Source organism: Mustela erminea, chromosome 1 (assembly GCF_009829155.1).
Source record: "Mustela erminea isolate mMusErm1 chromosome 1, mMusErm1.Pri, whole genome shotgun sequence".
Lineage (NCBI taxonomy): Eukaryota > Metazoa > Chordata > Mammalia > Carnivora > Mustelidae > Mustela > Mustela erminea.
In genome coordinates this window covers 4,669,308-4,722,887 of record NC_045614.1, presented here as the reverse complement: position 1 = coordinate 4,722,887, position 53,580 = coordinate 4,669,308, and the positions used below count along the sequence as shown (strand labels likewise).

The 53,580-nt window shown below is 51.6% G+C and overlaps 2 protein-coding genes and 1 long non-coding RNA gene across 4 annotated transcripts; 2 read left to right on the top strand and 1 right to left on the bottom strand.

Moving 5' to 3' along the window:
- Positions 1-1,541: 1,541 nt before the first annotated feature.
- On the top strand, positions 1,542-34,290 carry C3 (complement C3). The gene is made up of 41 exons (XM_032308284.1): positions 1,542-1,696; positions 2,096-2,288; positions 2,619-2,781; positions 2,879-2,949; positions 4,525-4,619; positions 4,706-4,788; positions 4,882-4,972; positions 5,114-5,216; positions 5,310-5,436; positions 5,677-5,792; positions 5,888-6,058; positions 6,450-6,659; positions 6,782-6,988; positions 7,344-7,502; positions 7,808-7,937; positions 8,206-8,277; positions 8,438-8,641; positions 11,778-11,886; positions 12,164-12,249; positions 17,332-17,474; positions 17,569-17,781; positions 20,884-20,950; positions 21,058-21,144; positions 21,768-21,971; positions 22,638-22,713; positions 22,989-23,148; positions 24,010-24,108; positions 27,006-27,162; positions 28,655-28,818; positions 29,724-29,882; positions 30,029-30,088; positions 30,212-30,302; positions 30,424-30,475; positions 31,924-32,011; positions 32,114-32,200; positions 32,781-32,886; positions 33,110-33,199; positions 33,363-33,443; positions 33,697-33,780; positions 33,876-34,011; positions 34,102-34,290. The coding sequence occupies exons 1-41, from the start codon at positions 1,626-1,628 to the stop codon at positions 34,241-34,243; spliced, it is 5,007 nt and encodes a 1,668-aa protein (XP_032164175.1). The 5' UTR covers positions 1,542-1,625; the 3' UTR covers positions 34,244-34,290.
- Positions 34,291-34,476: 186 nt separating this feature from the next.
- Positions 34,477-38,696, bottom strand: LOC116570787. Its single transcript, XR_004277567.1, has 3 exons — positions 38,616-38,696; positions 38,436-38,542; positions 34,477-34,920 (listed from the first exon to the last, which is right to left on the bottom strand). It is a non-coding gene; the product is annotated as an uncharacterized LOC116570787 (long non-coding RNA).
- A 76-nt stretch (positions 38,697-38,772) lies between these two features.
- Positions 38,773-42,702, top strand: TNFSF14 (TNF superfamily member 14). Of its 2 annotated transcripts, XM_032308300.1 has the most exons (4): positions 38,773-39,117; positions 40,583-40,619; positions 40,898-40,939; positions 41,579-42,702. In XM_032308300.1, exons 1-4 carry the CDS (start codon positions 38,899-38,901, stop codon positions 42,004-42,006), a joined length of 726 nt encoding a protein of 241 aa, XP_032164191.1. In that variant the 5' UTR covers positions 38,773-38,898; the 3' UTR covers positions 42,007-42,702. The 2 variants fall into 2 exon arrangements, with proteins under 2 accessions (XP_032164191.1, XP_032164194.1); XM_032308303.1 differs by lacking the exon at positions 40,898-40,939.
- Positions 42,703-53,580: the final 10,878 nt, after the last annotated feature.

Here is a 53,580-nt window from a genome sequence, read left to right as displayed (position 1 = left end):
CCTTTGATCCAGGGTTACGTCCTTCCATGGCAAGAGCGACCCCGCGTAGTGAGCGCCATCGATAACCTCACTTTACCTGGGGAAACTGAGGCTCGGGGTGGCTATTCGTCAGGCGGCCAAAGTTTACCACTACTAGAAGGGGTGGCGGGCTCAACATTACTCACTGGAGAAAACACGGCTCGGCTCTTAACCATGCAACTGGGTCCGCGAGAAAGGCGGGTTCCTTTCGCACGCGTGCGGCGATTGCCTCAAAGAACAGGAGGCTCTCTTGGCACCGATATTAAACAATCTCTAAGGGACATTGTTTGTGAAAAAGCAAGGTGTGACCCAGGCAGGGAGACCCGGAAGTACAGGACGCAGAGAACACTGATCACTTGTTTTCAAAACTCCCGAACGCTTACCAATGCGTAAGGTGCCTCTGGAAGGAACCAGAAGTTCAACCGTACTGTGATATTTGAGACCTGGAAGTTGGCCAACAGGAAAAGGAGGAACGTGACCTTTGCCCTGTACACCTCCTTGCATCTCTTAGCCGTTGAACCATTTGAGGATATCAGGTATTCATACCAAAAAACTAAATACAATTCATAATAATAGTAATAATGACAGATTAAGAGAATGTTGATGTAAGACAGAAAAAAAGCTAGCAATGGAGACTTTGCTCAATGATGACTTTTTTTTAAAAAAGAAGATTTTATTTATTTATTTGAAAGACAAAGATCACAAATGGGCAGGGAGGCAGGCGGGGGGTGGGGGGAGCAGGCTCCCCGCCCAGCAGAGAACCCCATGCGGGGCTCGATCCCAGGACCCTGAGATCATGACCTGAGCCGAAGGCAGAGGTTTAACCCACTGAGCCACCCAAGTGCCCCAATGATGACTTTTTAAATCATCATAGTCATTCAGGCCATGTCTGTCACCTGACGAGGGTAGGTGATGAGAGTTCCAGGCTCCCCTTGCCCTAAAAAGCATGCTCCCCTGCATAGCAAACTTCTGCACATACTGCAAAGCCCAGCTGACATATCCTCTCCTCTCAGAAACCTTCCCTGACCTTCCAAGCACCAGGGTTCTTCTCCACTGGGAAGAAGAGTGGGGCACAGAGTGTCTGGGCTGGACTCTGTCCCCCACCCCCCCCAGCCTTATCCAAGCATGGAGGAAGGGCTTTCGCTACCAGCGTAGAGATGGACTGGTAGGAAGGGTTTGGTTAATAAATGCATGGCCAGAAGTGGACTGGGGATCGGGCCCCGATATCTGGGGTGGGGGACTCTCTGGTCCTCGGTATTCCTCTACTACTACGTACGTACAATGAGAGAAGTTTCACCAGCTGTCCTTGACCCTGAGGGAGGCCATGGCAAAGGGAAGGTGTGTTTGCGCTGTAGGAGGACATGCCCTTGGGTTAGTTACCCCAGGACACACCGGCCCCAGGGACTGAAAAGCTTAGGAAACGGTATTGAGAAATCTGGGGCAGCCCCAGGGAGGGGGAGGCCACCGGAGCTGTGGGCTGGGCTACGGTGGGGGTGGGGGAAGGCAGGACCCGGATAAAAGGCCCCCTCTCGCCGCCTCTGCTCATTTCCTCCCAAGCCTCTCCCTCCATCCGTCAGTCCCTCTGTCCCTCCTCGTCCCTGGGCACCATGGGGCCTGCCTTGGGCCCCAGTCTGCTGCTGCTGCTGACCAGCTTCCCCTTGGTGCTGGGGGATCCCCTGTGAGTAGTCACAACCCCTCCCCAAACATGGTCACTTCTGAAGTTGGGAGTGGGTGTTTGTGGGGTCAGGTCTCGGGAGAATTCGGGGTGCACTTGGGTGCCTGGGGAAAGAGGGGTCAGTGGGTTGGGCTGTTGATGAATTCGGGTTTCCTATGAGCTCGAGTTCAAGAGCTGGGTGTTTGTGGGATTCAGAGTTGTAATGAGGGGGTGTGCGTTTCTCAAACCAGGAGTCTGCGGGTTTGGGTGCATGTGCTGTGGTGTTCAGTGATTCTGTCGCAGTCGTGATTCAGAGGCCTCGAGATCTGACTGCGTAGACCTTGGGAGTTTCACGATGTGTGGGTGAGGATTGGGATGCCAGGTCTGTAGAATAGCATCTGCTGCCTGCGCCCGCTCCGGCAGGTTCTCCATGATCACCCCCAACATCCTGCGGCTGGGGAGCGACGAGACTGTGCTGCTGGAGGCCCACGACTGGAAAGAGAAAATTGCAGTCACGGTCACAGTCCACGACTTCCCAGCCAAGAAGCAAGTGCTGTTCAACGAGAAAACCGAGCTGAACAGCGCCAATGACTACCTGAGCGCGGTCACCATCACGGTGGGTGCACAGGCTGATGTCCACCCCCTTCCCTTTTTGAGCCCTTCCCACTTTGGAGCCCACTCCGGAGACTCCTCCTTCAATTAGCCCCTCCTATCCTGAGCCCCCTGTCTGGGTCCCCCTTCTCTGACCCCTATGGCCTCTCTAGCCCATGCTCCCTCTCCGAGTGGCCCTCCTCTCGCAGCCTGGGCACACCAGGGAGAGCAGGAGGGCTGCGCAGGGGCTATTGGTGGGTGGGGCAGCTGTGGGCCCCACCAAAGGCCTGGTGGCTGGATGTGGGCCAGGGGCCCAGAATCAGAGCCCTAATGTCCCTCTCTGGTCCACCCCTAGATCCCCAACAACAAGGATTTAATATCAGAGAAGGGAAAAAGTTTTGTGACTGTCCAGGCGGCCTTTGGGGCCACCGTGGTGGAAAAGGTGGTGCTGGTCAGCCCTCAGAGCGGGTATCTCTTCATCCAGACAGACAAGACCATCTACACCCCCGGCTCCACGGGTAATGGGAGGGGCAGCGGCTGGAGAGGGCGGGGCCCGGGCTGTGGGCAGGGGCAGGGCCTCACCCAGCGCCCCCTCTCTCTTCCACCCCCTCCCAGTCCACTATCGGATCTTCACCGTGGACAACAACCTGCTGCCGGTGGGTCGGAGTGTTATCATCGACATCCAGGTACGAGCCAGCCAGGGCCCCACAGACGCCCCGAGAAAAAACTCAAGGAGAGACCAAGAGAGAGACTCCAGAAAAGGCACACCTGACGAGACCTAAAGACAGAGAAATGTGTTAGAGGCACAAACACAGAAAGAACACTGGAGACGGGGCAGAGATCCAGGGATACCACGTGGATTCTGGCTCCAGATAAACCCCGGGTCGCTGAACCCCTTCCTGGGCCTCAGTCTTCTCATCAGAAGATTGGGGTGACACGGATAAAACCTATGTAGCTCATTCCGCCTCCTGCAGCCAGAGGGCGCCCGCGAGCATCCAACTCAGGTCCCGCCCTCCTCTACCCAGAGCCCTCCAGGTGTTCCCACCTCCCCCGGGTTAAAACTGTAAGGCCTCCTGCGGTCCCCAAAGCCCTGCGCGACCTGCCCTGTCCCCTTCCTGTCTCTTCCCCTTACTCACTCGGCTTCAGCCACATGGGCCTCCTTGCTGTATCTCCAACTGCCATGCAGGACCTGCCTCAGGTCCTTTGCACAGGCTGTTCCCCTGTACCCAGAAAACCCTCTTCCTCCAAATACCCACACTGCTTGCCCCTCGCGTCCTTCAAGTCTTTGCTCAAATGTCACCAATGTCCCAGTTTTACAGAGAAGCCTCCTTGAGCATCCTGTAAAGTTGCAACCTCCCTCCCCCTCCACCTACACACACTTGACTCTTCTCCCTTATTGTCATCTCCTCTCGGCATCCTAGCAATTGGATTTATTCATTTGCTAATTGCCCCCCCCCAACCTCCACGGAACCTAAATTCCACACGGGAAGGGATTTTTTTTTTTTTAATCTGTTCATTCAGGACCTTATCTCCTGAACCCAGCACAGTGCTTGGCATATACTAACTTAATAAAATTTACAGGGAGAAATCATGCAAAGGGAACAGGGACCAGGTTCTGACAGCCATGAGCTGATTTGGGAGTCAGTGGAATTTGTAGGAACCGGTGAACACACACTTCTAAGGGCACAGCCTCGGTCCAGTCCCAGTCCCAGTCACCCCAAACCAACAGGAATCCATTCTCCACAATTATCCCCATCTCCAGGAGGAGCCAGAGAGCCAGCTGCCCACAGGATGTCTCCTGACATTTAATTATTGGCAACAAATGAAATAACGTGGACTTGGTCGAACCACGTGGAATTGCTATCCGTGTGGGTCAAAGAGTCAAACGCAGGCAATTCTTTGTGGCCCAGATTCCCACAGGAAGGAGGTGATAAATGCTGGTTCTTGTTAGTCTCCAGACAGACCCTGATGACTGTGAACTCCTGCTTACTTTAACCACGTCCCAAGCCAGTGAAGTAGGGGCTCTATTTATCTCCTTTTTCTCCGTGGGCACATTGAGCACAGAGAAGTTAAGTAACTTGCCCAAGGTCACACAGCTCACAAATGACAGCGCGGAGATTTGAATCCAGGCTGACTGACCCAAGTCCATGTTCAAAAGCAGAAGTCATGACACACAGAGAGTGGTCAGACACAGAGAGGGAGAGGAGAGCCTGAGGGCTAAGCCTGATCTCTGAAGAGACACACCCTCCCTGTCTCCGCAGACCCCAGACGGTGTTCCCATCAAGCGGGACTTCTTGTCTTCTCTAAACCAGGCTGGCATCTTGTCAAAGTCTTGGAACATCCCGGAGTTGGTCAAGTATGTCAGGCAGTCCTGGAGGGGGTTCCCTTTCCCAAGGGAGGGCGTGGGGGCATGTGGGGCTCACCGCCCTGTCTTCCCCACAGCATGGGGCAGTGGAAGATCCAGGTCCACTACGAAGATGCCCCGCAGCAAGTCTTCTCTACTGAGTTCGAGGTGAAGGAATACGGTAAGAGGAGGAGGGTGTCTGGGTGGGGGGTCCCCGCAGCGCCAGACCCCAGGCCCCAGCGCTGGTGCCCTACTGGTATGTCTCTTCCCCCAGTGCTGCCCAGTTTTGAGGTTCACCTGGAGCCTGAAGAGAAATTCTACTATATCGATAACCAAAATGGCGTGACGGTCACCATCACAGCCAGGTGAGGGTCTGGGAATGAGGCCAGGGGGAGGGATAGGTGAGGTGAGAACCAAGTGAGCGTGCAGGGGCGCTGCGGGAGGAGCGAGTGGGCGCTGAGCATGCCTTTCGGGAGAGGAGCATCTGAGACTCTCTTGCCTCTCAGGTTCTTGTACGGGAAGAATGTGGATGGAGTAGCCTTCGTCATCTTTGGGGTCCAGGACGGTGACCACAGGATTTCTCTGGCCCAGTCCCTCAGTCGCATTAAGGTGCTCTGCTCCTCCGCGCTGTCTCCGCTCTGAACGCCCGCCCTCCCCCAGCCTCGCCCCTCCCCCTCTCTGAGACTCCTCTCCCCTCCCCAGATCAACGATGGCACTGGGGAGGCCAAGCTGAGCCGAAATGTCCTCCTAAACGGGGTGGAACCCTCCCGACAAGAAGCCTTGGTGGGGATGTCCTTGTACATTTCGGTCACTGTTGTCTTGGACTCAGGTGAGACCTGGTCTGAGGGCAGAGGCCCAGCTGAGGGGGGAGGCCCCGTTGGAGGGGGGCCCAGAATGAGGGGGGAATCCAGTCTGAAAGAGGTGGCCCAGTCTGAGGAGGGAAACTCAGAATGAAGGTGGGATTCCGTCTGAGAAGGAGGCCTAGTCTGAGGTGGGAGGCCCGGTAGGAAGGCGGGGTCCAGTCTGGAGGGGTGGCCCAGGAGCCTGCCCTCATGGCTGGCCCCCTCAGGCAGCGACATGGTGGAGGCGGAGTACAGCGGGCTCCCCATCGTGACCTCCCCCTACCAGATCCACTTCACCAAGACACCCAAGTTCTTCAAACCATCCATGCCCTTTGACTTCATGGTGAGACCCAGGGTGGACCTGTAACCCCCCAACCCGGCTCCTGGCACTGGCCCCACCTCTGGGTCCACTTCTGTGCCCTCCACCTGCCCCCACAGGTGTTCGTGACAAACCCTGATGGCTCCCCAGCCCACGGCATCCCCGTGGAGATCAAGAGTCCCTATAAAGATCAAGAGTCCAAAGACCAAGACCTGACCTCGACGCGGAATGATGGTGTGGCCATGCTGACCATGAACACACCCAAGAGCAAAGAGCCCCTGACCATCACCGTGAGTCCTCGCCCGCCTGGGGCCCCATTGCAGAGAGCCGGGCACAGAGGGTCCCTGCCCTCTGCCCCCAGCCATCCTGCCAACGGCAGAGGAGGGCCCTTTTATTTGCATAAGGGAATCATGCCATTCCTTTAAGGATATTTGCACTCACACCGAGATGTGTTCATTCTCATAGAGGGGTCCTTCTGGCTGCTCAGCTATCTTAGAAGGATCACTGTGATTATATTCAACCCACCTAGATCATCTAAAACAATCTCCCATCCTCTGATCCTTTATTTAATTCCGTTGGCAAAGTTCCTCTTGCCACAGAAAGCACCAGATTTGCAGGTCCCAGGACTTAGGACATGGACATCTTTGGGAGGCCAGTATTCATCCTTCTTTCCTTGCCCAGGTACGCACGAAGAAGGAGGGTATCCCAGAGTTTCGACAGGCCACCAGGCAAATGAAAGTGCAGCCCTACAACGCCATGGGCAACTTCAAAAACTACCTGCATCTCTCTGTGCCTCGCTCGGAGCTCAAGGCTGGGGAGACTCTCACTGTCAATTTCTACCTGCGAGTGGACCCCAGCCAGGAGCAGTCCATCACCTACTACACCTACCTGGTCTGTGGCTTGCTAGGATCCCAGGCACCCCCCTCCCCGCCGCTTCTCCAGAACCCCCAATCCCAGGTCGCCCCATCCGCCCCCCCACCTTGCTGATCTTTATACCGACCTGCCCCTCCCAGATCATGAACAAAGGGAAGATTTTGACTGTGGGCCGCCAGAAGCGGACACCTGGCCAGGACCCGGTCGTCATGTCTCTGAAAATCACTCCGCAATTCATTCCTTCCTTCCGCCTGGTGGCTTATTACACAGTCACCGGCAGCAACGGCAAGAGGGAGGTGGTGGCCGACTCCGTGTGGGTGGACGTCAAGGACTCCTGTATGGGCACGGTAAGCTTCCCAAGGCTCCCCCTTCACCCATCTTGGGACCCCCCACGTGCCGGTGCTTCCTCGGTTTCCACCTCTCTCCAGCCTTCCCAGCAGGCTCTCCACCAGGGTCAGAGCCTTCTCTGCCTGTGACCTTGCCCAGCCCCTCCTCCCCGCCAACCCCTGCTCCCGGGGGCCCTGCTCTGTTTCAGCCCCAGGGCCTCTCTTGCTCCCACACTCTCTCTCCTGGCCTTCAGCCTTGGGTCCCTCTGGCTCCCCCTTCCTCCCCTTCCTCTCCTGCCAACTGCTGCCCCCGGACTGACGGAGAAGACGCCCGGCAGCGCTGACCCCTGTCTCCTGCCCCTCCTGCTCCCCGCAGCTGGTGGTGAAAGGTGTTAGGAAGGGCGAAAGGCCGTATCTGCCTGGACAGCAGATGATGCTCAAGATCGAGGGTGACCCGGGGGCCCGAGTGGGGCTCGTGGCGGTGGACAAGGGGGTGTTCGTGTTGAACAAGAAGAACAAGCTGACTCAGAGCAAGGTGCGCCCCTGCCCCCCACCCCCGATGGCTGGGTGGAAGGCAGCAGAGGCAAAGGGGTGGCGTGGGGTTGCGGTGGCATTTGCGGGGAGGGGAGAGCACAGGAAGCGCTGTCAGGCCTGCGCTGGAAGGAGCGGACACGGCGGGTGCAGTGGGAGTGCGGTCGGTCGGGTCCACGCTGGGGGTGCTCGTGGCCACCGGCTGGCTCGCGGCTCTGAGAGGGGTCTGGGGGGAGAACCAAGGGAAGGGCGGGCGCGTGGGCCCCGGGGGGCTGGAGGCCCGCACGCGACCGCTTCCGGCCCCCGCAGATCTGGAACGTGGTGGAGAAGGCGGACATCGGCTGCACGGCGGGCAGCGGGCAGGACTACGCCGGGGTCTTCTCGGACGCGGGGCTGGCCCTCAAGACCAACAAAGAGCTGCAGACGGCCCAGAGGACCTGTGAGCGCCAGGGAGGGGGCGGCGCCGCTGCCCTCAGGCTGAGCGCGCTGGAGGGCTGGGTGCTGGGGTGGGGGGCCCGGGTTCCAGTCCGGCCTCGGCCACCACGTAGCCAGTCCCGGCTTTCCGAGCCTCGGTTTCCTCCTCTGTCGCCTGGGAGCAACAGCTCCCCTCCCCCGTGGCTACTGAGAGGGCCTGTCTGAGGGAGGAGCGCCTGGAGGGCTCCCGACCAGTCCTTGACCCATCCCGTTGGTGTCCACCTGCCCCGCAGCTCTCGAGTGCCCCAAGCCAGCCGTCCGGCGCCGCCGCTCCGTCCAGCTCATGGAGAAGAGGCTAGACAAAGGTGGGAGCCCTGGCCGCCCCCGAGCCTTGTGCAGGCCGGGGGATGGGGGGGGACCGCCAAGGGGCCTGGCCGTGGGGGCGGCCTCCCTGCCGTCTGTCCCGAGGGCCTCCGGCTCCGAGGCCGGGGCTGCGGGCGTGACGCGGGCTCTGCGCCCCGACAGCCGGCCAGTACCCGAAGGACGTGCGCATGTGCTGCACGCAAGGCATGCGGGACAACATCATGAAGTACCCCTGCGAGCGGAGGGCGCAGTTCATCGCCCACGAGGAGCAGGAGCGCTGCGTGAAGGCCTTCCTGGACTGCTGCAACTACATCACCCAGCTGCGGCTCAACTACAGCCACGACGACCCGCTGGGACTGGCCAGGAGTGAGTCTGGCTGCGGGGGGGCGGGGGGGGGGGTGCGGCCGAGATTGGACGCGGGAAGCCAGAGAAGGGAGGGGCCTGTCTGAGGGAGGAGGCGTGTCTGAGCTGGGAGGGGGCCTGTCTGAGGGAGGAGGCCCCTTCAGAGGGGAGAGGAAGCGTCTGTCTGAGATGGGTTTTCAGCTTGCATTTACCAAAGAAAACTAATTTATGGTGCTTTCCAAAGAGGTGCTAACTCAATGCCTAACAACCTTTGTGGCTTCATTTTCATTCATTCATTCATTCATTCATTCATTCAGTTCTGGGTAAGACCAAATGTGTACCCACTTGAAGGTTTACATCTCAGGCCGAATAAATCCTAAGCAAAGCGGAGAGAGATTTCTCTTGCAATAACCCCACTTAAAGCAGGCCACAGCAGCCGAGGGGTCTGGCGTGGTCTAACTGCCCTTTGCTGAGAGGCTTTGAGCCCCCTGAGGCCTGATCCCTCCTTTTCAAAAATGCTTTTTAAAAATGGGTCTTGACTGGGGGAAAAATCTCTCTGCTGGGACAGGCGCTGGCGAAACTGAACCCAGGGACAGCGGTCGGCGAGCAGCACAGGACCTTTTGTGAGGGTCACCTTGACAAATTCCCAGCTCCTCCCAGCCTTTCCGGATTGTTCTTTTTAACCATTTTATGCAGAGCATTCGCTGCCCTGGTAATCATTTTACCTGGTCCTTGGAAGCCTTCTTTTGTACATCCCACTGTTTTCTTTTTTTAAAGATTTATTTATTTATTTATTTGACAGAGATCACAAGGAGGCAGAGAGGCAGGCAGAGAGAGAGGGGGAAGCAGGCTCCGTGCTGAGCAGAGAGCCTGATTCAGGGCTTGATCCCAGGACCCTGAGGTCATGACCTGAGCCGAAGGCAGCGGCTTAACCCACTGAGCCACCCAGGCGCCCCATCCCACTGCTTTCATGGGGGACCAGAAATTGTGTCCTTCAAACTGGGCTCCAAGAAAGGCCCATGTGAGCGGCTCTTAAGATAGAGGGAACTTACCTTATTAACTACCGGATGAAAAGTCCTGTAAAGAGCATACCTTTGCTTAAAAACTGAAGAAGAAGGGGAAATTTCACAGCAGTACGCTGCCTGATCAAAGCAAAACTAACCCTTTTTTTTTTCTTTCTTTCAATAGTCTCCAACAGAAAAAGGGAAAACAGGCCTAAAAACCTTTTCTTCCCCCTGAACTGTGTGAGGACCCACCACCCCCAACTAGCTCAGTGTGGATTTCCTAGAAGCAGAGATATTCTCCCAGAAAACCCAGCACAGACACCAGAATTAGGACATTAACGTGGACTCGTCACCACCAAACCTTCTAGCCCCAATCACGTCGCTTTGGTCTGGTCTGGTTTGGGTTTGTGTCCTTTACAAGAACAGGATCTGGTCCAGATTCGGACGTCCTATTTGCTGGTGGGGGTCTCCTTAGCATCCTTAGATCTGCCCAGCCCCTGTCAGAGAGTCCATCGTGCAGCGACTCTCATGTCCAACTGTTTTGGGGGCCCATCCCTCAGTTTGGGTTGGCTCAGTGTTTCCTCATAATCACGTTCAGCTTTTGCATTTTCGACAGCTCTGTCACAAAAGAGACATTGTGGCCTTGTTAATGCATCGTATCCGGGGCCTTATGACCTTGATTTTGTCCCATTGTTGGTGATGCGACCCTTGATCACTTGGCTAAGGCCGTGTGTGCTGGGTTGCTTCACTGTAAAGTTCCCTTTGTTTGCTTACAGTTGCTTTTGAAACTTCTTTTTGCTATCAGATCGTGGCAAAATTCAAGCCAAGGGAAATATTCCCCAAATCAATTTTTACTTAGCCTGAATGACAGCAGGGAGGGGACTCCTTATGTGGGAACACGTATTTTTTTTTGTGCACACTTATATTTTTATTAATTTTTTTGCTCTTTATAGGCAATCACTTCTTAAAGGCAGACATTGCCAAAGTGGGCAGATATTTCTAAATTCTTTTAGCTGGAAGGCTAGCACTCCCTCCACCAACGCCGCTAAAAAAGAACCACAGATTTCCAACGCACGTGAACAGAGGCCTCTCCCTTCAATCTGTGTGAAATATACTAACCCAGGCTCACTGCCTTCTACTCCAGTGAGCTACAGAAGTCCTTGCTCAAAGAGGAAAATTAGACAAAAAATATCCCATCTACCAGCATCGGGCTTATGCACGCTTGGGTGTTTTCATTCCTTAACATCGTGCACATTTTTTTTTTCTTTTTAGCCAATTGGGGGTGAGACAGAGTTGTTCACGTGTCCATACCCCAAAGGCACTTTGATGTTATTCCAGAACATGGGTGGACTGAGGTATCAGCGGGCTTCACCTATTTTATTTCGCAGACCCAGAGCCGAATTACAGTCTGCCCATCATGTTTTAAAGAAAGTCCAGACAGAGTTGGACCCTCGGCCAGCCCCACCCCATCTACTTGCTGATGGTGTCAGCCAGGCTTGAAAAGGTCACCCCCTCCACACCCCCTCACCATCAGGTCTGGGGCATCTGTGGAGTCTGCCGTTTTCTCTTCAGGACCGTCACCATCAGATGTGGCAGGCACGGGGCCTGGGAGCTACCGGGCTTAGAGAGAGAGGCTCAAGCGTGTGCTTTCAAGCCTATGAAAATTGGGGGAGGGGTACATCATATAACCAGCCTGGATTATTTTTGCCTTCATACCGATACAATTGTAAAATGTAATTTTTTTAAAATTTTTTGGGAATTTGACCCTTTATTTTTTTTTTATTTTTTTAAAGATATTATTTTTTTATTTGACAGAGAGAGATCACAAGTAGGCAGAGAGGCAGGCAGAGAGAGAGCAAGGGACGCAGGCTCCCTGCTGAGCAGAGAGCCCGATGCGGGGCTCGATCCCAGGACCCTGAGATCATGACCTGAGCCGAAGGCAGCGGCTTAACCCACTGAGCCACCCAGGCGCCCTGTAAAATGTAATTTTTAATAGTGTTTTTATGGAGGGAAGAGTCACAAATTTAAACACACCTGGGCTCCCTCCTCCAAAGCCATCGCGCGGCCATGGGTGAGTTCTGCTGTTAGGACAGTGGAGAGATGGGTCTGTTCTAAACCCCTCGCTCCCCTCCCCACCCCCACCCCCTGCCTCCCAGGTGACACGGATGAGGACATTATCCCGGAAGAGGAGATCATTTCCCGAAGCCAGTTCCCTGAGAGCTGGCTGTGGACCGTAGAGAATCTCGATGAACCTGAGAAAAATGGGTAAGGCCGAGATACCCCCCCTTCAACCCGCCCCCCAGACCAGTTCCTACAGCATCCCAGACTGGATCCACTTCATTTGCATGCGCCCCAACCCCCCACTTTTCTGGAGTCGCTGTGCAACCCCACAACCCAGCCTAGAAAAATTGAGAGTCAGGCTACTTACCTTTGTCCAGCCACGAGCCCCTCCACCTCTTCCCTGGGGACCCCTCGATCCTTGCTCTCTCCCACACCCCGGACACCTGTCTTCTAAGGCTCCCACGTCTCCCTCCCCATCCAGAATCTCCACGAAGACCATGAATGTGTTTTTGAAAGATTCCATCACCACTTGGGAGATTCTGGCTGTGAGCTTGTCGAAGAGCAAAGGTGAGAGAAGGTGGTGGGGTCCCATCCTCGGGAGGCGGGGACTCCGAGGCCACTGGGCATTTCCTCATCCCATCCAGAGAGATCTCCATTTCTTGGTGGCTAGAGGAGGGTCAGATCCTACTCTGTGGGTGACATAGCCCAGTGCTTTTTGTAGATAGACTTTACTTTGAGAGCGGGTTTTAGGTTCATGGGAAAATTGAGGGGAAGGTACAAAGATCCCACACACACCCCTATGCCACCTCCCCGCATACCCAGCATCCCACCCCTGCACGGTGTATTTTTAACACGGGCACATCAGCGTCACCCTAAGTTCATGGCTGATGTTAGGGTTCAATCTATATAGGTTTTGGACAAAGTTATAAGGACGTATATCCACCACTGCAGTATCACACAGAATAATTTGCAACCACAAACACCCTTGAGGGGTGATGTCGATAGGACGGTGGGTAGAGCGATTAAGAAAACACAGAAGAGGAAGCAGAATGAAATGCGTGATTGGAACATCGGTGGTCGGATTAGGAAACCTGGCTGTCCCAGGGCTGCCGCCCTGACGGTCTTGAGCAGGGCAAGGAGAGGGGTGCACTAACTTTAAGCGCCAATTTTAAGTGTGCTCCCCAAAACTCGGATGCCCAGATAAGTAATATTTTCATGCAATCATTTTTTTTTCATATAAAAAAAAATTCATGGTGAACAAAATATCTACATTTTAAATAGAAGCCAGGGCTGCACCAAGCCGTACTGGAGTTTGAGGCAAGAGGAAGAAGAGCAGGGAGAGGGGAAGAGGGAGAGGCAGACTCCCCACTGAGCAGGTCGCCTGATGCAGGACCCTGAGATCATGACCTTGAGCCAAAGGCAGACCCTCAACCGACTCAGCCCCCTTAGGTGCTCCAAAAGCCACAGTTTAGATCCTTGTCCTAAAAGCACGTTTCCTGAACCACTAGCCATCTGGCAAAGGTGCTTTACCTGGGTGTCTGTTAGAAATTCAGAATCACGGACCCCACTCCTGACCTGCTGACTCAGAACCTGCACTTTAATGTGGTCCCTTGGTGGTGGGGGGGGTGTCTGTTGCATGTAGAGCCACTGGTCTGGTTCCAAGCTGAATGGTTCTCTGTGGTGGGGCCCTGCCCTGGGTGTTGTAGGATGTTGAACAGGATTCACAGCTTCTACCCGCTAGATTCCACTAGCACAAACTGCCCCCCCATTGTGACATGTCCCCAAAATGTCCCCCAGAAGTTGCCCAATGTCCGCTGGACGGGATGTGGTGCAGAATCCTACAGGGCCCTATGGTTTTTGGATTCCGCTCTCTGTGTCCTTGTGACACCTTCTTGATGTCACTGTCTCCGCAGGCACAATTTTAACTCTCCACACATTAGCTCTGTCAATGCTCACAACCACCCTATGTGCGTAGTACTAGTGTTTGCCTACAAATGAGGATATGAAGCCAGGGAAGGAAGGTGACTTGCCAAAGACCACTGGGGGATGAACCTTCCAGAAACCCCATCTTAGAGCTTCGGAGTAAATATGGTAGCATTGTAACCAACAAAACCTGGAAATTCCAGACTCCTGAGCTCCTATGAATTCAAGAGTCAAGGTTATAAGCAGGGAGCTTCCCAAGCTTAAATGCCTGGGCTCAAATCCCAGGTCTTCCTGTAGAGAGCTGCGTGGCCTGAGTCGAGTTACTCAACCTCTCTGTGCTCATCCATAAAACGGGCACAATAGAAATAGTACCTACTCACTGTGTTATTGGGATGACTCTATGAGTTAATACACAGGAAACCCTTATAATGGTGCCTGTCATATTACAGAGATCCGATGTGTGTGGGTTATTTTTGGAGCCAAACATATTTTGAAGGCCAAAGGGTAAATGCTTTTCGGACACACAGGGATGCTTCCTCAAATCCCACAAATCATGCACCAGAAGTCAGTCATCTTTATTTTTTTAATAAATAGATTTTTAAAAAGACAGTTTTAAGTGTACAGAAACAATTGAGCAAAAAGCAGATAGTTGACACACACCCCACCACTTCTCCCAACTCCCATTTTTAACCTCTATTTGCATTAGAGTGCTACATCTGCTACAACTGATGGGGCCATACGGATACATTATTTTTGTTGTTGTTTAAGATTTATTTATTTGAGAGAGAGAGAGTGTGTGTGACCCTGAGATCATGACCGGAGCCGAAATCAAGAGTCGGACGCACCGACTGAGCCCCGCAGGTGGTCCTGGGTACATTATTATTAACTGTAGCCAATAAATAGCTTAGTGCTCCCCTTCGGTGTTGTACCTTCTGGGGGTTTGGACCAACCTGTAACAATACGTAGCCGCCGTACCGGTATCACCTAAAGAAGTTGTCTCACTGCCTTAAAAGTAACACGGACAGTGTGTCAGAAGTCGTTCCTCTTTTGGTTCTCTTTCGGTCCTTCCATCTTGTTCAAAGGGGAGCGTTCAGTCTGGGCCAAGCATGCCTTCATCTCTCCTGCTCTCGTTCAACAACTTTGATCGGCAAGGAGAGGGGAGCCAGTGCGACTTTGTGCGCGAGCTAACCAGTATCCAACAAAACCATTTTTGCTTTCCTCGAGGGAACCTCCTATTTATGGTGCAAAAGCTGCTGTTTCACACACCATAGTAAATTAAATTTGAGTTTAAAAATGTAGAAACAGGCCGCCTGGTTGGTTCAGTGGGGTAAGCCGCTGCCTTCAGCTCAGATCATGATCTCAGGGTCCTGAGATCGAGTCCCGCATCGGGCTTTCTGCTCGGCAGGGATCCTGCTTCCCTCTCTCTCTCTCTGCCTGCCTCTCTGCCTACTTGTGATCTCTCTCTGCCAAATAAATAAATAAAATCTTTTTTAAAATGTAGAAACAGGGGCATCTGGCTGGCTCAGTCGGTGGAACGTGCCACTCTTGACCTTGGGGATGCAAGTTCGAGCCCCAGGCTGGATGTAGAGATGACTAAAAAATAAACTCAAAAAAACGTAAAAACAAATAGTAGATAAGAAATGGTAAATAGCTCCATGATTAAAGCAGACATCACAAAGACAATGAACAGGGTTAGGGTTAGGAAATAAGAATTTCGTTCAAGCCTCTGATAATTTTTTTTCACCACTGAAGAATAAGGCAAAAAATCTTAATAGATGTCTTAGTGTAATATTATTTTTATTTGTTTGGTTTTTTTTAGCATAACAGTATTTTCAATATGATGTTTTTGTAAATGTTGCTCGCATCAGCCCTTTGCTTGAATTTATTTCATTTTTTTAAAGATTTTATTTAGTCATTTGACAGAGAGAGAGAGAGCACAAGCAGAGGGAGAGACAGAAGCAGGCTCCCGGCAAAGCAGGGAAAGCCCGAAATGGGACTTGATCCCAGGACTCTGGGATCACGACCTGAGAGGGAGGCAGTGACTTAACCCACTGAGCCACCCAGGCGTTCCCTTTCGCTTGAATTTAATGCAGTAACCGTGACAATGCAAATAACCATTGTTTCTGGCATCATTTTCACTTCCTGTATATCGGCCCTGTCCATCGGAAATACAGTGCAAGCTATGCAATTTTAAATTTTCTGGTAGTCCCATAGAAAAGGAGTAGGCGAGGGGCACCTGGCTGGCTCAGTTCTCAGAGCGTGCAACTCTTGTTCTCAGGGTCATGAGTTCAAGCCCCACGCTGGGCATGGAGCCTACTTGAAAAAATATCCATTTTAGGGGTGCCTGGGTGGCTCAGTGGGTTAAAGCTTCTGCCTTTGGCTCAGGTCATGATCCCAGGGTCCTGGGATCGAGCCCGGAATCGGGAATCTCTGCTCAGCGGGGAGTCTCTCTCTCTGCCTGCCTCTCTGCCTACTTGTGATCTCTGTCAAGTAAATAAGTAAATAAAATATTTTTTAAAATCCATTTTATTATATATTTTCCATAACTAAATATATCCAAAATCTTATTCTTTCAACATTTTTTATTCTTTCACTTTGTAAACATTCTCTCATTTTGTAAACATCTATGAATCACTGTCACACTAATAATAATGTTACAAGGATACATCTGTTAATACTTAAGAACGACCTATTAACATCTCAAAATTATGAATGATCATTTTACCACTGTTTGTACTAAGGCTTCGAAATCTAGTACTTATTTTATACCTGCAGAGCATCTCAATGGCAGTGCTTTCTTTCTTTCTTTCTTTCTTTTTTAAAGATTTTACTTTTTCTTTTAAGCCGTCTCTTCACCTGACATGGGTCTCAAACTCACAGCCCCGAGATCAACAGTCACATGCTTCCCTCACTGAGCCGGCCAGGTGCCCCTAGCCTTTCACTGTTCCTACTTTGATCTTATTTTAGGATTTGTAAAATGTACAGCTGAAAAGGTAGATTGGCCATCCAAGCTGGCCCAAACATACGTTAAAAAATTTTCCAGGGGCACCTGGGTGGCTCAGTGGGTTAAGCCTCTGCCTTCTGCTCGGGTCATGATCCCAGGGTCCTGGGATCGAGCCCCGCATCGGGCACTCTGCTCAGCAGGGGAGTGTGCTTCTCCCTTCTCTTCTGCCTGCCTCTCTCTGCCTGCTTGTGCGTTCTCTCTCTCTCTGTCAAGTAAGTAAATAAAATCTTTTTTTAAAAAAAGTTTTCCAATCGCTAAATGAAGCATCATTTTCTACATTGAGATATTATTCACTTACCACAAAAGTCACCCTTTTAAAGTGTACAATGCAGGGGGTTGTGATATATTCACAACGAGGCATCAGTTGTTAAGTTTAGATCTGCATGAAGTGAAATGACCTAAAAGTAGGAGTCCAGTTCCCACTGGAGCTAGCCACAATCCAAGTGCCCAGTGACCACCTCCACCTTGGGCTACCACTTTGGAGAGCACAGATACAGACTTGAGTTCTTCCCACCTGCACACACCTGGGAACAAAAGAAAATGGAAACAGCCCCATCCCAGCAATTTCCAGCTGCCACCACCTCTGGGAAATGGATCACCGTTGAAGCTGTTCAGTCTGTGGCCTTCTACAACCACAGGCTGAACTTGGCACAGCTCCAGCAGGCAGGGATAGCACTGTGAGGCCGTCTGCCTCCTTCCCTTGACACTCCTCTCCCGGGCAGGGATCTGCGTGGCTGACCCCTATGAGGTCGTGGTGATGCAAGACTTCTTCATTGACCTGCGGCTACCCTACTCTGTCGTGCGTAACGAGCAGGTGGAGATCCGAGCCGTGCTCTACAATTACCAGGAAACGATGAAAATCAAGGTGGGTCCCTGGGGCGGCAGAGGCATGATGGAGAGCTGGGGGTGGGAGTCTGTGGCACATGCCTTTGACTGACACTCTCCCCCACCCCCTCCAGGTCAGGGTGGAACTGCTCTACAATCCAGCCTTCTGCAGCCTGGCCACCGCCAAGAAGCGCTACCTTCAGACTATAGAAATCCCACCCAAGTCCTCAGTCGCCGTGCCTTATATCATTGTGCCTCTGAAGCTCGGCCTGCATGAGGTGGAGGTCAAGGCTGCCGTCTACAACTATGTAATCAGCGATGGTGTCAAGAAGACCTTGAAGGTCGTGGTGAGTCCTTGGGGCCCCTGCTGCCCCTTGTCCCTCAGGAGAATCTTCTCTCTCTCCTTTGCTGTCAATCCAGGTTGGAGACCCAGACTCTGAGACACTAAGAGTGTCCAGTGTCCAGCTTAGGAAATTTAGGAGTCCTATAGGTTTAGATGCTGGGCCGGGATTAGGGGCAGTGAGTGAGGACTTTTAGGGCGCACCAAAAAACTTAGTCATAAAAACCAATGGTACATTTTTAAGTGAAAATGTATTTTAATATCAAATTTTTAATTTTTTGATATTTAATATCAAATATGATTTTTTAAAAAGATTTATTTACTTGACAGAGAGAGGCACACACAGAGGGGACACAGGCAGGGGGAAATGGGAGAGGGAGAAGCAGGCTTCCCACCAAGCAAGGAGTCTGGTGCAGGACTCGATCCCAGGACCCTGAGATCATGACCTGAGCAGAAGGCAGACGCTTAATGACTGAGCCACCCAGGCACCCCTTGATTATGATATTTTTAACACATTTCAGTATATAGGAGTTTTCTTTTGACCTTAAAAATTGGAGAAAACATATTTCACAAAATTTTTAAAAAGATTTTATATATTTATTTGACAGCATAAGTAGGCAGAGAGGCAGGCAGAGGGAGAAGGAGAAGCCCCCCCCCCCCACCAACCAAAGCAGGGGTTGATTCCAGGACTCTGGCATCAGGACCTGAGCAGAAGGCAGACGTCTAACTGACTGAGCCACCCAGGCGTCCCACACAAAACAAATTTTAGAAAGCAGTAACATACAATGTGAGAACATAAGAACTTCTAGTTTAACATATGGTTTTTATCCTTAATATATATGTTAACACTTACATTTCTACTCTTTCCTACAGTGACAAACATTCGCCAATATAATAGGAGATCAAGTCGTTAATAAAAATAAAAGTCTCCTATCATCTTTTATTAATATTTTCAAACAAAATGTGAGATCATAAATAAGAGAGACAACATTTTAATACAGTGTTGTAAGGAATCAAAATTCATGTCAAAAAATTAATGATAAACAAAAGATCAAAGTGTTAAACAGAGAGGATCTAATAGTATCAAGTCAACCAACATTTGGCTTTCCCAAATCTAAAGGGAAAATATGGCCCCCATATATGTGTCTTTTTTTTTTTTTTTTTTTTTTAAATATTTATTTATTTATTTGACACAGAGAGATCACAAGTAGGCAGAGAGGCAGGCAGAGAGAGAGAGGAGGAAGCAGGCTCCCTGCCGAGCAGAGAGCCCGATGCGGGACTCGATCTCAGGACCCTGAGATCATGACCTGAGCCGAAGGCAGCGGCTTAACCCACTGAGCCACCCAGGCGCCCTATGTGTCTTTTTTTAATGGTTAAAATTAATGGTTAATTTTCCCCCAAAATGTTAAAGTAGTTGAAAAAATACTGAAACACTGAAAAGCAAATGCTTTAAAACTGACAGTGCTATTTTATAGTGAAATGTCTTATTTATACCCAAACCAGAATTTATTATAATTTTCCTTTCCCAACTTTAATGGATCCAAATTCATATTTTTTTTTAAAGATTTTATTTATTTGAGAGAGAGACAGTGAGAGAGAGAGCATGAGCGAGGAGAAGGTCAGAGGGAGAAGCAGACTCCCCATGCAGCTGGGAGCCCGATGTGGGACTCGATCCCGGGACTCCGGGATCATGACCTGAGCCGAAGGCAGTCGTCCAACCAACTGAGCCACCCAGGTGTCCCAAATTCATATTTTTTTTAAGATTTTATTTTTAAATGATCTCTACACCCAACATGGGACTCGAACTTACAAGCCTGAGATCAAGAGTCATACATCCTACCCACCCAGCCAGCCAGGGGCACCTAAACTCATTTTTTTTTTTCAACTACTTTAATGTTCTGGAATATAATTAACCATTAAAGCATACATAAAAATATAAATCTAGGAGCACTTTTTTAAAGTTCTCTCTCTTCCTTTTTTTTTTTAGTAGTCTCTACACCCATTGTTGGGCTGAAACTCACAACCCCTAGATCAAGAGTCACTCGCTCTTCCAACTGAGCCAGCCAGGCGCCCCCTATGGGCACATTTCTTATTATCCCTCTGGCCTGGGGCCCCAGTTCAGTGTGACACCGATGGGATGAAAACCTAGGAGGGTGCTTAGGGCATGCATGGTCCAACGCCCGAGAGCTAGTGTGCCCACAACTTCCCAATTCTGCACACTCGGGTGCTGGTAGCTGGAAGGCAGCTATGACACGGAAATTAGCAGAGCTAAAAGATGGATCTTTTCTTCCCGGGGAGTTGGGTGTCAGACATTTACCAGCTTGCCACTGGAAGAGACTCAGTCTCCAAAGGAAAATTCAGGCATTAATATCAGCCTAAAGGAGACTGTGTTCGGGAAAGGCATTAACAGCTACAGTCCACTGTGGAAGTCTTTCTGTAGACACAGGAAAGCATCCGTTGGGACTCTGACACTAAGACAGCCCCTATTTTAACTGAGCACGTATTGCATGCCAGACATTGTGCTGAGTACCTTAGGCACATTCTTTAGTTCTAGAGACGTTTGCAAGGCACGGAGTTAAAAACACAGACTTTCTTGGGTCATTTAGCCTGACTACCTCCCCTGCCATCCCCTCCCCCGCAAAAATACCAGACTTCCCTGTTCAAAACCCAGCTCTCTTCTACCAGCTGTGTGACATTGGACCAGTGACTTCACCTTTCTGTGTTTCCCACCTCTGAGATGGGAGTTGTACTAACAGTACTCAACCCACGGGGTTTGTTGCAAAGGTAAAAGGTTAACCCCAGAGAGTAAAGAAAGCTCCTTAGCACAGAGGAAGCTTTCAAAGGGGTTTGTTACTTTGTTAGCAAGGTTATTAATTCCCAGGATGACCATATGAAGAAGATGTTTGCATTGCTTCCTCTTTCAAAGGGAGGAAGCCAAGCACAGAGAAGTTAAGGAATTGACTCCCGGTCACACAGCTAGGACAGGTGATTCCGTTGTGCCTGTGCTCCAGTAATCCCCAGAAGGACAGTGTCTTTGCTGACCAGTTCTGTCTCTGTTCCTTTATTCACCTGACCTCTCCCCGCCATCTCCCATCCCAACATGGTTCAGCCGGAAGGAGTCAGAGTCAACCAGACTGTGGCTGTTCACACACTGAATCCAGAAGAGAAAGGAAAAGGTGAGTCAGCCACAGCAGAGGGTTTGAGGCCCGGGTGGTGACGGAGGGCGTGGTGGCCTGGGGGGAGACAGCTGCCGGTGGCATCCTTCTCACCTCTTCCACGGCAGGGGGAGAGCAGAAAGTGGAAATCCGTGCGGCAGACCTCAGCGACCAAGTCCCAGACACAGATTTGGAGACCAGGATCCTCCTGCAAGGTGAGCCGCCACTGACTGGCCCTGACCCCGGGGGGCACAACCCTGGAGAAGGGAACACAGTCCCACCTAATTCTGGGGCTATTTATGACTATGCTTCCCCTCTCCGCTTCCACTAGGACAGCGGGCCACCTCCTTGATGGGTTTGGTAGAAGACCCCAGGCGGTATTTAGTTCAGCAAACAGCTTTTGCAGATAAAGAAATTTAAATGAGAAACAGTATAGTTCAAAGGCAGGAAATTTTGGAACTTAAATGCCTGGGATGGAGGAGTTTCGCAAGAAGGGAAAAGAAGTCGCTGGAAAGGCATCTTGCAAGCAGTGAGGTTTGGGGTAGAGACGCTTGGTTTCCTCATCTGCGAAAGAGGTAAATAACGGTACCTCTATCAAAGGGGCCTTGAGAGGATTAAATGAGATACTAGAGAGGTTCTCTAGAACGGCGCTTGGCAAACAGCACGAAGCACGATTGCTCCTGGAATTAGTTTTCCACTGGTGTAACCAGAGGACTCAGGGCCCAGAGTTCTCCTATGAAGCACAAGCCTGTTTGGAGCCTGGGATCACGGGTCACAGCCCTAACCCTCCTCACCCTGCCCCCTGGTGCTCGAGCGCGGTCCTCCCACCCGGCTGCAGGGACCCCGGTGGCTCAGATGACAGAGGACGCCATCGATGGGAGCCGTCTGCAGCACCTCATCGTGACCCCGTCGGGCTGTGGGGAGCAAAACATGATCGGCATGACGCCCACCGTCATCGCGGTGCATTACCTGGACCAGACGGAGCAGTGGGAGAAGTTCGGCCTGGAGAAGCGGCAGGACGCCTTGGAAATCATCAAGAAGGGTGAGCCCGCGGGGCGCCTGGGTGGCTCCGTGGGTTAAGCCTGTGCCTTCAGCTCAGGTCATGATCCCGGTCCTGGGATGGAGCCCCCGCATCAGGCTCTCTGCTCAGCGGGGAGCCTGCTCCCCCCACCCTCTGTCTCTCTGCCTCCTTGTGATCTCTCTGTCAAATATATAAATAAAAATCTTTAAAAAAAAAAAAAAGAAGAAGAAGAAGAAGGGTGAGCCCACGTTGGAGACCCGCCCCCCCTTCAGCCCCCTTCCCAAGATGTATCCTCCCTGAGACCCGGCCCCCCATCGAGGCCCCGCCCCTCCTCGAAGCCCCTCTCCGATCTGGACCCCTTCTTCTCAAAGACCTCCCAGTGGACCTTTCCCCTCTCTGAGACCCTGGGCCCCTCTGCGACCTAGGGAGCTCCCTCTCTCCCTGAAGCCCCTTGAGACCGTTCTCCTCTCGGAAGCCCTCTCGCCTGAGAACCTCCTCCTCATTTTCTCTCGGATCGCAGCGCCCTCACCTCTGCCTCCCCCCCAGACTTCCCTGCTCCTGGCTGAGCCCCCTCTTTCCTCTCGGATCCCCTGTCCTCTAAGTCCCTCCCCTTGCTGACATACCCATGCCGGGCACCGCCCCCACTCAGCCCCTGCTCCTAGGCTGACTCTTCTCGCTTCCCTGCAGGGTACACCCAGCAGCTGGCCTTCAGACAAGGCAACTCGGCCTTCGCGGCCTTCAAGGACCGGGCGTCCAGCACCTGGCAAGTCATCCTCATACCCCACAGAGCGGGGCGGCCTGGTGTGGTCCCGGGGAGCCTCGTCCACACAGCCCCGTGCCCAGCTCTAGAGCTTCAGCGCGTAGAGGCACGTGGCTTGCGGTCATCAAGCGCCTCCCACAGCTAGGCTGGGTCTGCACTTAGAAGGGAGAAGCGGGGCCAGCCCGGCCAGGCCCTGCCCCTCTCTGCTCACTGGTGTGCTGAAATGGCAGTCTCTGGATCCCGGAGGCGACTGCCTCACGCTCGGTGCCTGCCTTCAGGTTGACGGCCTACGTGGTCAAGGTCTTCTCTTTGGCCACCGACCTCATCGCCATCGATTCCCAGGTCCTCTGTGGGGCAGTCAAATGGCTGATCATGGAGAAGCAGAAGCCCGACGGGATCTTCAACGAGGATGGGCCAGTGATTCACCAAGAGATGATTGTAAGAGGCAGGAGTTCAGGGCAGGCTGGGGAAGGGGCGCCCGGAAGTCCCAGGATACATAGGAGAAAACACTGCCCCTTGGCCTGGAGTGTCGCTCTTCCAGTGCAAAGACCAGAGGCCTTCAGAGTCCAGGGCAAAACCAAAGTCCTTCTCTCTTCACTCTGCCAGCAGCAGTAGCATTGCTGCAAACTTGTTAGTAATGCATGGCCTCAGGCTGGACCCTAGGTGCATGGAATCGGAAACTTTAGGGAGACGGCCTAGGAATCAGTTTCGACAAACCCTACCCCACCCCACCTGCATGATGCTGATGCATGCATAAGTTAGAGAGTCACTGCCTTAGCCTGAACTTTCAGGTGTCCAGTCTCACAGCTGTCCTCCTACCCCTATCCATACTCCATCTGTACTGCTGGGGTCCTTGCTCTCTCCTGCCACAGGGCCTTTGCACATGCTGTTCCCACTGCCTGGCATGCTAACTCCATCATCCCCCAGCAACATCTTTCCTGATCTCCCCAACTGAGTCACACTCCCATTGTCCACTCTCACTCCCACACCCACTTCTCCTGCACGGCACTCATCAGTCTGTAATGATATATCTTTCGGTGAACTGGTTGGTTCATGTCTGTCTCCCCTACCATACGGAAAGCTCCATGAGGGTTGGGCTAGTGTCTGGTTCTTTCCCACCATCTTATTCACAGCACCAGTTACATGGGCTGAGTGAATGAACACTGAAGAGAGTGGCCTCCTAAGGAGACGCTGAGGAGAGGTTCAGCTCCGCCTTGACCTACTCACCCGGCAAGGGGATTGGTCACCAAATGGGAACACACTGGTGACCCTATCCTTGTTTCCTGCTTCCTATTCTAGGGTGGCTTCCGGGATTCTAAGGAGAAGGACGTGTCCCTCACAGCCTTTGTCCTCATTGCACTGAAAGAGGCTGAAGATATTTGCCAAGGACAGGTCAACGTAAGTGTCTGCCCTGCTCCCCTCCCCCACCCAGGGCACATCCACCGTGGAGGTGAGGTGTTACATTTGGGTGAGTCTGTCCTCCCCAGTGCAATAACAACCACCACGGTGGCCATAATAACACCCAGCATTTGGGGGTCATTAACTAGGATGCTCATCTAAGATCTTCCCGTGGTTAAGTCCTGTAATCCTTGTAAGAGCCCAAGAGGTCGGCTACTCTTCTTATCCCCAGTTTACAGAAGAGAAAACTGAGACCCAAAGAGATCAAAGAGCAGGTCCTTTCTCCCTGCTTTACCATTTTCAGAGAGTTTTCACCAATGTCAACCAAAGCCCCCTCAAGCCCACTTTCCACGTCACCCCCGCCAGATCAGTGCCTTGTATCCTTGCTGCTTCCCTAAAGAAAACTCACAACAGAGAGCTAAGAAAACATCAAGACTATTTTTCTTAGTCTGAGAGATCTTTTTAGGAAATTTCTTTTCCTTTCTATTTTTTTTTTTAAAGATTTATTTACTTGAGAGAGAGAACATGGGGGAGAGAGGGAGAGGGAGAGAACCTCAAGCAGGCTCCCTGCTAAGCACAGAGCCCCTATGCAAGGCTCCATCTCAGGACCCTGAGATCTGACCTGAGCCGAAATCCAGAGTCAGGTGTTTGACTGAGCTATCCAGGTGCCTGTCTTTTAGGAAATTTTCAAAGGAACCATGATCCTTAAAGGGAAATGATTAAAAATGTTGTCTTACGGCTATTTCCTTTTCCTCTGGTTTTGGCTTTGAAGCAGAGAAACTTAGAAAGATTGGCTTCTGAGAGTCTTTGTAATTGCTCTATTTGCTTTGTCCTGGGTTTTTAAGAGTAGCATGTTTGACCTTTAGCTTACCAAGTCCAGAAGCCCAGGATCTCAGGTCAGCCAGCTGCTCCCTTAGTTGGAACCCAGAAAAGAGAGGGAGCCGGGATGGGAGGGGGGTAATCTTTAGTGCCCAAGAGGAACCCAGGCCCTTCTGTGCCAAATAATTCCTTTTTCTCTGCCACCTACCCAGCTGGGCAGAATGTGGCTGGCTGCCTTCTTTGGGGGAATAGCCTAACCAAGGCTATCAGATCCCCGGGGAATGGTGTTTTTTTTTTTTTTAAGAGTTTATTTATTTAGTTAATAGAGAGAGAGTGAGCACAAGTAGGGGGAGCAGCAGGCAGAGGGAGAGGGAGAAGCAGGCTCCCTGCTGAGCAGGGAGTCCCATGGGGGCTCCATTCCAGGACTCTGGGATCATGACCTGAGCCAGAAGGCAGAGGCTTAATGACTGAGCCAACCAGGAGCCCCCCAGGGACTGGTTCTGATTGGCTCCCTCATGCTCATGTGATCACAGCTGGGCCAATCAGCTGAGGCCAGAAGTAGGTCTTACTGGCAAATATGGCTGCTTCCATTGTGGCACATAAATGAAAGAAAAGTTCCTACAAAAGTCGGAAGTAGATGAAGGAGAGGTAGCTGGGCAGGCAAAAGGGTTATTTTCTACTACAACACAGCAATATTTGGCCTCCCTGCTCAGCGGGAGCCTGCTTCTCCCACTCCCTCTCCCTCTGCGCCTGTGCTCTCTCTCTCTCTCTCTCACTCGCTCTCTCAAATAAATAAATAAAATCTTTTTAAAAAATAAGTCATAGAAGTTTACATTTAAGTAAATTAGACGATGCATTAAACATTAAAAAACAGGTAAAAAAAAAACACTCAAAACTCATCACTTCCCAATTATTCACTTTCATCATTATCCTTGGTACACCCATCCATCTCGAGGTTCTTTGCACACGTATATGGTGGAAATACTATCAGACGCTGTGCTACTGCCCACCTCTTCCCAACTCTGCGTTCACTGCCTCCACATCTGTAGTTTGAAATTGGCCACGGTTGTATTTACACCCTGAAAATCCGCAAACACTACAGATCGAGTCTTCCTCTACCCCTCCTCTCTCTGGGTCTCAGTATTCTCATCTGTGCAGTAAGAATGATGATAAAAATAGACTGGCATACATTTGCGACCCCGTGGGTGGAACTAGAGGGTATTATGCTGAGCGAAATAAGTCAATCAGAGAAAGACAATTATCATATGATCTCCCTGATATGAGGAAGTTGAGAGGCAACGTGGGGAGGATGGGGGGGTAGGAAAGGAATAAATGAAACAAGATGGGATCAGGAGGGAGACAAACCATAAGAGACTCTTAATCTCACAAAACAAACAGGGTTGTGGGGGTGGGGGTGGAGGTAGGGAAGGGGGTGGGGTTATAGGCATTGGGGAAGGTATGTGCTACGGTGAGTGCTGTGAAGTGTGTAAACCTGGCGATTCACAAACCTGTACCCCTGGGGCTAATAATACATTATATGTTAATTTTAAAAATTAGAAATAAATAGGCTGGCATATATAGTAAGTGTTAGCTAGGAAGCTGATGATGAGACAGGAGGAACTCCCAGCAGGATGCTGAATCATTCACACTAGCTCACAAGTGCCTATCTGAGACATCTCTTCTCCACTCCATGTTCAGGCATGTCATGGTGGTAGCTTGAAACTGACCACAGTGGGAGTATTTCCCTTACAGTAACTGGAGATCTGTAAACTAGCCACCCTCCTCCCCTACACCCAAACACACACTGGAGGCCTTAAGCAGCTACCGGGACACTGCTGGTTATATAAACTGTCCCTGGCAACTTTTAGGTATTCAACAACAAGGCAGCTCATGGTGACTAAAATGTCTGGAAAACCCAGTGGGGGTGTGGGAGAGGGAAGATCAATCCAAGACAGATGTGTCCCAAGGACAGAAACCATCCTGGTACCCAAGAAGTGGTGCCTTTGTGATCCTTACCAGCTAGCTCTCTGTGGCAGTAATGTCCAACTTACCAAAGTACTCGATCCTCTTTCTTATAGAGCCTGCCGGGCAGCATCAATAAGGCAGGACAGTATCTTGAAGCCCACTACGAGAACCTGCAGAGATCCTATTCTGTGGCCATTGCTGGCTATGCCCTCGCCCAGATAGGCAAGCTGGAGGGAAACCTCCTCAGAAAATTCCTGAGGACAGCCAAAGGTGAGGGGCAGCCTAACGAGGTAAAAGAGGAATGCATGGCTGGGGTTGGGGGAGGCCATCTTGAACTGGCATGCGGGGTGCTAAGCTGTGCTGCGATGGGCAGATTCAAGGTGAGCTGGAGTGGATGGTGCTAAGCCATGCTGGGTGGGTGGCTCTGAGGTGTGCAGAGTTCTCATTGTAAGCTCCACGAGAAGGTCCGTGGCCTTCTTCATTCAACAAGTGTGTATTGAGCACTTGCTGTGACCCAGGAGCAAGGACGTGGGCTCTGACATCAGACAGACCCCAATTCAGATCCCACTCTGCCATGTTCTCACTGTGTGACTTTGTACAAGTCACTGAACCTCTCTGGTCCTCATCTTAAGATGATATTTACATCGTAGGTGGTTGTGAAGATTGAACAAGTAATGCAGGTAGAAGGTCTAGCACCCCATAAGGGCTCTGTCACTCCTGTTGTCCTAACATTAACATTATCTCAAGGGTCTTTGGGATTAGACAAGATAATGCCATGGGCAATTTATCACAGTGCCTGGCACCTAGTGAGCACTTAATCATTGGTTCCAGTGATGATCTGTACCAGGTTTGCCCTGATTGATGGAACATAGTCAAGAAACATGATGTAACATATACCGAAGTGGTTTAACACAATAGAAGTTTGTTGTTCATGGATGGATCTCCTCCATACACTAATGCCCAGATCCCAGCCTCTATCTATTCATGGCTCTGCCACTCCAGGTCCTTGGAACCCACTCCATCCAAGTAGAAGGAGAAAGAGTCAGGAGGATTATGCAAAGGACATAGACCAGGCATGGAAGGGGTCCCTGTCACTGCCAGTGCCCATTCCATTGTCCAGAGCTCCATCATATGGACATACCTGCCTGCAAAGATATGTGGGAGATGTAGTCCAACTGTGTGCCCAGGAAGAGGAGAGAACGGTTCTTCATAACAATCTCTGCCATAACTACTTTCTTAGGCACCTGGGACATCACAGTGAATACAGTATAGCCCCTGCCATCATGGCCCCACACTCCAGTTGAGGAAAGATGTGAGTTAATAGATTGCTATGGAGCATGATAATGCTGGAACAAGAGAGTGTAGGATGTTTTGAGAGACAGAAGGAAAGACAGGGGTCTGTCACCCAGTCTTGGGGTACCACTGAAGTCAAATTGTGCAGGATGAGATTAACAGGAGTTAAGTGGAGAAGAGGTTCTCCAAGTAGAGGGAACAGAATATCAAAAGACTGAGAGGGAATAATGCGAATGGACAGTTTAGGGAATCTCCTATAGCTCAGTGGGGGTACAGTTGAGAATTCAAGTGGAAGAGTAAAGGTTCATGAGAGAAGAGAATGAGGCAGGAGCCAGCAGGTTGAGCGCCTTGCATATAAGGATACTTGAACACCAAGAAGTCTAGGGGTTGTGGTCTTCTGAGCTTTCTCTGAGCCATCTCCAGGCTGGACAGAGCAGTGAGCATGGGGCGGTGGGGGCTCTCTCCACAGACAGGGAACGCTGGGAGGAGCCTAACCAGAAGCTCTATAGTGTGGAAGCCACATCCTATGCCCTCTTGGCCCTGCTGCTGCTCAAAGACTTTGACTCTGCACCTCCTGTCGTGCGCTGGCTCAATGAGCAGAGATACTACGGAGGTGGCTATGGCTCCACCCAGGCAAGTGACCCCATATCCCCCAGGCACCTGCATGCCTACTTCCTCTGGCCTCCCACTGGCCTCCAAGAGAAGACATTGAGACTGAGGGGAAGTCCTTCTTTCCCACAAGCCAGAGGGGCTGGAGTGGATTTGAGAGATCAGGCTTTTTCAGTCGTGAACCCACCTATGGGATCTAGACTACATTCTGAATGCCCCAAGCTGTGTTCTGAGCCTCCAGGTATCTAGACCAGGTTTTCAGCTCCACCCGACTCCCTGTTAGCTCATCTTCCTGTGGGTTCTAGACCAGGTCCTCAGCTCCACCCGACTCCATGTTAGCTCGTCTTCCTGTGGGTTCTAGACCAGGTCCTCAGCTCCACCCGACTCCATGTTAGCGCATCTTCCTGTGGGTTCTAGACCAGGTCCTCAGCTCCACCAGACCCCCAGCCTTTCTCTCCCTGGTGGGTTCTAGGCCATGGTTTCAAAAACCTCAGACTCCGGTTTGACCGCCTTTCTTTCTGGCAAGCTGTCAGTCATACTCTCAGTATCCCTTTTGGATTCTAGGTCATATGGTCAGTGACCCCAGGCTTCAACTTCATTCTTTTTTCACAAGTGGGTTCTAAACACATTTTCATTTGGCTCCAAACTCTTACCTTAGACTCTCCTCTGGATGAGTCTGGGTCACATTCTCGGTATTGCTACAGCCTCAGTCTTATGCCTGCAATTTCTGGTGAATACAAGACTTGTTGTCGGTGTCTCCAAGTTCTGGTCTAAGCCTCTATCCCTTGGAGAATGTGGAGCATGTCCTCAGTGTCTAACAACCCCCAACCTCATCTTTACCTTCTCTGGGGGTGGGGGTGGCATCCTAGGCTACAGTCTTAGCGCCTTCTCCCTCTGATCTGAGTCTCTTCCTCTCTCTTGGGTTCTAGGCCACCTTCATGGTATTCCAAGCCTTGGCCCAATACCAGAAGGATGTCCCTCGCCACAAGGACTTGAACCTGGAGGTGTCCATCAAACTTCCCAGCCGAAACAGTGAGATCAAGCACCTCATCCTCTGGGAGTCTGCTAGCCTCCTGCGGTCAGAAGAGGTACAGTGGCCGAACCAAACCCTCCCTGCTATCACCCTGCACACCAGCCAGGGTTTGCCAGAGGCAGGAGGGAGAGCAGATGGTTACTATACCCAAAGGAAGGCTTCGTTCCCGACCTCCTGTCTTCTTTCTCCCCACTCCTGCAGACCAAGAAAAATGAGAATTTCGAAGTGATAGCTAAAGGAAAAGGAGAAGGCACCTTGTCGGTAAGACACAGGAACACACATCCACTTGGCCCGCCACTTTCTCTCAACCCCTCTGCCCCAGAGGGACCCTCTCCTTCTCAACTCAGGTGGGCTGACACTTCATTGCCCGCACTATTCCACCAGGTGGTGACAATGTACTATGCCAAGCCCAAAAGCCAAGTCTCCTGCAAGAACTTTGACCTCAGGGTTAACATTCAACGAGTCCCTGATGATGGTAAATGGAGTAAAGCCCCTACCTGTTATCCTTCCCTTAACCCCATTCTAATGACTGCCCCCACTCCTGAATCGGGACCCAAGGACCCCCCCTCCCATTTTTCTGTCTTCTGTGTTCCTAGGCAAGAAGCCTCAGGATGCCAAGAGCACCATGCGTCTTAACATCTGTACCAGGTAAGTGACGATAGCTCACTGGGGGGTCATCTTGACCATTCCTCTGTTCATAACAAGACTTCTCACGAATAATATCTGCGGTACCTAATCCTTTCCAAGAGCACATTGTGCATCTGGTATTGTGTGAAGTCCCCCAAGGAGGTAGATGCCACGGACACAGCCCTCACTGCCCTCAGCAGTCCGAGACTAGCCGTGGCCACAGAGGCGAGACGGTGCAAGCAATCCCAACAATCAATGGGGGAAGTTACAGTTGTTCCATGACCTTGAAAGTGTTTTATCACAACATCGAAAACTCTCATACTGCCGGTTTTAAAGATACAGAGAAACGAAAATGACAGCAAGACGAGAATTTGTTTAGGATGCTGTAAATGAAAACATCAGAACATTGTGATGGAAGTGATTTTTTTTTCTCCTTCGTAAAACACTTATCAAAACAACTGTGGTTGGAAAGCACCTCCTTCCTCCTCTTTGTGTAATTTAGGTTATGGATAAAGCAGGCATCCTTCCTATGAAGTTGTGAATTGTCATGTTCCCTTCTAAGTTAGGTCAACTTCCAACACTTAATCCTTGCAGTGGCCAGTGTCACGAGATACCCAAGAGTTATGGCTGCGTCTCCGCCAGTGTTGCTTCCTCTGGGACAGCTGCACCTTTGGTCCCAGCCATTCTTCTCACTTGTGTTGATGGGCTCGTGTTCCCCCAGGTTCCTCCCACTGCATAGCCGGCCCCTCAAATTGCAGCAGGGGGGACATTCCCGCAGCCTGCTGTTTTTTCTCTAGCTCCGTTTGTGTGCTATTCAAATTTTACCTCCAGCAGTACCCGTCTTTAAGCAGTCTTCATTTCTCTGCCGTGCTTTTATCTTTCTTGGCTAGTTCCCTCTTTCAATAACTCATTTTCCCAAAACGTCAGGTGGGTTGATAAAGAATTAACACAATCACAGGCCACGCTATCAGTGCATGAACTGACTAATGGCGGCTCAGTGAGTTGGCACCGATGGACTTGAAAGAAGTGGTGTGATTGGTCAGTGACTGTGATGAGCATCTGTTATTTGCAAAGCGATTGGTGGACTGGAAAGCTAGAAACAAGATTTGTACTTTATGCAGTTGTGATTACTGTACTTGGTGTTACTGATCTAGACCATGGTAACATTTTCTTGTCTTTATTTTCTAGAAGAACTGAGGCATGGAGAGGGCAAGGGACTCATCAGAGGTCATATAGAGCTGGGATTTGAACCCATGCAATGGGGCTCTAGAGCCTGAGCTCTTAGTCTCCTTGACCATCATACTGCCTTTCCCTTAGTCCCTTTGGGAAATGTTTCCTAAAATCTAATATTGCTCTGTGCTGCTATGTGGGAACTAGGAACCTCTGATCAGACCCCCCCTTGTCCAGGAACTGACCCCCAGGGCTGACCCCACCCTGGGACCTGACTGTCCTCTCTCTGCCCCAATCAGGTACCTGGGATCAACGGATGCTGCCATGTCGATCCTGGATATATCCATGATGACTGGCTTTTCTCCTGACATTGATGACCTCAATAGTGTATGAAGGGCTTGTGGGTTTGGGGGCTGGGATCAGTGGGAAGAATTCTGGGGTCTGGAAGAAGACTAAGGAGGATTTTCACAAGTTCTACTCTTCCCCCAGTTGAGCGGTATCGAGAAATACTTCTCTAAATATGAGCTGGACAATAAGCTGTCTAATAAGAACACCCTCATCCTCTACCTGGACAAGGTAAAGCCTCCAGTGGGTACCTGACCTCTAGCTGGCTGTCCTTCCTCTGGGTCAGGCCAGGCCCAGGCTAGGGGAGATGGGGTCCCTACTGCTGGGTGGTAGAGAAAGGGGCATGTGGAAAAAGGTGGTCAACCCAGGAGAGGGAGAAGAAGGCTCCCCGCTGGGCTGGGAGCCCAGTGCAGGACTCAAACTCAGGACCCTGAGATCATGACCCGAGCCGAAGGCAGACATTTAACCAAACAGAGCCACCCAGGTGTCCCAGCAACTTTTAAATAACTATACAGTATCGTTAAGCACGGGATGTTTTTATGGGCATAGATGGCAGTCCGTTGGCCAGAACTCAACCACATGGCCACTCTTGGGAAGGAAGGAGGCTGATGAGTGCAGTCTAGTGGCGAGCCTTGGAGAACCAGAACATGAATTTTTTGAAGTCTGCTAAACCTTTTGGCAGAGCTTCCTCTGCTTCCTTCCACCCTCCCCACCCGTATCCCGCCTTCATCCTTCATTTTCTCCAAGCCCCAGTGCCCGTGCTGGACTCCCCTCCGAGTCATCCCACTGACCGGCCTCCTCTTCCCCACAGATCCCGCATGAGCAGGAGCACTGTATATCCTTCCGGGTGCACCAGTACTTCAGTGTGGGGCTGATCCAGCCTGGGTCCGTCAAGGTCTACTCCTATTACAACCTGGGTGAGCAGCTGACCTGGGACCTGGGGCTTGAGGGTCCCAGGGATCTGAAAGGTGGGGGCTGCTGAGGGTCCCAGGGTTGGAGACGTATACCATCTCCAGGTCCGAGGGGCCCCAGCACTGGGGACCTGCCATCTCCAGGTCTGAGGGACTGGAATCCAAGCCTCCCGGCTCTCTGGGCTGGAGGCCCGAGCCCTCTGACCCTCCCGCACCACTATGCCCACAGATGAGAACTGTGTCCAGTTCTACCACCCGGAGAAAGACGACGGCCTACTGAGCAAACTCTGCCACCAGGACTTGTGTCGCTGTGCTGAGGGTGAGCACAGGGGGTTGGAGAAGGGGTGACCACACCCCCTGGATCCTCCGTCCTTGGGGGGGCGGGGGGGGGGGGGATCGCACTCAGAGGAACGGGCCCAGGAGTGGTGGGTCCTGGATGAGACGTAGGGTACAGCCGCGCCCCCCACTCATCCACCCCGCAGAGAACTGCTTCATGCACCAGGCAGACAAGGTCACTGAGGAGTACCGGCTGGACAAGGCCTGCGAGCCGGGCGTGGACTACGGTAAGCGGGTTTCCGCACGCGTGAGTGCGTGTGAGCAGCAGTGTCTGTGGCTGTGGTTGTGCAGGGACTGTAGTCCTAGGTGGCTGCGTATAGGATCGTGTGTGGCGGATGGGCTGGGCGGGGGCAGGGACTGTTGCAGGATGGGCTGGGATCCTGCCTGGATCTGCTTGGGCGGGAGTTGGGGGGGAGGCCATGTGCGCAGGTGCGCTTGTGGGCGAGGGTGACCCCCACGCCCCCACCCCCTCCCCCGCAGTGTACAAGACCAGACTCGTCAGAAAGGAGCCCTCGGACGCCTTTGACGACTACATCATGGTCATCGACCAGATCATCAAATCAGGTCAGCCCTGCGCTCCGCCCTCTGCCGCACAGTCCCGCCCCCTCCTCCCAGTTTCCTCCCGCTGCGGCGCTCAGCTCCCACTGCCTGCCCTCCAGGCACTGACGAGGTGCGGGTTAACGAAGAACGCAAGTTCATCAGCCACATCAAGTGCAGAGAAGCCTTGAAGCTGAAGGAGGGGAAGCGCTACCTCATGTGGGGCGTTTCCTCCGACCTGTGGGGACAGAAACCCAAGTGAGTGCCAGCCCGGGGCCTGCCCAGGGTCGCCCCGCCCTCCCAGCCCCGCCCTGCCCCTGACCTGTCCTGCCTCCCCTCCCCCACCAGCATCAGGTACATCATCGGCAAAGACACGTGGGTCGAGCTGTGGCCCGAGGCTGAAGAATGCCAGGACGAGGAGAACGAGAAGCAGTGCAAAGAGTTGGCCAACTTCGCGGAGGACATGATCGTCTACGGCTGTCCCAACTGACCCCTCCCCGCGTCCCCACAATAAAGCTGCGGTCACTGCCGCGTGTCTCCCCGTGTGGGAAGGTCTTTGACAGGGAAAGAGGCAGCTGCAATCCCCCGCTCCCTCACCAGCATCTCCCCTGGGCTCCATCCTGAAGCCGCACCGGGCTCCTGCCTGCGCGCCCCCTGCGGGGTGCCCCCCCCCCCGCCGCAGGGTGCCCTCCCTCCCCCCCCCCGCCCCGCAGGGTGCCCTCCCCCCTCCCCAGGGAGCCTGCGCCTGCCCGCCTGGCCTGCCCCTCAGCCCAGCCTTCCCACCTGCGTTCTTACCTGCCCCTGCCGGCACCCTCACCTGCGTTCCTACCACCGATATTGTCATCTGAACCTTGACCTGTGGTCCCACCTACGCCCCGATAGTATCCACCTACATTCCGGGCACTCCCGCCTGGCCCACGCCGACATCTCCCGCCCCAGGCTTGCCTGTATCTTTACCGACTCTCTGACCCACACGCTCCGCGAGCTTCCTTTCCACCTGCCTCCCCACCCGCTTTCTCACCTGGTCTCACCTGCAGCTCAAGGGTCAACCCCGTTTGCTCCCTCGCGGGCATTCGGTGTGGGGCAGTGGTGCCCAGGAGGGGGCGGTAGGGGGCAGGCCGGCCGACATTTCCACGGGAGCTCAGGGTGAGTGAGCAAGGGAGCCAGCTGAGAAGGAAGGTCTGAGTCAGCGGTCAAAGGCGCAGAGTGCGGGGGCATTGTGGTCACAGCACCCCAGAGCTGTGTGGAGGGCAGCAGCCACAGGCAAATGGGCTCACTGGCCGCCGAGGGGAAGTGGGGTCCTAGATGCCTCTTCTGGTTAATTCCACCGCTAGGACTCTTGAGGGAGGGATCCATTCACCGGAAAAGCCCTGAGCTTTGCAGTCGCCCCTTCTCAGCACCTTTTCCCTAAGACCCCCCAGGTCCTGTAAACCCCACCTCCTGATTCCAAGACTATGGGGGAAATAGATTCACAGCCAGAGTCCCCCTCCCCTCCAGACCCGGATTGGCAGGGACCTCTGTCAAGGGGAGACTCCAAAATCCTCATCACTCACTAAGTGTCCCAGCCAACCTGCCCACCCAGCTTGATGTCTTTCTTCTCATTTCTTTGCTTGCTGATTTCCCCTTTCTTCTGCCCTGGGATTCCTTTTCTTCCTTTCTTTTAGCACATGGGGTGTTGTTTTGTTGGAGCACCTGTGGTCCCCCAGGATGGACAGGAGACGGGGTCTTTGAAACTGACATTCTAAGGACAGCATGGAGTTGATTTCAGACAGTGAGGATGTCCGAAGAGGAAAGGAGAAAAGGGCAATGTGAGAACACTTGCCTATCGTGGGGCCACCAGTAGAGTCCTTAGATCCAATAACAGTCATTTTCTGGGTCAACCTAGCCATGTGTCAAACTTGTGTCAACCTAGTCAAACACCAGCGTAAATGTTGCTAGGTAGGTATTTTTTAGATGTGAGTCACACCTATAGTCAATTGACTTGCAGGCCACACTTGACAATGTGGGTGGGCCTCATCCAATCAGTTGAAGGGCAGAAGAGGGGAAAAGATAAGGTTTCCAGAGGAAGAAGGAATTCAACATAGTGGCATCGAAATTCTGCCTGAGTTTCTGGCCTTTCGACTCTAAACTGTAGCATCAACTCTTAACTGAATCTTCAGCCTGCTGGCCTCTCCTGTGGATTTTGGATTTGCTACATCCCAAAATCACATGAGTCAAATTCCTAGGGTTCCTGGCTGGCTCAGTCAGTAGAGCATGCGACTGTTGATCTCAGGGTCATGAGTTCAAACCCTACGTTGGGTGTGGAGCCTACTTCAAAACAAAACAAAACAAGAACCAATTCCTTAAAATAAATTGTGTGTGTGTGTGTGTGTGTGTGTGTGTGTAGAGAGATGATGATGATAGATAGATAGAGGCTAGAAAGAAGAAAGAAAGAAAAGAAAAAGAAAGAAGGAAGGAAGAAAGGAGAAAGAAAAAAAGAAAGAAAAGAAAAAAGAAAAGAGATGAGGCAGCTGGGTGGATCCGACTCTTGATTTTGGCTCAGGCCATGATGTCAGGGTCATGAGATCAAGCCCCATGTGGGGTTCCACGCTCAGAGCAGAGTCGGCTTGGGATTCTCTCTACGACAGCACAGACCATGGGAGGTGGTGAGATGCTGGCCGTCGGTCAGGGAGGTGGACACTGGGAGCAGAGTGGGGAGCAGACAGAGGGGCTCCCCCTGGCTGGGCACCTGTGGCTTGCTACAGTGCTCTCTCTGGAGGGTTGCTCCTGGGCAGACAGAGGGAATGGCTGCATTTAGCCCATAGGATGTAATTGGTTAACCCCCTGGTTGCACAGTGGGAAGCCATGGCAAGATTTTAAGCAGGGGAGAGATGAAGACTGGCATATGTGCTTAAAAAGTTGATGAAGGGGCGCCTGGGTGGCTCAGTCATTCAGAGGCTGCCTTTGGCTCAGGTCATGATCCCAGGACCCCCAGGATCGAGTCCCGCGTCCGGGCTCCCTGTTCCACGGGGAGCCTGCTTCTCCCTCTCCCACTCCCCCTGCTTGTGTTCCCTCTCTCTGTGTCAAATAAATAAATAAAAATCTTTTTTTAAAAAAAGCCAATGGAAGCCGTTCCATTCCAGGCTATAACTGAAAGACCTAGAACCGGTGCCCAGACAAATACGTGGGCACACGTGCTCCTGGCAGAGCTTGGCACCGTAGCCGAAGGGTGGGAACAACAGAAACATCCCTCAGGGCGTGAGCAGACAAGCGAAAGGTGATGTGTCGATGAACTCGAACACTCCTCAGCCCTGAAACAGAAGGGAGCGCTGGCACGCACCGCGACGCGGTTGGAACTTGAAAACAGGACATCCAGTGAGAGAAGCCAGACGCAAAAGACCATACATTGCCTGTTTCTGCTTTTATGAACTCTCTGGGATGTCCTGAACAGGTGACTCCGTAGAGCAGGAAAGCGGACTAGCGGTTGCCTGAGGCTGGGGGGGCCCCGGGGGTCGGGGTCGGGGTCGGGAGTGGCCTCTTTATGGGAAGGGGCTCACCTTCCCAGGCACTGAAGACATCTGGGAAGGAGATAGAGTCGCCTGACATCGTAAATATCCTAAATGCCATTGAGCTGCTCGCTTCAAAATGGTTAGTTTTATGTTATGTGAATTTCGCCTCCATAAAATGAAATTAAATTAAAAATAAAATAAAATAGGGGTACCTGGGTAGCTCAGTTTGTTAAAGCCTCTGCTTTCGGCTCAGGTCATGATCCCAGGGTCCTGGGATCGAGCCCCGCATCGGGCTCTCTGCTCAGCGGGGAGCCTGCTTCCTCCTCTCTCTCTCTCTGCCTGCCTCTCTGCCCACTTGTGACCTCTGTCAAATAAATAAATAAAATCTTTAAAAAAAATAAAATAAAATAGACAAGCTCACACTAGGTAGAGGGCATAAGATGAATTACGAGATGGCAAGAGGGAAAGAGAGTGTCGAGCCACAAACCACTAGGAGTCCGAGCCAGAACCGGCAGGTTGGGCTGCTGTAACAAGACCCCTACGCTGGGGGAGGCCGTGGGGGGCGGGGGGGGGGGGGAACCTTAAACAACAGACATTTATTTCTCAGCGTTCTGGAAGCTGGAGGTCTGAGAGGCAGGTGCCAGCGTGGTCGGGCTCTGGTCAGGGCTCTCTTCCCAGCTTGCAGACCCAAAGAGAGAGCAGATCTCCCAGGAGGGCACTCATCCCATTCCGGAGGACTCCACGTTCATGACCTAGTCCCCTCCCCCAAGACCCCACCGCCCGATACTGTCACTTTGAGGATCAGGACTTCAGCAGAGGACTGGGGTAGGGACACAAGCAGTTCACAGCACTGGGGCGAGGTGGGAACCGTGGGTGTACCCAGGGGGCGGGGGGAACTTGGGTGGAGGTCTGCCTTGGAGACGGAGTCACCGGGGCTTTGCTGAAAGGTGGGATGTGAGAGATGAGAAAAGATGGGGCTCCACAGGCTACTTCAGGGCGCCCCCCAGGACAACTCCCAGACCAATCGTTCCACCACCTGACTGTGAGTTCCCATTAAAACTTGCATGCACACACATGTGCACACACACGCGCACACACATGTGCACACACACACGCGCACACACAGAAACCACTCTCGTATTTCCCGCCGCTCTTACCACCCTCTAACACACTGTAGCGTGTCTTCTTATTGACCAGGCTCGTTGTTTCTCGCCCCACTGGAGAAGACCAGGGACTTTGGTCTCTCTTATTCACGGCTGTGCCCTCCAACCTAGAACAGTGCCCGGCACACGGGAGACGATCTAGAAATATTTGGTAACAGAGTCAAGGAGGCAGCCGCAGGGAAAAGCTGGGGCCTCCCCGCTCGGTCCCTACCTGAGTCACATCTTCAGATGCCCCTGGAAAGTGTGAGAGGCCACATGAGTGAGAGTGAGACAGGGCCAGCCTGGGGGTGGGGGGACAGGAAGAAGAGGAGGGCCAGTGGGGAAAGGGGAGGGGCTGAACCCCTGCTCTAAAGGCGGCCCTGGGACCCACGGGTGCCTGTCTGCAGTGTGCAAAGCCCAGGAGGCTTGGGCAATTGTGGTTTCCTCCCTGCCCTCGGGGACGCCGCCGTGCTAGCCCAGCCCCCCGCGTGTCTCAGGACCTCATCCGCTCAGGCATGGAGGAGACAGTTGTGCGACCTTCGGTGTTCACGGTGGACGGACAGACCGACATCCCATTCAGGAGGCTGGGGCACAGGCGTCGGAGACGGCCCTGCAGCGCAGCCCAGCTGGGCCTGGGCCTCCTGCTGCTGCTGCTGGCCGCGGGGCTGGCCGTCCAGGGCTGGTTCCTGCTTCAGCTGCACTGGCGCATGGGGGCGGTGGTCACACCCCTGCTGGTGAGTGGGGGCCTTGGGGCTCGTGGCCGGGGACGCGGTGCCTGTGTCACTGGGCATCTCTCTGTGCGTGCATGTGCAGAACAGGAGACAGGCCAAGGGCAGCCCAAGGCAAGTCAATTTGTCTCTCTGAAACTCAGTTTCCTCATCTGTAAAATGGGTGTGGTAATAAGAGTGCTCGGCTCCCAGGGAACGAAAGGGGATACTGTGTGTGTGGTGCCAGGGGCAAGTGTTCAATCCATCAAAACAGGTGTTTTTAAAAATCAAGACATAAATGCATTCTGCCCGTTCAGGGGTACAGCCTGTTGATCTGAGGCATTTATTTTGTGATATGATCGCTTGTGGTGGGAGCAAACCCAACTTTGGTGTGCTGTGATGATCACTTTTTCTAGTGGTGGCCCCCCCATAAAATCAGTCTCTTAAAGCAGGTTTTATGTCCTTTTTATTTTTTTAAGATTTTTTTTTTTTTAATCTGACACACAGAGAGAGAAATCACAAGTAGGCATAGAGGCAGGCAGAGAGAGGGAGAAGCAGGCTCCCAGCTGAGCAGAGAGCCTGATGAGGGGCTCAATCCGAGGACCCTGAGATCATGACCTGAGCCGAAGGCAGAGGCTTTAACCCACTGAGGCACTCAGGCTCCCCAGGTTTTATATTCTTAATAGAGTCCTGTGGTCTGTAACCCCCGGCACTGGCACTCTGACATTGTTGATTACGACCAGCCATGCCCGGGTCCCCACTGTGGGGACCGTCACCAACCCGTTCGGTCTGGGTCTGTGAGAATCTCCCTCTGCATCAGTTTTCCCTTGACTGCGGATGTATCTGTCTGTGTCTCCGTGTCCCACGCCACGGCCACATGACCTCGCTTTCGTGTCCTGTGTCGCCGGGTCACTTCTCCTTGGGCCTGGATCTGAGGGCCACACGCGCACGTCCTTCACGTGACTCCACGTTGCCGTCCGGCATCCGTCCGCGTGCCCGCGTGTCCACTTGCTGGCCTGTCTGTGGCTCACGCCTTGGCGTGGCGCACAGACCCGCGTGGACCCATCAACCACACACCCGTGTATCTGAGCCCACGTGTCCACGTGTGCCTTGTCAGTGTGTCACGCAAGTGTCCAGGTCTGTGCCCTACACCCCGTGTCCGTACCCACTCGTTGGCACCGATGTCCGCGTGTCTTGCCGTCCAGACTGATGTATCCATCATAGGACTTACTGAATTAACCCTTACATAGTGCTTCCTACGTGCTGGGTGCTGGCCCACACTTTCCACCCGTGAAGTCACTGACTCCTAGAGAGGTACCATCCCTATGTCTATTTGCAGAGGGGAAACTGAGGCTGCCGGGTGGGGCGGGGCTGTGCACGTGGGCCTGGGTGGTGTCTGCACCCGTGGTCTGCATGTGTCTCACAGTCATGAGTCAGGATGCCAGTGCGTGGGCCCCTCAGGCCCTCACCCTGGGCTCCTCTGCCTTTTCAGGACGGAGATGCGAAATCCTGGAAGCAGGTGATACAAGGTGAGTCAGGGTCCCGGGCCCCAGGGAGGCCGGGCAGGCTGGTTCCCACGCTGTCCCCGCCCCCTCAGCCCATTGCCCAATGTGATTTACACAACTGGTCAGAGCCCAGCAGGTGCCCCTCCTCCAGGCCAGAGAAGGAGAAGTCTGGGCCACTCCGGAAAGGGTGGGGTTGACACCAGGAGGTAGACTCCATGACCCCTGGGGGGGGGGGGCGCGGGGAGCAGCCAACCCTCCCACTCCACTCCAGTCGCTGCTCAGCCCTCCCCCTCTCTCTCCAGAGCGGAGGTCCTACCAGACCAACCCAGCCGCACACCTTACAGGTGAGGGGGACCCCGGGTGCTGGCATGGGGAGGGGGGCAGGGTGTCCTGGGGAGACCAGACAGACCGCCAGCTTGTCGGAGCGCTCAGCCGCCCACGCGTGCCATCACTCTTCGTTCCCAGCATAGCCCAGACCACAGGCACCGCCCGTGTACTTCTCTCATTTAAGGAATAAGCCCCTTACCCGGTGCTCACGGTGTCGCCCGTGCGGTAACGGCCTCTGGCCGTGTTCATTCACTGCACCCTGAGGAGGCACGGCTCATAGCTCCCGCTCCCTGAGCAAGAGACTGAGGACGTGGAGATGAGCCTCCTGGACCAGACTGCGCGCCGTCCATCTCCCCTGCCTTTGTTCTGCCACTCCCAAGTGTTCATGCTTTTGGCCAGTCACTTAATTGCGCCATGCCTCAGTTTCCCCACCTGCAGGGGGGGGGGGCGGTTAAAACGAGTTAGGACAGAAAAGAAGCAAGTGACTTGGCCTCTGGGTGCCTCCATTCCCCGCCCCCTGCAAAGTGAGGGTAAAGATGACCTAATACGTCTAAAGTTCTCAAACAGCCTAAAATGGAAAGGGGAGGGTAGGTCGTCAGGCTCTCTCACCCAGAGACCGGCACGTGCTGACCGGCCCCCTCTCTCTCCATCCCCAGGAGCCAACTCCAGCCTGACGGGCAGCGGGGGCCCGCTGCTCTGGGAGACGAAGCTGGGCTTGGCCTTCTTGAGGGGCCTCGGCTACCGCGAGGGCTCCCTGGTCATCGCCCGGGCCGGCTACTACTACGTCTACTCCAAGGTGCAGCTGGGAGGCGTGGGCTGCCCGCCGGGGCCGAGCGGCAGCCTGCTCATCACCCACGGCCTCTACAAGCGCACGCCCCGCTACCCCGAGGAGCTGGAGCTGCTGGTCAGCCGGCGGTCCCCCTGCGCGCGGGGAGCCAGCTCCCGCGTGTGGTGGGACAGCAGCTTCCTGGGGGGCGTGGTGCACCTGGACGCCGGTGAGGAGGTGGTGGTCCGCGTGCCCCAGGAGCGCCTGGTCCGACTCCGCGACGGCACCCGCTCCTACTTCGGGGCTTTCATGGTGTGAAGGAAGGACTGACCGCAGATCACGGGGGTCGGACAGGCAGCGGAACCTCAGAGATGCTCTGGGGAGCCCCAAACTCAGCAAGCAAAGTGCTCGGCGGCCACCTCCAGGGGCCGAGGACCCAGCCACCCCCGAAGGCTGAAGACCCAGCGAGCAACAAAGGAAACCCTGCGGACCCTGCCACAGGCGGTCCTGAAGACAAAGCCCCCGGGGACTCGGGGGTCTGGAGGCCCCCAATGAGGGGATAGCTAATCTGCCTGATATTCAGGAAGAAGGGGCGAGGGGTGGGTATTTATGTTTTTGATTCAGAGAAGAGTGGGACTTGGGGGTCCCGGGACTTGGCTGAAGACAGGAAGCCTCACTCTCATGCGCGTGGGCGGCTGGGGGGGAGAAAGTCATCATCAAGACTCCTCCGTGTGGACAGCCCAGCCCAGGCCCACCCGCGGCCACAGTCCCACATTCAAGTTCCGCCCGCAGCCGCGTGGCCCCCCTTCTCCTGGCCGTGTGAGGTTGTTCTCAGAGACTCTGCACAGCCCGTGTGCCGCGTGCCGGTAATTGTGTGACAGCCGGCTCTCCCGGGAGGGAAGAGACTTGGTAGTATCTGCGATTTCCTTCGTGTTGTTAACTCCCATGGCGGCTGGTTTTCTGCCACCAAGGCATCACCTAGGGGCCAGCTCCCAACTCTGTCGCATTCCGGTCCCACTACCTGGCCCCTGGAAGGCACCTGGAAAAGGCTTGCAGAGAGAAAGCAGGGAAAGGAAGGAAGAAGGAAACGGGGAGGGCCCTGGAGAGAGCGAGAATGCAGACCCACCTAGGGTGTCGCGGAGAATCACACAGCCCCACAATCGCTTTCACAACTGCACTCATACACACAAAGCATCGCATTCTCGCACAACTGCACACATGTCATAGCATCACAAACACTCCGTCACGGACATTATGTGAGAACCACATGTGAACGGTCATACCCAAGTCATCATCACAACCACAGTCACCCACAGGGGCCGTACAGTCACACCAAGTGTGACACATGAGATGCCATGATCATCACACTGGACTTCCTCGTGCTGTGTCATGGTCACAGCCATCACACACACAACATCACACACACACACACACACACACACACGCATGCAGCCTAAGGTTCCTCCCACCCGAGACGGATACATCCTGGGATGAGGACCAGACTCTGTCTGAAGCCCTGGGCTCCCTGACCACGGATCTTGGAAATAAATAGTAAATGTTGCACCTGGGTCTGTCTATTCTCAGGGAAAGGGTGGCTCGCAGAGGCACAGGGGTAGATGCAATCACCCGTGGAAGTCACTTTACAACTTTACAGATCAGAAAACTGAACCCGGTTGGCCCAACTCCATGTAGGAAGCTCAGAGGCGGGGTGGGGGGGTGGTAGAGGGGGGGTGGCGGGAGGGAGTCCAGAGATGTCACGCCCAGGTCTGCCTCCCCCTCGAGTCTCCCATTCCTGAGCAAGTGGAGGCTCCCTCCTGCCAGGCACCCCTATGGCAGGCATCGGGGACAGAGTGGTGGTCTAGCCAGCCAGCTGGAATCTTGGAGCAAGTGGGAGCATGGGGGGTGTATGGGGGGAGGGGCAGGTAATGAGACCCATACAAATCAGATGGTCTGTATAAATGAGCAGGTATCCCGGTGTGGCCAAAGGGAGGGGCTGGTGCCCAGGACCCAAAGATAAGGGCTCAGTCCCCAGAAGTGGATGGATTATTGTTATTATTGTCGATACTGTTCTCACATTGCCCGGCACCGGGGGGGGGGGGGGGGGGGGGGGAAGGAAACATGCTTTGCAATCAGGTGGTCCTGCTTTCCAGTTTCCCTCTGCCACTTGCTGCTGTGTGACCTCAAGCAAGTCCCATCTTGGTGCCTCTGTTTCCTCATCTGCAAAATGGGAGGTGATGCCAGTCCTCACCCTAGGTCTGTTGTAAAGATGACATCAGATCAGGCACGGAAAAAAACATTTGTTATGGTGCTTGGTACACAGTAAGAGCTCCATAAGTGCACGAGTGACATAAGTGATTTAGAAATATTAAGAACAGCGTTTGTCAGGCACTTTCACTATGCCAGGCATCTTGTGTGAGTCAGAACCTTATATACACACCTGGGCAGGAACTGTTGTTGCCCGCACGTTCCAGACCTAGAGAGAGAGAGAAAGGCACGCAGTTTCATGCCTCTCTGCCCTTGAGGACTGGTGGGAGGTGTGCGGCAGCCCCAGCCCCAGCCCCAGCCCCAGCCCCTACTAGAGTTTCCTTTACTCTTGTCACCATTTTTCTATTTCCGTGGCTTCGATGCGACCAAGATGTGGGGACAGCATATTTACAAAGCTGCCGGCAGCCACCAACTTCCGCCTGGGGATGGAACCTCTCGCTAAGTTTAGCCTCCAAAGATCATTCCTGGGAGGGGCCTCCCAGCCCTGAGGTGGAGGAGCCCTTGGAAGGAGACAGAGGGCGGGTAAGAGGAGGGTAGGAGGCGAGGTGGAAAGAGGGGGAGGGGAGGGAACGCAGGAGGGAGGAGGCACAGAGAGCCCTGGAGGTGGAGAGGCCGGCGCAGTGGGAGATCTAGAACCCAGCTTGATTTCAGATAGAGCATGAGGCGGGAAGCCCCCAGCCCAGGCCACTGACCTACTTCACAACTTCTGAGAAGTTTATCTGCTTGATTTCCGCTTTCACATCCCGCGCTCCGACATCAGTTCAAATATCACCTTCCCCCACAATTACCTCCAGACCTGAGGTCTGCATCCCTGTCCTCCCCCAGCCCCTGCTCTGGCTTCATCTCCTGCCAAAACCAGGAGGTGGTAGAAGCAAAAATAATGATGATAAGTCATTGATGAGTCTCATATTATAATGCTATATCCCTCCCGCTAAATACCACTGTGGTCCAGCACTGGGATGCAGAAGCCAGGCCACCAGGGTTCAAATCCCCACTCTGCCACTTCCCAGCTGGCTGATCTCAAGATCCACCCTTGGCCTCTCTGGGCCTCAGTTTCCTCATCTACCTTGGTTACTGTGAGGTGAAACGACTTGAATGTTCAAGTAGTTTTGCAGAGCTTGGCCCACAGCAAGTTCTTCAATCCTTAGTAGATACTCTTTTTGTAAGCAAAACTGTAATCCTGTGCACATTTCAAGTTCAGATTCTTCTCGATGATTACATCCGCAAGCCACATCTAGTCACTATGTCTGTTTTTGTTGTTGTTGTTTCTTAAGACTATTTATTTATGTATTTATTTGTCAGAGAGAAAGAGAGAGAGAGTACAAGCAGGCAGAGGCGGAAAGAGAAGCAGGCTCCCTGCCAAGCAAGGAGCCTGATGCGGGATTCCATCCCAGGACTTTGGGATCATGACCTGAGCCGAAGGTAGCGGCTTAACCGACTGAGCCACCCAGGCGCCTCATGTTGTTGTTTGTTTTTAAGTAGGCTCCCTGCCCAATGTGGGGCTTTAACTCATGAGCCTGAGATCAAGAGTTGGTTGCTCTACAGAATGAACCATCCAGAAGCCCCCAAGGTGAGTTTTTAATATGGAAAATTAGTAGCCAATATTTAAACATTACAAAATTTTACTTGTGGACAAATCCAAACTTATGGATTTTCTTGGAAGTTTGGAAGGAGTGAACAACAACCCAGGTATGGGCTCACCAGCTCAGCCTCATTCTCCACTACACCCCGCTGTCTCCCACACAAGAGTCTGAATGTCAGTTGTCTTTCAGCATCGTGTTTCTGTGGTTGTTTCTCTTAAAGTAATGAGAATCACTAATTATAGGTCATACTTCTGATGTACTTACTGTGTGCCAGACACTGTGCTAAGTGCATTAATTCACAATAACTCATTTAATTCTCATGGTGACTGACTCATGGTAACTTATGGGTGGGGAATTCTAGGCACAGAAAGATGAAGTCACTTTTCAGAGGTGAGAAAATAAATGAGTTTCAGGAAGAATAAGAGATCAGAGTTGTATTCATTTCCTGCTGCCACTTAAAATGATAGTCATTCCTGCCTGAGTGGCTCAGTGTGTTAAAGCCTCTGCTTTCGGCTCAGGTCATGATCTCAGGGTCCTGGGATCCAACCCCGCACCGGACTTTCTGCTCAGCAGGGAACCTGCTTCCTCCTCTCTCTCTGCCTGCCTCTCTGCCTACTCATGACCTCCGTCTGTTAAATAAATAAATAAAATCTTTTTTAAAAATGATAGCCATTTATTACCTTAAAGATCTAGAAGTCAGGAGTCAGTAAAGAGTCTTACAGAACTAAAATCAACATGTCAGTAAGACTTCCTTCTTTCTGAAAGAAAGGTTTGCCTCAAACCTTTTAATCAGAGTCGCCTTTATGGGAAACCAAAACCTGTGACACACGTGTGGCATACATAAATCGTAATTTGCAAAGAGTGCGAATAATTTAACTTCTTTTTTATTCTTAATGTGACTTACTTTGTGCAAGGATCCCTTTGCACCAGGATGCTAAGAACTATCAGTCAGTTGGAAACCATTCCTGCCCACATGTTCCTTTCCCAAGACTGCCAAAATTCCAGGCAGCTTGGGCAGTGTCCTGGCATCCAGGGTAAGGGAGGGATCCATTTGATTCTCAAGCCACGCGTCCACACAGGTGCCCACCTCCAGTCTGCTTCTGAGCCATCAGTCCCCCACTTTTATACTTGTAACCTTCAAGACTGCTGCATTCTCTGCTGCTCCTAAGCCTTGCTCGCAAGGCTGATTTTCAGCCAGCTTGAGGCACCGGAAGTTCTTTGAGGCTGTCTGTGGCATCAACTGCCCAGAGACACCATCAAGTCATTTCCTTTTTGGGGACCTGCAACCTCTCTGGGCTCTGTAATGAAGAGCAAGACCCAAGCCTCTTCTGGTTTGGAAGGCCCCTAGAATATCTCTAGGGAACTTCCCCTATTCCAGGTCTGTGTGTTTCAAAAAAGCAGGGCATGGGAACTTTCTCCCTTTATGGGTGCTGAAGGGTGTCCCCCAACGTTCTTACATTGAACTCTTGTACCCAGTACTTCAGAACATGATTTCACTTGGAAATAAGGTCTTTAAAGAGAAAACTAAGGTAAAATAAAGGCTGGTTTTTTGTTTCAAGTAAACTCTATGCCCAACATGGGGCTTACTGGGCTCAAACTCACGACCCTGAGATCAAGAGTTGCGTGCTCTCCTGGCTGAGTCAGCCAAGTGCTCCTCCTGTAAAATAAGGTTATTAGAGTAGGTGTTAACCCAATAGGATGTGTGTCCTTATAAGAAGAGGAGATTAACACGCAGAGGGATGGCCACGTGAGGATGTAGGGAGACAGTGGTCATCTACAAGCCAAGGAGAGCAGCTTCAGGAGAAACCAGTCCTGCTGACACCTCGATCTTGGGCTTTCAACCTCCAGAACTGAGGGAAAAAGACATTTCTGATGTTAAAGCTACTCAGTCTGCTATGGCAGCCGCAGCATAGCCATGCACCCCCTCTCTGCTTTCCACCAGCCCTGGGGAAAACAGGTGGCCTCCAGAAGCTGTAAAAGACAAAGGAACAGATTCACCCCTAGAACCTCCAGAAGGAATGCAGACCTGCTGATACTTTGATGTTAGCCCAGAACTGTGAGCTCATAGACTTGCGTTGTTTTAAGCCTCTGCGTTTGTAGCAATGTGTTACAGTAGCAAAAGTAAGCTGGCCCCACTGGGACCTGGGAGGTACTCCAGGGCATCCAGGACCGTCCATCCCTATGTCCCTATGCCACTTGGGTCCATGTCCTTTGCAGAGAGGTTGAGAGGTTCACCATGCGTGGAGGCAGCCACTGCAGGAGCCTTGCTGGTCTCTCTCCATCCAGAAAGTAGACCCAGTCTATGGCCATACCACCCTGAACGCGCCCGATCACGTCAGAAAGTGGACGCATCCACTGCTGTCCCCGAATCTAGCAGCTCCAACTGTTCATCATCTCCCTCCCCAACTACTCCTTCCGGATTCCCTTCTCCCCTCAGCCAGTGCTTCTGTTCATCTAGGTGGCTTGCCTGGGGAGGTGACCTAGTTCCTCATGCCTGAGGGGTCAGAGATCCCGCTCACCATGCCTTTATACCTTCAAGAGGAGCACTAACTTCTGCCCTTGCTTGTGAGGCAACACTGCATTCAATTTACTCCCTTGATTGGCAAAGAGCGTGGAAGGGAGTAATTCTGGAGGCTTCCACTTGACCTTATCCACAGAAAAAGCTTTCAACATCTGATCTGCTCAGTGATTTCCAAGGGCCAAGTGCTAGACATGTGTCATCCCTCTAAACTCTTACCATCACTCTGTGGTATCAATGTTATGACAGAAGAGGAAACCGAGGCATGGGGAGGTGAAGCAACTGGCCCAAAGTCCTTCATCTAAGAAGTTATGGGGACTTCTAATCCTAGAGCCTTTGTCTAAGCCACTTTCCTAAATCTACGCCACGGTACGCCAGCGTATGCATAGACCCCATTCCCTTACCCACTTCCCTATCTATGGACACATAGGTTGTTTCGTCGTAGCACACAACATGCTGTCATGAATATCCTTATCATGACTTTTTGTGCAGGTGGTCCCCCTCTTACAGGTCCTGGCTGCCCTTACGTGAGAGCTCCAGAAGGGTTCTGAGCCTATGTGTGTGGACCTCCATCCTAGGACCTCAAGTCCAAGACTTCCGTCTGGCATCCCTGCCTCTCCCAACCCTGCCTCCCACTTCTCAGACCGTCTCACCAACACCCGGCCCTGAGGACTGACTTGACCGGCTCCTAGGGGGCTCCCCCGTGTTCCCCTCGTCATGTCCCTCTACCTGACTGAGCCTGTTTCCCCAGCTACACAACATGGGAAGTCACTTTGAAGATTCCAAGCGTGGAGGTATAATAGTTCTGAAATAATAATTTAAGATCTTTTTCCTTTCCTTCTTCTGATCTAAATCTTTACTTCATCAGTTACTGGTGAGTGACCTTAAGCAGGTAGCTTAAACCTCTCACTCTCTCTTAGTCTCTTTGTTTGTACAGTAGGGATAATAATGTCTCCACGGCCTCATGATGCAACCCCCACCCACTCCTTGAGCACAGTGAAGACATGTCAAGTGCTTAGTTGAGTGGTTTGTGGTACATACCAGGTGTTCAATAAATATTGGCCCTTGTTGTTGATACTAGTTCAGCTGGCCCTTAAACAACCTGAGGTTTAGGGGTACTGACCCTCACCAACCCAGCCAAAGAACCACGCATAACTTTTGACTCCCCAGAAACTTAACTATGACTAGACTACTCTTGCTAGGAGACTTGACTCCCCAGAAACTTAACTATGACTAGACTACTCTCGCTGGGAGACTTGACTCCTCAGAAACTTAACTATGACTAGACTACTCTCGCTGGGCCTCCTGATAACATAAAAAATTGATCAACACATATTTTCTGTGTTCTATGTATTACACACTGTGTTCTTACAGGAAAGTAAGCTAGAGAAAAGGAAATGGTATTAAGAAAATCATAAGGAAGAGAAAACACATGTACAGCCCTGGACTGTATTTATCAATACCATAAATTTTAGATTATCTCTTTACAAGACTGATCGTCTACCAGCAAATCCGTCAATGTTATTTTATATGATAAAAAAAACCACTGCATATGTGGTACATATTACTAACACTAGACACCAGAGGTGAAAAGATAATATGAAAAAGAAATCCCTATTTCTTTGCAAAGATCATGGTTCATGCATTAGTAACAAAAACGCCACGGTAAGATTGTTTTGTGGTGGCCTCCTGTAACCCAAACCACTGCCTCACTGCGGTCTAGCCTATACACTAGTGAATGAATTGTTACAAAGTTTTAGTGACAGACAGTATTACTCTCATGTTCATGATACAGTATCTGAGACATTATTGCATTAAAAAAAAAAACACCTGTGATGATCGGCTGACTTGCGATTCCTTCAATTCTTTGAAAGCAAAGTTATAAAACAGTAAGAAAAACAATACATTGGTAATTTTATATTAAGCATCACTCACCTTATGCCTACATAAGGATACACTGTGAATAGCATACATGTGTGGTCTGTGTTCATGTGCATAAATTTTGATAGATGTTAACTTTTTATAACAGAGTTGTGTGCATGTTATGGTAGCAAATGATAAGATAGACCAGAATCTGCATATATTCTATACTTTCCTGACAGACCTAACTTCTTCCTAGCTTGTCAATATTTCTAGGCTACACAGTTCATCTGCATGTTTTTTCAGATTGTCACAAATCTCCAAAAATGCTTCCGATACATGTATTGAAAAAAGAATGCATTGTAAGTGGACTCGCACAGCCCAAACCCATGTTGTTGGAGCTGATTGCTTCTCCTGCCCCTTTCCCTAGTCAAGGAGTAGTTAGTTTTGCATGTCCTTTCCATAAGCTTGGGGCTTCTCATGCCTCTTTATTACTCCTTGGTGCTAAAATCCCCACACTTATCCCTGAAATCTACAAGATTTTTTCGTGATTGGTTTAAAAAAAAATGGAGGGAGAAAGGATGGAAGGTCAAGAAAGACAGAGTCAGAGATTCTCTAAGCATCTTGAATTGTGGTAAAATATACACAACATAAAACTTACCCATCTAAACTGTTTTTTAAGTGGGAAGTTCACCCATATTAGGCACATTCCCATTGGGCAACCATCCCCAACATCCACCTCCAGAAATTTTTCATCTTTTCCAGACTGAGACTCCGTCCCCATGAAACAATGACTCCACACGTCCGGCATCTCCATTCTGTTTCCTGTCTCTATGAATGCAACCACTCTAAATATTTCATTTGAGTGAAATCATATAGTAGTTGACCTTCCTGTGACTGACTTATGTCACTGAGAGTCATATTCTCAAAGTTCATCCACGCTCTAGCAGGTGTCAGGATTCCCTTCCATTTTAAGGCTGAAAAATATTCCATTGTGTGGATGGACCACGTTTTGTTTATCCATTCATCGTTGATGGACGCTTGGGTTGCTTCCACTTTGTGGCCATTGAGAATAACCCTGCTATGAACATGTATGTGCAGATATCTGAGTCCCCGCTTTCAATGCTTTTGGGTAAATACCCAGAAATGGAATTTCTGGATTAAATGGTAATTCTATTTTTACTTTCTTGAGGAGTCACCATACTGGTTTGTGTGACTACACCATTCTACATTCCTACCAGCTCCCTAAGCATTTTTTACTGTTTGTTTTGCAGTGGCTGAATACATGTTCCATATATGTGAGCATGAGATCAAGCTTGTTCAGGTACTATTCAAATCCACGTTCTTATTTTTTGTCTGCTTGAGCGACCAGAGGCCACAAGGGGTATTTTTAAAATCTTCCACTTCAGTGAATACCCAATACAAGATATTTTACATTCTTCCTCCTTTTTTCTTTTTTCCCTTCTGGGTCTTCAATTTTTGTGGAACATTTTACTCTAACAACACATCTCAGTTCATCCGATCCACATGGTGGAGGAGTTCTGTCAATTTTTGCTTCGTTAATTTCGAGACCTTTTTTTTTTTTAAAGATTTATTTATTTATTTATTTGAGAGAGAGGCAGTGAGAGAGAGCATGAGCGAGGAGAAGGTCAGAGGGAGAAGCAGACTCCCTGTGGAGCTGGGAGCCCGATGCGGGACTCGATCCCGGGACTCCGGGATCATGACCTGAGCCGAAAGCAGTCGTCCAACCAACTGAGCCACCCAGGCGTCCCACGAGACCATTTTTAAGTGCATGCACATTAAAACTGTTATATTTTCACGGTTATATCTAGTAATGCTATTTCCATTAAACTTTGTACTGTCATTAGTGCTAACACAACTTTCTTTCTGGCTATTTACAGCCTTTATTTAGCAACTTGTTGCATCTTGTATTTAAATGTAAACAACATGTTGCTGGATTTTAAGTTTTCTTTTAAAAAAAAAAAAGATTTATTTATTTATTTATTTATTTGACAGAGATCACAAGTAGGCAGAGAGGCAGGCGGCGGGGGGGGGGGGGTGCGGGGGGGAGGGAAACAGGCTCCCTGCTGAGCAGAGAGCCCGATGCGAGGCTCGATGTGGGGCTCGATGTGGGGTTCGATGTGAGGCTCGATTCCAGGACCCTGGGATCATGACCTGAGCCAAAGGCAGAGGCTTTAACCCACTGAGCCACCCAGGCGCCCCGATTTTAAGTTTTCTTATCTAGCCTGACAATATTTGTCTTTTAATTTGAGTATTTAGAATGATGCTGTTCAACATAAATGTAATGTGAACCATCTCTGTAATTGAAGCCTTTTCTAGCTGCCACAATTAAGAGCTAAAAAATTAGTGAATTTTAATACTATATGTTATTTAGCAATGTATCCAGAATGTTAATCATTTCAAGGTGCAATCCGCATAAAATTATTAATAAGATGCTTTACACTTTTTTTCATTCTAGGTCTCCAAATTCTGCAGTGCATTTCCCACTGGCACTGGATGGATCTCAGCCCAGACAGCCCACCTTCCCAGTGCTCCACAGTGCCTGGCCACTCCTCTCTCAGGTGGTGGAGATTTAGATCATCTGCATTCATTCCAATGATGCAAATTATCAGTTTGGATTTATTTTGTAATTTCTGATTGTCCCTCCTTAAAAAAAAAAAAAAAGATTTTATTTATTTCTTTGAGAGAGAGAGAGAGGGCACACAGGAGGGCATGGAGGGGCAGAGGCAGAGGGAGAAGCAGGCACCCTCTGAGCAGGGAGCCTGACCTGGGGTTCAGTCCCAGGATGCTGGGATCACGACCTGAGCGGACGGCAGATGCTGAACGGACTGAGCCACCCAGGTTCCCCTGTCCCTCCTTTTCTATATTTCTTTTACTCCTTGCCTTATCTCGGATTTTTTTTCTCATTCCAGTTTTTTCTTCTACTTATTTCAGAAATGACATATTCTGTTCTTATTCTTTTGTCCATTTCCGTAGGCACCTTCCTGTGTAGTTTCAACCTGTCGGAGTCTAAAGCTCTTCCGCGATTCACCTCCAGAAGCCGCCTGACAGTTCTGCCTGTATCCACTCTCGCCCCCTCCAGGCTGTTGTGAGAACAGCACTCAATATGAGATTTTTTTTTTTTTTTTTTTAATGTGTAATGTTTATTTAAAATCACAGATGGGGCGCCTGGGTGGCTCAGTTGGTTGAGCGACTGCCTTCGGCTCGGGTCATGATCCTGGAGTCCCGGTATCGAGTCCCGCATCGGGCTCCCTGCTTGGTGGGGAGTCTGCTTCTCCCTCTGACCCTCCCACTTCTTGTGCTCTCTCTCTCTCTCTCTCAAATAAATAAATAAAATCTTTAAAAAAATAAAAATAAATAAGATCACAGATAATCTGGGGCGCCTGGGTGGCTCCGTGGGTTAAAGCCTCTGCCTTTGTCTTGGGTCATGATCCCAGGGTCCTGGTGATCCAGCCCAGGCATCGGCTCCCTGCTCAGTGGGGAGCCTGCTTCCTCCTCTCTCGCTGCCTGCCTCTCTGCCTACTTGTGACCTATGTCTGTAAAATAAGTAAAAAAAAAAAAAAAAAAAAAATTAAATCTTAAAAAAATAATAATAAAAAAATCACAGATAATCTCATGTAAAGACATTTATTCGCCCAAGCACAT

What these genes read in the sequence shown, in the direction of transcription:
- C3 (XM_032308284.1), top strand. Translation starts at nt 1,626, where the DNA reads ATGGGGCCTGCCTTGGGCCCCAGTCTGCTGCTGCTGCTGACCAGCTTC. An exon ending in GTGTTATCATCGACATCCAG is followed by an intron (nt 2,950 to 4,524) that starts GTACGAGCCAGC and finishes CTGTCTCCGCAG; the next exon opens with ACCCCAGACGGTGTTCCCAT. An exon ending in AACATCCCGGAGTTGGTCAA is followed by an intron (nt 4,620 to 4,705) that starts GTATGTCAGGCA and finishes TCTTCCCCACAG; the next exon opens with CATGGGGCAGTGGAAGATCC.
- TNFSF14 (XM_032308300.1), top strand. Translation starts at nt 38,899, where the DNA reads ATGGAGGAGACAGTTGTGCGACCTTCGGTGTTCACGGTGGACGGACAG. An exon ending in CGGTGGTCACACCCCTGCTG is followed by an intron (nt 39,118 to 40,582) that starts GTGAGTGGGGGC and finishes CTGCCTTTTCAG; the next exon opens with GACGGAGATGCGAAATCCTG. An exon ending in CCCAGCCGCACACCTTACAG is followed by an intron (nt 40,940 to 41,578) that starts GTGAGGGGGACC and finishes CTCCATCCCCAG; the next exon opens with GAGCCAACTCCAGCCTGACG.